This window comes from Molothrus ater, chromosome Z, assembly GCF_012460135.2.
Source record: "Molothrus ater isolate BHLD 08-10-18 breed brown headed cowbird chromosome Z, BPBGC_Mater_1.1, whole genome shotgun sequence".
NCBI classification, from domain to species: domain Eukaryota; kingdom Metazoa; phylum Chordata; class Aves; order Passeriformes; family Icteridae; genus Molothrus; species Molothrus ater.
Window position 1 is genome coordinate 12,861,227 of NC_050511.2, and position 60,866 is coordinate 12,922,092.

General features: G+C 37.3%; 1 protein-coding gene across 1 annotated transcript; it reads right to left on the reverse strand.

Moving 5' to 3' along the window:
- Positions 1 to 309: 309 nt before the first annotated feature.
- Positions 310 to 43,733, reverse strand: FYB1 (FYN binding protein 1). The gene is made up of 19 exons (XM_036403237.1): positions 43,648 to 43,733; positions 37,010 to 38,135; positions 23,665 to 23,845; positions 21,996 to 22,045; positions 20,799 to 20,818; positions 19,952 to 19,998; positions 18,461 to 18,578; positions 16,058 to 16,214; positions 13,163 to 13,307; positions 10,858 to 10,886; positions 9,634 to 9,703; positions 8,984 to 9,124; positions 8,281 to 8,312; positions 7,187 to 7,253; positions 5,785 to 5,890; positions 5,308 to 5,470; positions 2,196 to 2,229; positions 1,022 to 1,053; positions 310 to 906 (listed from the first exon to the last, which is right to left on the reverse strand). Exons 2-19 carry the CDS (start codon positions 38,106 to 38,108, stop codon positions 866 to 868), a joined length of 2,532 nt encoding a protein of 843 aa, XP_036259130.1. The 5' UTR covers positions 38,109 to 38,135; positions 43,648 to 43,733; the 3' UTR covers positions 310 to 865.
- Between the last annotated feature and the right edge of the window lie 17,133 nt (positions 43,734 to 60,866).

Genomic DNA, 60,866 nt, shown 5'->3' on the forward strand with positions numbered 1-60,866 from the left:
CTTTCTTAGCCAAATCTAGTAGTAAACTACAATACTTTGAAAAAAAGGGCATTATCAAAATAGAGTGATAAATATACCTATATATTTAGTCTAGAAGTAATTTCCAAACTGTTTATCATCAGTTTATAGCTTATAATATCTATATTGCTATAGTGACAACTTATCTTCAAACTAAACAGAAATTAAATCTTAACCTGAGTTCTGAGTATATTTTGAGCAACACTACAGCACAAAGTAGAACACTATACTCTAAAGCAGACTTCAGAAAAATCTTAGAGAATGATATTCTATCATTAGTACAACATGGAAAAACAGACTTTTGAAATAATGGAACATGGCTGCATATGTCAGTGTAGCTAACACTATTGCAGTTGGAATGACAGGTCAGTGATGTATTGTCTTCTCTGATGCCCACTTTTGAATTCTTCTTTTCACAACAGGATGTTGTCATCATTTTTTTTTTTATCAGAATACTGTTCTACCCAGAGTGGCTGTCTTTGATGCTTAATAGATGAAAGCCAGAGTAAAACCTGTTGCCAGGGACTTTTTCCCTCTAGACCCTTCACAGATGTGAACTGGCCTCTTTGGGAATAGATAATTATAGATGTATTTCTACGTGGACTGTAAGAAATGTGGAAAGGAAGTGAAAAATTATAACCCTAACTTTTGCTTATATTCCCTCAATTTTAAATGCTGAGATAAATGGGAATACAAAGCATTGAAGGACAAAAGGCTGAAATCCCAAAAAATGTTAATTGTACATTTAAAAGAGACACCAATTAACTTGCAATCAGCATTTGTGATTCTTCTTGCTTTCACAAGTGGGATTCCAAACTGGAGTTTGATCTTCCATGAAGTTGTTATTTCAAGAGCATGCAGCATCAGAGTCATTATCATAGATGCAATCTGAAATGGAAATAAAATGCAAAACTATTAATATTGTATAGTACTTCAACACAAAGATAAAGTTATTTATTGTAATTGAATATAAATGAAGTATTGTTCGAAATATTCAACATACCGTCACCAATGTCGTCATAAATCTCTCCATCACTGTAAGTTAAAAATGACAAATAGTATATTTAAAAGTTGAGACATCAGAAATTAATGTATTAAAATTAACGTATTAAAAAATACAGCATGGTGCAGGCAATCTATCAAATAATTAACTTCCTAATACAACCTTTGTGGTAACAGAACAATGGTGAGTAAGATGGTCAGGTCAAAATATTTTCAGGGAAGAGTAGACTTTGATACATTTCTTTCTAACATGAAAGGTTGCCTTATTAAAAGTTGGTTTTATTCATTGGATTTTTACATAGATATTCTCATAGAGTTATTTCCATAAAGAAATTAAATACCTAATTATTTTTTAAAAAATTAGTTACCAGAGAAATTGAACTAAAAAAACCCAATCACTGTGCCCTTTAAATTATTTTTGTTTCTTTACTCAGAAATTACATAATAGTTTTGGAGGTGCTACTTTTTAGGTAATGAATTTAGATAATGTCTATTAAAAATACATGCTCCATGAGTAGGAATTTTCAAATATGTGACTTAGATACATGGACAGGCCCATGAAAGACAGTAAAACTCTTTATACATATAATTCAAATATGTGTGTGAGCGTTAATTGCCTCTAAATTCTAAATGTGGCAATTCTAAAAATGACATCTGATTTGATATTTAAGGGTCTAATATGAAAAGCCTCTTGAAGGAAATGGAGAGGCTTTGTCTGACAAGAGTTTTGGATTAGAACCAAAATGCTGAGCTCCATGCAATTACTTGTAGCAATATTGAGCCAAATCTCTATCCCACTAAGACTGAAGTACAAACAAACCTGAAGAAAATTTGGTCCATTTTAATTAAACATTTGAAAAAGGCATCAATACACCTAACAACATTAACTTGCTGTTCAGTAATAGAGTCTAGTACCAATAATGCTTAATTTATGTGATTTTTTTTCAAGGTTTAACTAGGGTTTATGGTTAAGCAATGAGGAATGAAGCTCTGGTAAATTTCCTGCATGTATGTATGTGATTAATTTTTGACAAACCCTAACTCCTTAAAAATAATTCAACTTTCAAGTTTAGAATGATAGACTAAAATAATTATATTTCACTTTTTTTACTAGACCATTTAGAACAAAATTAAGTGTTACAACAAATTTTTCAAAATGATCACTTTATACTTACTTTTGAACTAAATTACTTCTCAGAACGTAGCCATCTGTAAAAATGAAATATAGATGTATTCAAGTTAAATTGAAATACTCATTATTACCTCTGTTGCTAGCAATAATGAAATGCAATTTTTCTCTTTTATATACTTCAGACAGAAAGACATAATAGATGGAAAACAATGTACAGTGGGCACCCAGTTGATGAAGATTTTGCTAGGTGCAATGTTTTGCTTATTCTTATTTGCCTACTTAAATAGTAATAGAGGTTATGCAAGATTAGGTTTTCATCTTCTATTTCAGTTTCTTGGTTGCATAAGAGAGATGTGAAACAACAGTTATTAACAAAAACTATAGCACAAAAATCAGTATAGTAATAACAACATCATAATATTTGCAGTAATATTAAGTAACAGAAATATTTAGAGTTTCATATAAGAAAAAAATATGTATTTCAGGATGTGTACTCCAATTAAATATCATTATGTGTAACTGTTTAAAATTTAAACTGTAACATTAATAAGACCAATAATGGAAATACCTTAGAAAAGCTGACTATAATTCTATTAATCTGGTGCATTACTAATGAAATCAGATAAAATTACATATATTCTTTTTTAATGTATATAATTTTTTTCAAAAAATACTTCCTGTCTTTGGTGAAAGATATCTACTAAAATAATCTTCAATTGGTATAATGAATACAAAAAAAGAGAGAGCTAGAACAGTAATTACATGTTTATAGGTAAACACTAGTAAGCTGGTAAGAAATTAGGAGAGTTCTAAAGAATAAATGTGATCTTGTCTTGTATTTAAAATTACTAAGCAAATTTCCTTCTTTTAATCATTAGCAGTGTCTATTCAGGATATCTTAGCTCAGTTGTCTTTCCCCACTTTTTATTTTCGGGAATAAAGACATAGAAATTGATTTTTTGATTTTTTTTTAAAAATCATTGTCTTTTCAAAATTCTTTATAGGACAGTCCAATATTTTCCATGATTTTTGAAGTCTCCAGGAAATAATTCAAAATCATTTGGCTAATCTAAGCTTCTCTGTTTGTTAATATAATTTTCTCAAGTGAAATATATGAAAGCAAAGTTTCTTTGCTCATAGTCATGGCATACAAACACAGTGTTCTTGGAAATCATCTGCATGTGACAGAGCTTCTACCATTGCAAAGCATTATCTAGGTTCTTCTGATGATTACTAGCCCTCAAATATGTGGGAGATACAAGGCCTACTGGTTTGACACTCTTTCAGATTTACTAATCGTAAGTTACATGTCCAAAGTTTCAGTTTCTAAATAATTTACTTTTTATGGTGCTTCCAAATAAGGAAGAAGCCAGCAGGCCGGCACACTCCATGTTGATTACATAGCAAGCACTGAAAGCTCTAACACATTGTGCCAGCTGCTCACTGACAATGTAAAGGGAGCTCAGAGAGGTCAAAAATTAAACTTCAGGCCACTGAAGTCTATTTATGTCCTAATGATTTGGCAAAATCTACAAAGCTGAATTGAAAGCTTTTGTGTATTTCAATATGTGTGAGTTCAGACCAAGAAGGAATTTGAGACGTAGATGAAAAGCAGTTCCTTGTTTCACTTCTGACATTTCAAATAATTTCATAACATTTAAAATAAGCCATAGCAGAGTATGTTCCTAAGATCACCAACCCTTGCTTAAAGAGGTGAGAACACATTGAAATATAAATTGTGGTTTTGTTTAATTGTTGGCTTGAAACTATGGAAGGGCTTCATAAGTTAATGATTAAATCAAAGAATTCATGTGCAAGAAAATAAAAAAAACTATCTTTAGTTGTGGATTTTCAGTCTACCTGGCCTTCAGAAGGTAAAATCATAGCTTTAAGATTCGAGGAACTAGAACAACTAGAGCAAATAAACAAAACTGTCATGGACTTAACTAAAGTAGGATTCAAACTTTGCTAAATAATGTGTAAATTGACTGGGATCTATTTAGAGGTTTTCAGGGAGGATATTTTTATTTGTTTTGCTCTTTTTTGCATAGCAAAGCAGTAGCTCTTGTCATTATTTGAAAGGCTTTGAAGACTATGAGAGGAAAACAGCCAGCATGAACTACTTTCTACTTTGTTATTAGCTTGATTCAAAAAAATGCAGCTTTGAAAGCTGTTTTTTTTGGGAAGTGGCTCTACCAGTGCAATCCATATTTTGAAAAACATATGTGTTGTTATGCAAGAAATTCTTCCTCTCCCTGCAGGCCTGCCAGGAAGAAGGCTGTACTCCAGACTGTAACAGTTGAGTACAGGAGGGAAAAAATAAAAGGAAGGTGGCTGAATCCTCTTCAGAGGTTTATAGCATTGGACTGTCTTCTACATAGGTCAGAGGTAAAAAAGAAAGGTGAGCAGGAGGATGCTGCTACTTTGAAAGCAGGCTGTTCCAGAACAAAGTGAATTTTCACTAGGAGATTTGGAAAGTGTTGTAACAGAAGCTCATTAAGAAATTGAAACCATCAGGAGATGGTTTCGGACTTCTCCAAAAATTCAAAAATTTCTGCCAGTGCAAACCCTGGCCAAGGATTTCAAAGAAACACTAAAAGGCCTCGTGCAGCTCCCAGAACAAGCAGACATGCCAGCAAGGACATATGCCTTGGATTAGCTGGGAGCTGGGGGGAAAACTCCAAAGCAATGTTCCCCCCAGCCTGTTGAAAAGATTAAACTGCATCTCTTCCAAAGTAAGAATATTGTTATTGATTTTCTCTTGGCTGCAATCAATGGGCGAGTGCTATCCAGAGGGGCAGCAAGGACTTTACTTTTACTAGATTTAGTGGGCTATCATAGCTACTCTCCTTTTGGCATAGGGGGAGAGACAGAAGCAAGAAAAACATCTGCTGATCATAGCTGCAAAGGAAAACTTTTCCACAAAAAATGGTCCTTTTTTTCTAATACTTAGTATATCTTGTCCATTGGAAGTGGTTTGGATTTTTTTAAGGCAAGCCAGTGTTGAAACACAGTAATGAGATAACAACAATCTGCCTCTTGTCAACCACCAGGCAAGGTAAACCTCAGTAAACCAGGGAAGAGAGGTTTTACACATCCTACTCAACCACTCTCTGACAATTTGATATGTACAACAGTTTTTAAACAAAACTTACATTTTCCTTCTTCATTCCTGCAGAGGACCTTGGTATCATCTGTACTTTCAATAATGTCAAGACATTCCCCTGGTTTAATTTGCAAGTCTTTATATCGCCATCTTTTCTGCGATAAATCCTGGACGGTGGTTGTAGAGTAAAGAACTTTTATTTCACCATCAAACTGAAAAGGAGAAAAAACATCCCCAAAACATGGTTAAAACCCATTAATGCTTTTCCATTAATATTGCCATTAATAGTTATTTAGTAATAAAATTTATTACTAAAGTTTTGGAAACTAACAAATATTTGTATATGCTGCAATATGTGTACATGCCCATACTTGCCATTTAGACTTAGAGATGCTCAGATCACTATTTATACATGTAGTAATACTTTCCCTTTCAAAAGCAAGTTAAGGGGAACAAAATAGAAGACACTATACAGATACTTTGTTTTTATATTTTATATAAAGAAAACACTTTGGACAAAACTTACTCTGAACTTTCTTCTGAACTCTTTCTCTTCTTTTTCCATCTTCTTGAGCTTTTGTGCATCTGTTTCATCTGACTTAGGTTTTCCAAAGCTTCCTGATTTTGATGAACTAAAACAAGAGGTAAAACAAAATTAGAAATACATCAGAGGCATTGGCATGCTTTCTGATAATTTTGATGAAAATGCATTTTCCTTCATGTGTCTTTATCACATTTTTGTTGCTCTGAAAAACTAATAGTGAGAATACAATACAGACTTGACTTCAAAATAAGTTAAAAAGTTGGGGCTGTCTTTCCTACTTCTCTCTGATATCTGTACAGCTATCACATAAGTGAATATCAAAAATGAATTTTAAGTATCCATCTCCTAAGACACTTTAGAATCTCTCAGTAAGGAGCAGTTTTTGTGAAGACTGTGCACCTTTGGGCAATAAGCTGAATTACATGTCACAGTCCGGCTGTGGAGGCAGCTGGAACATCTTAGCCTTGTGTGTGCTAGTCCTATGTGCCTGCAGACTTTGCTACACCAGGGAATCTGCATTACATGGTCTGTTTCAAGTTCTGGTTTTTTTTTGCACCTCCCTGGTAGCACTGACTTTTGCCAAAGACTGTGGAAGGGTTTCATGCCCTAACTGCCCTTTCTGATGATGCACCTGGGAATGTAAAGGCAGACTCTACTTTTTGATCCTTGCTGATGTTGGCAGAATGACAGTTTTATTGATGATGTGTGTGTGTGTCTGACCTACCCTAGATTTAGCTTAGAAGGACCACATATTTTCCTTTGGATACACAGTCCAAAGAGATCTCTCTCTTTTTGTATCCCCAGACTACATTATTGTAGTGCACTGTCGTTCCACCTGAGTGGAGTAAGAGACAACAGGATGTGACATGTCCCAGTCATCCTCACTGATGCAACTGTGCCCATAACAATGTGCTCCAGAGATGACCAAAATTTTCTGGTTCAGGATAAAAGTTTTTCAAGCTGAACTTATACCTCCAAATATGTTTCATACTTTAAACAGGAGCACTGGGTCCTTTTCTCTTAAAATACTTCAGCAGCTGAGATAAAGTATCTATCCTAACAGTCCCCTGATTCTGATAGAAAAAGAACTACAATCTATAATTAAGTTCCTTTAGCCCATGCATATTTTTCTACCTCTTTTCCATCAGGGACTGACTATGTTGAGATGCAAAAAATGCTTACTTATTCTGTAGTCTAATTATTATTTCAATCTGTAATGGAAAAAGCATTTAACTGCCATTATCAGCAGTAGGTTTATGAGAACTAGAAAACCTGACAACAGCAAATAAAGCAGATATTAGTAGCAATCTGCCTGTGGTATATACTTTAAAAATGTCTCTCTGTGTATTAGATTTCTAATCAGGGAAGTAATATTTTCACTTACCTGGAATCAGGTGGTGGAGCAGGGAAGTCTGAAGAATCTACATCATCATAAACATTGTCTCCATAATCTGAAACAATAGTGTTCAAAAGAATGGAACATTATTATGTGAAAAATGAGAAGTGAATACATTGTGCTACAATGTAGTGAAATTGATAAGAAATTATGGCAAGTACTGTAGCCATTTACAGTCTATGGTAACTCTGGGTTCTGTTTTGCACAACCTGTGCAACACTACCCAGCCTTTTCAGATTAAGAGTCTTTATTCCTAACAGATATTCACAGAAATTTGAATCTTCTGAAACCAAAGCAAGTTTTGGCACATGATATAGCCTTTAATTTTCATTTTAATTAATCAAATTCCCACTGTATTGCACTAAAATATATTTTCTGAGTTTGATTTTAATGCACATTCAATAACTTCTATAGCACCCTGGTCAATGCAACATTGCTTAGAAGTGGATATGAATGAATCATGGGTATGTTAGTTTTTAGGCCATCTTGCAATGTCAAAGCAGTGAAGAGAATTCTTAGCCCAAGAAAACTTTTTCAATCATGTTCAGTATGTCTGTAGAGGGAAAGCAATTGTTTGACTCATCAAACCAATGGCTAGAGAAATCATCAGGATATAGAAGGTTTAGAACTCAGTTCTGGAAGCAGACTCAAAAATTTGAAGAACTTCCTTTTTATTTCATAACTGAGTTGATGCTTATATGTTCTTTTACAGAGGCACTGCAAGTGATAAAAATTGAACAAATAATTTCTCTTAAATTTTGAGGTTTTTCACTGAGTGCTTATTTCCAGGTGTATCTGTTCCTATTTAATGCCAAATAAAATGGACTAGTGCAAATCTCAGGTAGAAAAATCACATTAAATACATTAAATTGTTTACCAGGGAGCTTGCAATGTATATGTATCTCCTTGTCTGCAGCTGGATCAGACACAATATTTGAAATTTGTTTACTGGAACTGGGTAAGCAATAGGAAGTCCTGTTTCCTTCCTTGGATGTATTTTTGTGACTAGCACGATACAGAGAAATGTATACAGAAAAGAATCAGGAATCAATATGGAGACTGAACAATAGGCTATTAATTACCTTTTCCAGACTGCTTTGTTGAAGAAGGCATGCTGTGGGGAAAAAAAAGCTCATTAAGTATCTATATCACATTAATAGCCTTTTTTGTAACCTAAATAATCTAAAAAACTTGCAACAGAAGGGTTTAAAGTAATATCCGGATATTTTGAAGTGCCACTAATACCAGCAATACTTAAGGACTAAATATATTTTTATACTGATTTAAAGTAAACTGGTTCAGAACCAAATGACTGAAGAATGTGGCAGAAACACCACCTGCTGATTTATTCTCTAGGTAAGATGGATAGAATACAATCTTTGCATTTTTCTGTTTGATGTATTATTCCTAAAATTTTGATAATCGGGCCTAGATTTACCAGTTCATCTCAGCTACATTGTACTGGTGAGAAAAGTAAATTTTAACTGAGTATGCAGCAAATTTACATGACAAGTGGCACAAAGATGATAGATTATTCTGGTGCTTTTCACCAAAAAAAAGAATTCAGCATATTTTGATTACCAGACTTTTGCAACAAATACAGCTTGTTAAGAGAATAATTATGCAGGTGAAAAGAAAGCTCAGTGTTTTTGCAGAAAAGTATCATCCTGAGCTGCAATTTGATGCATGATTCATTAGGCTGCTGTGAGGACATGTTAGTAGCATGTGATCAATGCTTTATTAGAATTAGTTAATGTGCACTTTGATTTCCTGGCAGACTCTTACAACAAATTTTCATTTTCTTCTGCCTCATTGACTTTGGCTGTTTTTTCTCGTACACTTTTCTTTTTGCCATCTTTGACCTTTAGTCTCTTCAAGATTCCCCAGGGCCAGATACCATTCTTATCTTCATCCTGCGATACAGACCTTTGGAGTATGCATGTGATTATCACAATGTAAAATGTAATGTTCTTCTCAAAAGGCCCAGTAAAATTCTCCATTGATGCACATAATTATCTTTAATTCCTGAAGTGAAGTTACTTACCCAAATGCTAACATGCTAAACTAGAAATATTTATGTTAGGCCACTTGTGGCTACAGAGATGTATTTGTAGTATAGATATTAATCTAGTGGCTTACTGTTTTCATGTTGTTACTCAGCAACCTAGAATTTTAGTCTGTTATTCTGATTTCAGACCTATTCTGTCTAGTTGGGAGATTTTCATGATTGCAAACTGCTTTTGCTGATATATCAAAATTACAGAACAAAACTTCTTCAAAAGACTGAAGAACCCTTTTCTCTAGCTTCACATAGCCATTTTGATGTATACCAACTTGCTGATCATCCCAATACCTGCTAATTTTTATGCTTGATTCAAAACCACTAAAAACATTCTGTCAAAGAAGCAAATTATTTAAAATATATAAAAACATACCTAGCTATAGCATCTTCGTCATCAATTCCATCATAAATGTCTTGATCAGAAGGAGGAGATGGGAACATGTCTTTAACAGATCAAATAGTGAGTTAATGCAATTATTTTTCATGTTGCTGAATAAAGTATTAATAATAGGCTTCTTTACTGAATCAGATGTGTGTGCAGTTTATACAATATCTTTGCAAATTGAATCTTTCTGTAAACTGGCCCAGACCCTTTATTGATACAGAAATTTAGACTTATTCCAATTTAGAATGCCATCTGCAGCATTTAAATGTGGCACTGCCAATCACAAGAGCATGCATACTGAAAACAAATGCTTCTACACTGCAGTCAATGAAATTCTAAATGGCTAATTTTGGCCCAGACCTTATGATGAGTTTTAAGTTTTCATGCATGACACAAGTGATGATTGAACATGTTGGACTAACACTGTCAGCAGCTGACATCTTGTTTTCATCCAAAGAAGTCAGAGACAAGAGCAATGTAAACTCCCCATTTTGGACTCAGTTTTGACCTTTGTGCCCCACCTCTTTCAGTGGAGGGTTACCTTGGTTTGCATGTCCAATTCTAGGCACTGAAATCTGTACTTGGCTGGCAGATGCTTCCTTCAGTAGTACTTGCCAGGGGATGCTTCTGCCATGACCAGAATCTAAACTTGAAGCTGAGAAGATGAGCTGTGCTCTTGTGATTAACAGAGAATGCTACATAAATATATATGCTAACAAAGGGAAAACTGGGTTTGAATGTGTCAGCTTGTCAGCGTGAAGCTGCTGCAGTTGGGCCTCTGGTGTGCTGCTTCAATCGAAGTTCCCTTTAACTCTGTCAGCAAAATGAAGCTTTAATTTATAATAGTGCTGGCTATTTCAGAACTGGATTTCTCCTGTACAAAACATCTTCCTCATGTTAATATTTCTCCAGTTACATCTGTGCTGTTTTGTGGGATGATTTGCCTTCACACACAAGTAAAAAGTTAAAGTTTGATCATCTGGCATGCTGGTGATTCACAGTATCTGGAAACAAACATTCTGTCTCACTCAAGTTCCCATAGGTGGCAGGGAAGTTTAGTTGGTCACTACCCTTCCTTATTTGTTGCCTGTTAGCTGACATTTAACTTACTTATGGATAATTACTGCATTATGTGGAAGCTGCAGAAGTCAGAATGTGAGAGTAAGAAATACACAGAAAAAAACTCCCCCCAAACACGTAAATAGAACTTACTTCCACCTCCACCTTGGCCACCACTTTGACTGGAAAAGCAAACAAAAGACATTTTAGAGAAAAGCAGTCATCCTTCAGAAAAAGAAAACACCATGATCACCCATCACTTCTTCAATTATTAATTCTAAAGCTTTTGGCCTTGGCAAAAATATTTAGAATGTATTTTATATTTCTGTTGATATCTTAAAATTAAAGTATGAAATATGCCTTTCAATCATAGGATAATGTGTGTTGGAGGGGATCTCAGGAGATCATGTAGTCAGACCTGATGGGAATAAAAATATAATCTGACTAAGCACTACAGAGCAGATCCAGACCCTTTAGATTCATTTCTTATGAGGTGATCTTCTTGAAATGAAATGGTAAACAAGTTAATTTATTGCTCAACTAGCTTTCACTGGGTATAAGTGTATGTTTTTAACAATATGGAAGGAGTCCATATCAGCCCAACAGTCTAACAGTAGTTGAAAAAAGCCTGAGAGGTTCATAGTAGCTGAGATTACTTCCAGGTCAAAACCTTACCTAAAATTATACATCAAAACAAGGTACTTGTTAAACTCTTGTGCCAAGAAATACTGAAATACAACACCCCTAGTCACTTATTAATTTTGGAATATTAGCAATACTACTGATAATGAGATAATACTATTTGGTTAAGAGCTTTTTTTTGGAATGGCATTCTTCCAGTGGTTTCAAAACATATTAATATATGTCATATATATCTTGCTCATGAACTGAACAGAGAGTGCTATTAATCACTAGAGAAGAAAAAAACGTCAAAATACAGCTTAAAGGATTTAATGAATCTAAGCCAATCATTAATCCTTTGAAGCTCTTTGGAATACACTGTTATTTTAGTAAGCAAACAGTGCAATTGTTTGCTTTTGAATGCAATGCATTTTCTAAATTCCTTGCATTGAGATGACTAATTGTAATGCTTGCCTTACTGAAAAGGATTGGCCAAGGATACCTCTGCAATGAAGTAACTAATGCTGAAATTACCTGAAACCTAGAACAACTAACATGGCTCTCATGGCTAGGTCACGATGCTATGAGACCAATGTGCTGGGAGGAAAACTGATACCAAGCAACCTGGAAAAACATCACACACAAAGCTACACTGGTTGCATGAAAAATGCCAGCCTGAAGGCAGACTTTTCCACGTGCTGCTGCTGGAGCTCATGGGGATGTTCTATGCCAGCCAGCTGCGGTCCTTTTATTCCAGGCAGGCCTCTAAGCTAAGGAGCCTCATGGGAAGCAGTAAGAGCAGGTGGTGTAATGGCTGAGTGCTTCAAGATGGTTGTCCTACATATTGAAATCCTTTACAGCCATATGCAGATCTCTTATCTGAATCCCAGGCTCTGTTTCTGCATATCAGGACATTTAATGGAGAATGGGTTGTTAAATCACATGTAAGCAGCAAAATTTCCTGTGAGGTCTGGCAACATAATTACCACTGTCATGCTAGGCTGTGTGATAGCAATGAGTCTTGCAACAAGACCACTAGGGTATTTCCCTGCCAGCAGGTCTGATCTGCTGCTGGATATGTCACTTCTCTAGGTGCAGATGTTTTTGACAGGAAATAGATGACACATTGTAGTAGAGAATCTGCAGTGTAGTATTTCACTGCAAATGCATGGAGACTGTTCCATAGAGAAGAAGCTTCCAATGAAGCAAAAAAAAAAAGTGTAACTTCTTCCCATCTCATGCAATTTGAGAGGCCTTGTTTTCAGGGTTAAATTCATAAGCTGCACTCTCTTCTGAAGGCTTACCCTAGACAGGATTTCGGAGGTCCCTTCTCTTCACAACGAAAGGGATAGTAAGAGTTAAAGACTCATGCTAAGGCTCATGAGGGCAATGAGGGTGAACACTCCCTGGTGCAGTGAGTGTTCCCATTGCTTTTAGAGTCTTTTAGTCGTGCATCTTAGAAAAGGGAGCATGTGGCTCCAAAAAGACAGAGCAAGTAAAGAGATGGAGGGAAGAGAATTGACTTCCTGCAGATGATTTGTAATCCTGTGTGGCTTGCACTTTTTTCTCCTTTGGATTTCCATGAAGTAGCTCCTATTTCAACAGAATGGGGTCCTCCTAAGTATGAGTGCTTACAGATGCTGGATTCCAGAATTCATTTAAACTTCTCTGACCACATATGAGCTACTCTGTCTGAATAGCTACATATAATAGCTACACATTTCTTATATAAGTGGCTGTTTTGTGACAAGAGCTGGGTTTGTTGTTGGAAAACTTGCCCTGTCTAGGCTGACCCAGGTGAATCACTTGTCTCATTTCATGCATTCCTTATACATACCTGCTAGTACTGTCCTGCTCTCCAACATCATCATATGTTTCTTGGTCACTCTCTGTATGTTTCACAGCAGCTCTGGTTGATGGTTTTTGCTTTCTTTTTAAAGAATCATAATCAATCTCCACCATGGTTGTTTTAATGTATCCATCTAAATAAATGAAACCATGCAGTTTAAGGGCCATGATAAAGGCACGATTTTAACAAGAGGTTCAGACTCAGTGACTGAATTGTTTTTTACAATTTTTGAAAACTTTCAAAGAAATGTCTCATTCCAAGCAGCCTCATCTATCAACACAAATACAAATATCAAAATTTCAGATCTATCTCAGATCCCTATGTTAAGCCCTCTTCAGCTGATATTTAGTTCACTTGCTTCTCAGCTACAGCAGAAGAATTTTCTTGCAGGAATCATGGGGCAGACTCCTTTTCTCAGCTGGCTTTGGGACCACTTGTGGCAGGACATCTGCCCCCCCTGACCACCACAGAGAGTTGGTGCATAAAGAGAGATAACCTGGCCTGAAAGGCTCAGCAAGGGGACGTCTGGCACTAATAGGGCTCAGGCCTCAGCTAAGAATCAACATCTTAGTCTGAAGATTTGACGTGGGAAGAGATAAAAGAAATATTCTTGACTAAGAAACCCTGTTCTACAAACTATAAAAGACACACATGAGTTATTGCAGAGGCACAAGCCCTCTATACACACCCTGAAAGTGTGGAAGACCTCTCCCCGGAGTCTGGAGACATGGTTACTTCCCTGGGGATTGAAGGAAAGGATCTCCATGTGTGCCCCACCAACAATGGGATGGTAAGATACATTGAATCCTAAGTTATATTATTTCTTCACTAGCATTGAGAGGTAACATTGAGAGGTAACATTGAGAGGTGCCTTTAACCTCATGCTGTATTTACCTACTAGAAGTCTTTTTCTGTCCTTATTCCTGTGTAGTATTAGTTTGGTTTCATTCTTGTCTGTTAGCTTTACATCTATTAAATAAATAAGCCATTCTATAATAGACCAAATCAGCCATTGTTAAAGAACTCGCAAATGAGAGTGGGTTTTGGGGTGCTGGCCACCTCAATAAAGCTACTGCCCTACTGCCTAGTGCCAAAGGCCTGGGCAAAAGGCAAGGATTTATCTAAACCCCCACAACCATTCATAACACCACTGCAGTCTTGTGGCATATTTTAGGCCAGTCCATGGCATCAAGGTCCTGACAGGTCATTAGGAGGATCATGTACATTGACATTTCTTCAGGTTGGCAGATGCACTATAGCTGCATTGACCAGAGCAGTTGACCTGACACGAGGATCTCTGTCTCTCCTGAGGGTAATTTTTGACAGGTATAGTGCCTGTGCAGAAGAGTGCACAAATTGATTTCTCCAAGGTGAAAATGCTCATGCATTTTTTTTGAGAATGGAAAATTCCCCACTCTCCTTCTTCTGAGTGAATGCAGCTTTTAGTGTGTTTCCTCTCAAAGAGGAAGGCATTGATCTTTCCTCTTACTTAAATGATAAGAACTGATTTTCTTCTTTGGTTTGGTCTTCACCAAACAAGACCTGGCCTGTGAACATGGAAGGCTGAAGCATTGGTGTAAAAAATTGGTCTGCATTATTGAAACTTTTCAAAGAGAAGCCTTGTACAGCTTCAAGTTTTGCTAATGCAAGAATTAATTCATGAAAATTAAATTAAGTAATGGACTGCACATGCACTAGAAAATATCCTTCTCCCACTTCTCACCAACTGTGTACAAAATGATTAATGTAATTGACTTATTTTCACAACTTCAAGGTTTGGTGGAAAAGCTGTCATTGGAACTTGCCTCTTGAGATCATCTTGGCCAATCTCTTTAAACAAACATGATCCTTTATTAGAGCAAGTTGGCAAGGACTGTGTCCTGTCAGCTTTTGAAGATCTTCACAGATGGAGACTCCACCACCTCTCTGAGCAACATTTTCCCTTGCTTGGTCACTCTCACAGTAAAAAAAGTGTTTTCTGCTGTTCACATAGAACCCTTGTATTTCAGTATGTGCCTGTTGCCTCTTGCAAAGTCACTAGGTAACTGGAAAGAGCCTGGCTCCATTTTCTTTACATCCTCCCACCAGGTATTTATGAACAATTATAAGATACCCTTAATTTTCTTTTCAGCAGGCCCAGGTCTCTCAGATTCTCTTTGTATGAAAGACACTCAGTTCCTTACTATCTGTATATATCTATCACTACAAGCTGCTCAGCTGGTATCATCTACAATTTTGTAGAACTCTGTTCTCTATGTGTGAACTGTCTTACTAATTTTATTGGCATTTTAGTTCCCCTAAAGATCAAGCAAATGCTTTTAATAATTCTGTTTGATTCTATGGATCAACCTTTTATAACCCAGGAGCCAGATCATCAACCTCTTTATTCTCAAAGATCCACTGATGGTAATTACACCGTAATAAGAGAAGCATTTAGGATTTTAGAGAAAACAAAACCTGGAAGTCAGTTAGAAACTTTCCATAGGAATAGGAACAAAAAACCACTTAAAACAGGTCCTTATATTCTCTAATTCTATTTTAAGAACACTATGTTATGTTTAATACAAAGACGTGAAAAACCACAATACTTGTTACTTGCAGGGAGCAGAGTTCTGATGCTATTTGAAGGCTGCTGACAGGGAATTCACCCTCAGTATGTCAGTGAAGGTCCCAGCATACTGATCCTAACTTATTTCAGTGCCTATAGGTGTGCAATAACTCTCTGCTATGAACTAGCTGAGGATGGAAGGGTGACTTGGGGTAATTATTTACTTTGGTGGCCAGTGACTCAGACATGGTAGGGCTAGTCCTTGGTGTAATGCTCACATGTTTGCTGTCATGTAGTGAAAATATTCAGGAACACAATGAAGAAAGAGAACTCACAGCATCCTTTTATCCTGCCCAGCCACTTTCCTTCTGGGTTGTCTGTGAGGCGAATGATTTCAATCTTATCCCCCTGTTTGACAGTCAGTTCATTCCTCCCTCCCTTGTGGTCAACGCAAGCTCGTGCCTGATGAAGCACTTCAATGGGCCCTGTTAACTGAAGAAGAAACAGAAGGTATTACAGGTGGGGAAAAATTGAGTTCTTTCCCAGACATTCAGAAAAAGTAGTAAAAAATAATGATAATGATGGTTATTTGTTTCATTGGCATTTAAAGTACTGTTGCCAAATAAACAGAAGGGCTTCCTCCTGCTTGAATTACATAGTTTAAATTAAAAACCAGAGATTAAAGGAGAGGGGAGAAACATGGCAATAGAGCAATTGAAGAACTCACTGGCAAAATCACAGAAATACTAAGATTAAAATCAACAAATTAGCCTATGACACCTTTTATGAGTTCACAAAACAGATGCATTGAATTCCAATGGGTGTCTCCATTTATTTCCAGCAGAATGACTCATAGAATCATAGAATCTTTTAGGTTGGAAAAGACCTCTAAGATCACTGAGCTCTACCATTAACCTAACACTGCCAAGTTCAACGAAACCATGTCCCTAAGCACCACATCTACAGATGTTCTAAATACCTCTATGGACAGTGATTCTACCACTTCTCCGGGCACCTCTTCCAATCCTTTGCAACCCTTTTCATGAAGAAATTTTTCCTAATATTTAAACGAAACATTCCCTATAACAACTTGAGGCCATTTCCTCTTTTCCTATCCCTTGTTACTTGGGAGAAGACACTGATGCCCACTTGGCTACAACTCCCTGTCAGGCAGTTGTAGAGTGAGAAGAAGGTTCAGGGTTCCCCCCTGAACCACCTTTTCTCCAAGCTAAACATGCCCAGCTCCCTCAGCTGCTCCTCACAGGACTCGTGCTTGAGACACTTGATCAGCTCTGTCACCCTTCTTTGGACTCACTCCAGCATCTCAGTGTCTTTCTTGGAGAAAGAGGCCAAAACTGGATGTGGGATTCAAGGTGCAGCCTCACCAGTGCCAAGTACAGGGGACAATCAGACAATCCCTGATCCTGCTGGCCACACTATTCCTAATACAAGTCATATGAGTAAATATTCATTAACATTAATGCTAATGAATCTGTCACATAATGCTTTGTGTTTACCATACTACTCTATAAATGATCCTGCAAGTACTCACAAGAGATGTTTACTGATGTCCAGGATTCACTTTGTGAGGTCTTTACATTATGTTATGAAAAAGCCATTTTAGGATTTTGTATTCGTGACTTTAAGATATGTATTTTAGAGGCATAGTGCTCTTGTCAATTATAGACTAACTCTGGAATATCTATCCTGTATAAGTGGCCAATAAATGGGAAAGAAAATGTGCATTAAAATATATTTGTTTAAGAATAATAAAATACCTTAATGGTTGCAGGAGCACAAGCTAAAAGCTTTCTGTGCACTAATGCCTACACCTCTTGTGACTGGTCTAAAAAATAGACTTGGTGCCCAATAAACACCAGCTAACTCATTATTATTAACTATGTGTACCTTTAATATTTGCTTCTTAACTCATGTCAGGCTCTCCACAGCAGGCCTTGATGTGAACCACGATGGCTTTATGTGTACTGAGCATAACAGGAAGAAAAACAAAGCTGCCCACTGTGTACAGTGACACTGAAAGTAGCAGAATGGAGAATTGTGAATGGGCATTAGTTAAGAAAAACTGACTGGCAGACTTGTAAACTGTGAGAGCATGCTGACCACCAGCTATGCAAAAATGATTTAAAACAGAAAGAATTGTCTCATCAATTTAGCCCCAGAGAATGACTGTAGCTCTCCTATACAAGTCTGATTTTCCTCCTCCTCATTTAGGCTGGAATTTACTGTAAGTCCCTTTCTACCAAGGCAATGTGTTGCAATACAATTTTGAAATCTTTAAAGGGCTAAATACTTCTGTATCTGACTACAGTGAAGCAAATAACACTATGTGTATGGGATTCAATTCCCACTTTTATTAAGTGCTTTTGATGCTATTTTTAATGAAATTAGAAATATTAAATTCTAGTAATAAATCATTAGAAACAGAAAAGTGAAAACAGATGATTTTAAGGCTTTCCTACATAGAAAAAAGGTGAGAAAGTAATTTAATGAAAACTGTAAGCAAACAGTCTTTGCCATCCATCAGTGCAGAGCTTGCATTCAAACATATGCCAAACAAAAAAGGTAGATTAAACCCTTATTCAGAATTTATGCAGGTGTTTGAACTACCTACCATAACAAATAGTTTCATAGCCAGGTGAAAAGTCTATTTTGGACTCGACAATGCTAAATAATGCTGCTTGCATACCTTTGTTCACATTACCAAATAAAAAGCTTACTTTGAACTTTTTCCTCAGTTCATGCTCTTTCTTTTCTTTTTCCTTTTGTTCTTTCTTCTCTTGGTCCATTCTTCTCTTATCATCTTTGTCCCACTTCTTCTCTTTTCCCCTTGATGATCTGAAAGAGCATTGCCAGGACAGAATGTGTGAAGAAAATCTTCCTTAGAGCTATATTACCCAAGGGTGGCAAAGAACTGCTAGTGATGAAAAAAGATTTCTCCAAGTGAAATCAAAGCTACAGATTCTAAACCATAATGCAGCTGCAACAGATAGAGTAAGCAGCCCTTTACTACATTTGTAAGTTACAGTGTCTGCCCTCATGAGGGCAACACACCAGACAAGGTTATCTGCCTCCACATGTGTGTATCCAAATGTCTCTGAGATAATTTTGTTGAGCATGCTTGTGAACTGGCAGCAGTCTAGGTGTTGTACTCGATGCAGATATTAAATATTTACCCAGGCCACCAGTGGTTGATGCAGGCTGAACTGAAGCCTGAGATGCCACTGGCAATGTTTTAGTGTTTTTAAAATTGAGTGCAGCCGATTCCAGCACTCTACACAAAGAGTCAGTTCTTCTGCCCTCATTTTTTCACACCAGAGTACAATAACTACTGTGCCTTGGGTACTGGAAGGTACTGGGGTTTGGGAACTTGGGATGGAATTAGACCTACATCTCCTGCTCTGCCATTTGGCTGGAAGACCTGTGTTTTAGAAACCCTAGGGAGCTGCTCAAGTGAAACTCCCCGTTTTTTTCCCCCAATACTTTTGCTAGACAGGTCGTCTCAAATTGCTAAAAAAATGTCTGAAATGAGGATCACTTGGGCTATAAATCAAAGGGGATTCAACAATAAATTCTTGCTGAAAATTGTTGTACATCTGAAATATTCCACACCAATTACTTATTCAGAGGGAATTAGAGTTTTTCTTTGGCTATTGTAACACTGTAAATCCCATAGATTTAGACATTTCTGGGGTATAGAAAGTCATCAAAGGAAAGGTCTAAATAGAGGAAGAATCAGCAGAGCTTGTATTCTGTCTCTGTAGCTATACTAGTTGACCCAGGCAACCAAAATTGTCAACCCAGCCTCTCACAGGAGTTCTAAGAATATTTATCTGAAAAGCAATTTAAAAAACCCCACAACAAAAGACCTATCTGGGACCATAATACCTTGGGGCTGAGCTTATTTTTCCTCCTAGGCTATAATTCCAACCAGTGGTTCAGACATACTCCTTAGATCAGAAATCAGAGTTCTGTTACCTTGATCACAGTGACTGCATTATTTAATTGCAGGAGTTCTGCCACACCAGGGCATGGCAGATCTAACAGGGAAAGAACCTGTGAAGAGACAGACTTTCTCCAGGTGAAATGAATGAAGACAGTAATCCCTGGCAGGGCCTGCAGCAGAATGGCACTTTTATATGAGATGAAATACACCTATTAGAAAAGATAGTAATAAAGGTACAATAGGTCATAGAGTTTAGAATCACTACCTGATGTCATTAATGTCTTCATACATCTCTCCATCACTTTCTTGACCCTATAAAAAAGAATCCATTTTCAATGGTCTAAGTACAGTTGAATAGACATGAAGAAACTTGGTCTGCTATATAAACTTTATACAAGCTATATAAAAACCATTTATAGCAAAATGCAAATACCTTTATTCTTCCCCAAACAAGTTACTCCATTATTCAAACATACTATTCATTTATTTCTGCTATTTTTTTTACAATATCATACCTATGAAGCCTTGGATTGTTAGAATCACTGAAGCACATTGCTTAATCCAAAGTTTTAACTGCAAAGTGTGTTCTGTAAAGTCTTAATCATTGCTGATGATTGGACTGCCATGATGAAGGTGTCAGGGTTAGTCCTATTTAAACTGGAATGCTAAGGATCTAAATGGGACTCAGATTAGGGTCTAAGAGATTGCCTTAATACTTATATAGCCAGGTGCTTGAACGTACTGATAAAAATCTGTGATTAGCTGAAATATTAACTGAAATATTCTATTACCAGAATGGACCTCAACCATTCTTTCTATTATTTCTGGAAAATTCCAGTGAAATGAAAGGTCAGTGATAATAGAAGATGTAGTTTTCCATTTTCTTTTTTTTAATCAATTTTTGGGTCTAGCCAGCTTTGATAATTTGTTCCAGTTTACTCTGCTTCTCTCTGATTTTATTTCTATCCTTCACAACAAATAATTGCTTCTACAGCTGACTGTGAATACACTGGATTAAATCTGCAAGTAATTGTCTAATGCGTGGAAGAAGTTTCACTGAACTTGTAAGTTTTTGCTAAAAAGATAGGTTTATGTTGCCGGATAGTACTTACCCTCTGTGTATTTCCATGACCTAAACGAAAAAAATAAAATCAGGATATTTATTTTTTTTCTTGTACAGAAAACAATTCATTCTAGCATTAACTATTTGAAACTGCCTATAACATCAGTGATATTAACTAGAAACTTTTATTATGCAAACTCCTGTTTTTTGATGAAGGTATGAATGCAAAATTCAGTTTTTCTAGATTGCTTTCACAGAACATTGCAAACTAAAAATATTTACAAACAGCATATTTCACATGTATTTTAAAAGTGGAAAATTTGTTTTAAAAAATCTTTAATGATGTTAGTGAATTTACCTATGTTATTTGTTTACAAAATCAGTACTTTTATGATTGTCAAAAACCTAATAAATCCGAAGAGACCTCAAAGAAATTGCTTGCACCAGCCCAACAGCTGGACAAGTATGGCAAAAGCTCTTTTCCTAAGCCAGCCTCTGCCCTGGGCAGCAGGAAAAGATATTCTGTGGATCTCCTGATTCCTCCTTACTCTGCAGGCAGGTGGGTAAGGAAAGTTGTGCTCCAGCTGCACAGCCTGCAGTGCTGTGAGTCTGGATGGCTAACACACTAAATGATGCACAGTGTGCCTGGCACAGACCAAGTGCCACCAAGGAGGGGTCAGAAGGCAGATGGGCATTCTTTGTGTCACAATCTGCTTGTCTGCTGCTCCTCGTACAACTCACTGCCTCTCACGCCCTCAGACCACAAAGTGACAGTAAAAGCACAGTCAACCCATCTTTTTTTTTTTTTTTTTTTTTTTTTTTTTTTTTTTTTTTTTTTTTTTAATCAAGTATTAAAACAGTGCCTCCTTCACTAGACCACACAACGTCAGCTCTGAAAGAGCAGCATTCATTTTTGGTCAGGTTTGAAAATCTGGTGATTTATAGTCCCAGCATATTTCTAACCAAGCAAAAACAAAAAGAAAGATAAAAAGAAGAAAAAATAGAAGAAGAGGATAAGGGGGTGGGAAGAAAAAAATTTAGTGCAGTTTCTGAGAGTCTATCATATTAATCACAGAACAGTAGATCCATTATGAGACAACCATCTTCATAAAGTGGCAGAACCAGTATAATTAGTAAACAAATCACTCTTGAATACAACAAACTTTTCTTTATCTTATAAATACAACATGCTTACATCCTCTCACAGTAGCCATTAATTAAAATGTATAAAATGTATGCATCTTACCCTGTGAAACAAATTCAACGTCATCATAATTTTCTTCATTTTCTAGGTTTCTGTAAATATGAAAAGGTAAACATGTGAAACCTATGAAGATGGTTTTATGATTACATTTTCATTAACCATTTTTCTGGTGCTTTTTATTATCTATTTTATACAAAACCAGAACAGTCTATTGAGCCCTATATCCTACTTAAGTACACACAAGATTTTCTAAAGTGTTCTCTCAGTGTTTCAGGTGGGGCTATCTTGATCTAGAGTAAAAAACATCAAAGTGAGCCAAAGGCACTCAGAGAGAGTGTGGTACGAAAAATATCATAAGCAGATGGGCTGACTGAATGGAGAGAATCTGTTGGGATTTTTAACCATTTTTGCAGACTTCTTACGGTGCAAAAGTACAATTTCAGACTTTTTCTCAATGCTAAATATAGCTCTGACACTTTGACTTGTTGGGCTTAAAGTCTCAACAAGGGACAAGAGAAACGGTGTAAAGGTTAGGCCAGGTAAAATGTCACCAGAGCTCTTAGATTTAAAATGTTTTTCAAATTAGAAAAATGGGAAATTGAATTGAGAATATAACTAATAATATCAGAGACATTTAACTTCGTAATGCTTTTTAACAGCAGAAAGAAAACAAGGGCTGACAGTTATCATCAAAGAAGTGTAATCAAAAAAAGGACTTGAAAGCAGAATGGGATGTTCTAAAACTGGCTTGATGGGGAAAGCATGGAGACAGGCGAAAGCAAAAGTGTCAGCATCCAGGCACAAATTTTCAAAAGAGAGGAGAATTTACAGGGCACACAGGAATGAGAGAGCAGACAGGGCACCTGGAGGTACATTTAAAAAGTGTCTGATGTCAAACTTGGCTGCTATGCCTGGGTAAAGAGGAGGATACCCAGCATGGCTGCTGCAGGTACTGCGGCTGTGAGGCAGGACTGATGCTGTCACACGCTGAGCTGGACACGCCTCCCTTCCTCCTCCTGCCTGCTGGGTGATGTTCTTTGCAGTACCTGCTGGCCAGGAAGCAGCTCATGATTCAGGCTCAGCTTGACTCTGGTCAGTTTTGATGCTGGACTCAAGTACTTACAACTCTGTCAGCAGAGGTTCCACAGCTGTACGCAGCTCTTCAAAGAAGGATAAAGAAAGGAGCCCCATAACAACAGAGGCTTCTCAGGGTTATCACACAAGGCCAAGTCACAGCCTCAGTGCAGTTTCACAACCAGTGCTGAGCTCAGTTCCTCCAGGTTGCAAAGTTGCTTCCTGGGGTATTGGCTCATAGACCTGACCCTCCTCACTCTCTTTGCCCAGAAAAATTCAGGGAAAACCTTAAGCTATTGAGGCCACTGATTTTCTATCAGTGTTTAAAGTTTTTGGATTGTTCTGGAGTAAAAAACCAGTCTGTTCCCTTCCCCTAGCCTCAACAACCGAGGACAAAAACAAATTGTTGTTATACACAAGACAATTCAGGGAAACAACTGAATATATGGAGGGTAGAAACTAATACAAAAAGCTAATTCTAAACATGCCAGGTACAGGGTGGGATAAGAAAAGTAGTGTGAGACACCACTCTCTCAGAAACCTGGAACACATGCAGCCTTCGACTCTTGTGCCAGGAGGAAAGTGGTAGGCAGAGAAAGGTGAGAAAATAAAGATCTTGTGCCTTATGTTCACTCACATTGTTTCAGAGCTGGGCTTGATGTTTCTGGGAGGCAGACTGGGAGCTGCTGGCACCTGCAGGGATGGGTGAAAGGCTGGTGGAGGAGGTGGCGCAGCGGCGTGTGATGGAGGTATCACATCAGGTGGGGCAAGTGCTGCTGAGGAAAGTGTTTTCTGTTTCAAACCTTCATTTTTAGGACCTGAAATATAGCAGAACAGAATGAATTTATCAAGCAAACATCTGAGGAAGGAACTTTGCTGCGTTTCATGAAGTTTTCGGGTAAGATATCAGTACTGCAAACACCCTAGACAACGTATATTTTGTTGAACCTGCTCTAGATATTTTTGTTGCATTATCTTATCACACTAGAGAGGAGGAGACTCTGCATTCAAAAATGTTCTCCCTGCACAAGAACACAAAAATGTCTTTGCCAGGACATGAACTAGACACAAAAACAGCACAGTTCACCCAATATATTAATACCTGTGTTTCAAAACTAAATTATAATTTAATTCCACAATTTGCTTAAAAGACCAGCTGCAAGGTTTCATATGAGCACTGATATAGTCTTGCTGACTTTTTTTTGCTCAAAGAAAGAGTTTTAAGGGAAGGGATGAGAGACAAAAACATATTTTGGCCTTTACAAAGAGAGGTACAGGTCTCTGAACATCTTCAAATACATTTTTAATATAAGTTGTAGAAACTCTAGACTTTTCTAGCAAGCTCAGATTAGAAAAGTGGAAAAGCTGCACAGAAAGCTACACCCTCAGCAGACAGGTGTAGCCTGAAAAACTAATGGTGCTTTGCACTAGGCACAGAAGCCACAATTACATGAGTGAGCTGGTATGCATGTGTGCAGTACTGGATTCATGCTCCCTGCACAAATCACAACCAAACCATAGCAACCACTGCTCTGAGGGTTGATTTTGAGAGAAATCATTCTACACTAGCAAATTAAGTCAGGGTTTTGATGCTATGATGTTTTTGAAGTATGATTTTTTTTTGGAAGTATTATTAGTGGATTAAAATCTAGCCAAATAGAACTGTCCCCAGCTGCATGGAGACAAATGCAGAAAAATCCAAGGAAAAGGAGAACAGTGGGAAAAAACAAATTCAGAGTTCTGTTAAAATCAGTTACAACTGAGAAGAAACCCCTTTGTCTTCTGGAGAATTTAAGTTCACACCTGTGACAGATTAGAATCTTGTCAAGTAAAGGAAATGATAACCTCACTGAAAAAAAAGTGGCTCAAAACACAGAACAACAACAAATATTTACTAAAGTTTAATGGTAAGACTGAAAATTGCAAGAAGCTATTGAAAAAGAATTTTTAGCTTATTGGGTGTCTGGAATGCTGTCCTTGTGATAGACAGGAAAAGGGGAGTTGGTAACTTTAGGACTGACCTTTCCTTATCTCACATGGAAATCAAAGTGAAATTATCAAACCTTGAAGGTTTTTCTCTGTACTACCATACAACTCAAAAAATTATGGATAAATATTTCTTCGTGGATGCTTAGACCAACTTGTCAACATATATATGAACAATGGTGCATTTTAAACCTGTTAAGTTCCTCCATTACTTAAAATGGCAAAATACTGATAGTCCCAAAACGGATGATTACACAAGTGAATTCTTTTGTGGTTTGTGTATTAAGGAACATGCATATTACAAAAGAAGATCCTTACCATTTAAGATATGTCAAGATTAAATTTGTACCACTTATGGTTTTAACATTTTATTCAAAAATATAGCCCAAAAGTTAAGTGAAATAATCCTTTCTCTTAGTATTGAGGAGGCTACAGCAGGGCCAGTGTGTGTCAGCTGGAGAGTACTCAAAGGAGAATAGTGAGAATGAGATCTAGAAAACATAAATTCCTGAATATATTGAACAAATGGTGGTGATTTAGGGAAATGTGGTAAGATTAGGGTAGAACAAAATTAATACCTAAGTCTCTGGTAGCAAAGAAAGGGATAATTTATATTTCTCCCCCTTCTTTTCCATAGTGAAGAGGCAGTAAGTAACATGCTTAAAAGCAAGCAACATTTGTTAGAAGGCACTTTCTAACAGAGAAAGTAGAATTTTCATGCTTTGAGGTCCATGTTGCAGAAGTAGGATAAATTTATGGCATGGATAAGTTTTAGTGCAGTCATTCTTACCCTGTACATTGGGATGGACATCAAAATAGTGACAAACAACTTCTTTATATCCCTTCCAATTCAATGCTGACATCCTTTTATTGCTGTCCTGTGTGTTACATCATATTTGAAATATTGAGATCAACAGCTGGAGCTATACTAAAGTAACATTTTGGCTGAAATGTCTTTCAGTTGTTTGAGAGGTGTTGACAGTACAAAGAATACTACAGAGTTTTTGTAGTAGTACTTTAAATTTACTTACTATTAAAATCTGCATCTTATTGTTTTCTAAGTTCCTCGGGCTTCAGGTTCTTTTATTTTTACCTTTGCACACAAGGTCAAAAACCTTTTTATCACAACTGTTTTATACCCAAAAGGTATTCACAGCACTGGAATTATTACATAACTCAGATGGTCTTTCCAGTGATTTTAAAAGACTCAACCTTTTAAATCTCAACCAAGGGTGCTTTTTTTTTTTTCTTTTTCTACCCCATGTAGCAATTATTTCATAGCTATTTCTGTTATCTCTCCAACCTTTCCAACACTGTAGAAAATCTGGCACTGGAATTCTACAGCGCATGCACTTGTCTACCACATGTAGTGATGAAAATTGCAAGTCATTCTTCATCTGGCCGTATGTCTACTGATTGCATCCAGGGGATTTCAGTGTTTTCTCCAATTGTCATCTCTCTAGATGTTTTGGAAGAGCAGACTCCTGACTATTAAACTAATGTCCATGAGCAAAAATCTTTTATTCAAAAACTTTGTAACTATATGAAAATTCTTTAAGGGTAAAACTCCAGGAATCTAGAGTACAAGCTGATAACCCTTATGCATTATGCCCTTGTGTCTTGTTTTAGTCCTTACCCAATTGTAGAGCTGCTTATAACTTGATTTTTTTCCTCCAAATCATTACACAACCTTGTTTCACAGGTATGGTTTACATTTCTACATTATATATGTACAACTGCATTTGAATAAAAGCAAATTTTGCTTAAATGAGCCAAGGTTACACCTCACTGTGCTCTTGTTGTATCTGAATATTTGCAGACTATATCTTAGCATTTAATTCTTCACAGTCTTTATTCATCTGCAGACTACAATTTCTCATTGCCCTAAAACTTCTTATAAAGATGAACCTATCTCCAGAATATGAATGTATCTCTAGATGAATTCTAGAGTCTAATCAAATAAAACAACCAGAAAGAAGTCTGTTTTTTTGTTTGGTTGTTTTGCTTTATTTTTTATTGTTATTTTGTTTTGTTTTCCTGAAAGCCATGTTAATTGGTATTAATATTACTCTCAAATTTATTTTTGTGTTTTAATAGGGAATCCTATATCAGTTTTTCAGTGGTTGTATCTACATTGTCCTAACAGAGTGTTGTCTATGTGCTCAAGATGCATATGAACCTTTTGTCTTCATATTGTATTACTTCTTGTGATAAGTCCTTTGTAGGACTAAGGTAAAATTCTTCCCAAGTCTCTGTACATAATACTTCTTTCATCTGATGTCTCTTGAGCGCCAAATTCAGGCAATAGGAAAGTGAGCCAGGAAAGGACACCACATGCATTTTAGATTAAGAGCTTATTTTTAAGTATAAAGGCTGAACAACCTGTCCTTTTTAATTTTTGTAGTTTGTTATCATCTAACAGTAACATCATATTAATAGAAATACTGCTTTTTTAGTTCCTAATTATTGTAACTGACTCTTCTCTGGCTTTAGAGTTTTAATTACCTTAATTAATTACAATTATGACCGAGACTGATGTAGGTGTAAAATACTTTAATTCTAATACTAGAAATAGTGGAATGATTTAGGTAGAAAAGTGACATGCTGGAAAGCTGTTTCAAAAAAAGGTGTAATAATCAAGCCTGCTGAGCCAAAGCTATGATAACATTCAATAGTGGATTTTTTTTTCCTGTTTTAATGGAGCAGTTATTTTTTTTTTTTTTCCTTTTTTAAATCTGGGACACTTGGTACTAAAAAAACATGGAAAAGCTCCATGGAGGTAGTGAAACAGCAGTCAGCAGCAGACACTCAGATCAAGAAATTAAACTGAAACTACATCCTGGCTTCACATGCACCTTAAGCACTCTCATCACAATAAATAGTGTTGGGGTGGTCACTGTGTGGCAGCTTTGACAGCTAACACCTCAGTTTCCATATAGCCTCTCCTCTCAGGACTCTCAGCTTTTTCACAAGTAGTGCTGCACTGAATAAACAGAGGCAGAAACGGAAGCTCTTCAAATAGAAACAAAAGAACAGAAGAAAAGGCACTGCAGAGAAACCTGTATAGAGAAACCTGCTATAAAAACTGTCCACAGAATGTCCCATTATGCTGCTGCTTGTGGCATTAAACTTCTTTAAACATGCCCAGATCCTCAGCACTTACAGTACAACTATGCACAGAACACTGCAAAAATCTATGTTGTGTTCTTGGAGAACCTCCTCAAACAGTTTTCATATGGGCACTGGCCAAAAGTTCACTTACATTCTTGGGAATGTTTGTTTATCGGGAAGTGAAGGACACTGAAGTTGTCTTGATGCAATACTTGTGACTTTGACCCTTGCCATTCTTGGCTTGTGAAAGGGAAACACTGATACATCTTTGGTATGATGTCTAGAGAAAGATCCCATCTTCCCTTCAGATATTCTTCTACAGCAGAAGAAATCAACCTGCATAAAAGAGCATAATTTCTATGCCTCTCCCATGTGAACTCAAAAGAGAAATTAGAAGTCCAGCTCTTCTGGAACTTGTGAATTCTGTCCTGAAGTATTCCTGAAGTATTCAGGACAGAATGAGAATGAGAATGAGAAAAAGCCATTCTCACCCTATTAAAATCTTCAGTGCTGTCCCAAGATACTTCATCACTCTGTCCTGAGATGCTCATTCCACAAATATGTGGCAAAACGAAGGGAAGTCCAAGCGCTGCTAAAGTCTGTAATGGACCACACCCAGAACATGTATTACTTGGTGGGATGGGAATCTTGAGGGAACTAGTCCTTTGGTCAGAGATGGTTCTTTGTTTTTCAAAATTGTAAAATGAATTGGACTCATGTGCAAGGGTGATTTTGGCTCCAGTATTAATAAAACTTAACATGTCTCTATTTATTGCCTCCCTAAATACCAGGGTATCTCAGTGTTTGGGTGAGAGATTGGCACACAGAAGATGGTAAACATCCAATTACCAACCTGAGCAGAATAGAAGCTGTCAAAGGGGAAAAAATCTTACATATTTTTTAGCACTCATACCTGCAGTTCTACATCCATCAGCTGAAGATACAAACCTGTCTGTTCAATCAAATCAGTATTGCAATAGAACGTGTTTATTTGGCACAAAGCTTTTAATTGGCAACAATGAAAAATAGTCATTTTGATAATCTCCCTTGAAGCAGGCAAATATCCTGTTTTAGCAGAGGGTGGTGTGGCTTCAACTATTCATATTTTTCTCACACTTGGCGGGACTGCAGCAGCAATTTATACCTGCTTCCAAAGCCGGCAGCACTTTAGAAATCCCAGTTAGCTCGAAACAGCTGTGTTGATCTTATCTGCAATACACTCTCTTGCAAATGCATTAGTCTGGCCTCCAGCCTCCAAATAGTCCAGACTTAACCACAAAGACTGAACTATTAATGATATTTAAGGTATCAGGCTGTAGCATCCTGCCTATCCACTGCCTCAATCCAGAAATTACTGGTCCAAGCCTGCATTCTAAATAAAACTGGAACTGAACAGCAATGCATAGCACTGTGTACATTCCATTTTGAGTGGTCTCATCATATCTGCTTCACCATAAGTAGACAGCATAAATACATATACATAGGTAAGTAAGAAAATCCCTTCTATAACAATGCAGTCTCTTGCAACATGCAAGGCAAAAATGGATTATTGACTTTGCATTCTAAAAAAACCCCACCTTCTTTCTTTGGCCTAGAGTATGGCATTTGGTGAGATCTTATTGCCTTTGATCCCTGATGCAGTAAGCTCCTGGTCTGTTGCTGACTCCAGCTTTTAGTAATGTTAAAAAAAACCTTGACAGTCAGCAGGTGCTACAAGGAAACTTCAAATATTCTGTGGGAAAAAATGCTTGTAATTTAAAAGTTATTTGTGAATTTTTATAGTTTTCATCATAAAATGACTTCAGGATTTTTTAAGCAGTTACACATCAGAAAGTCTTTAAAAGAATATTTTTATAAAGCAAAATGTTTTTGAGCTACTCTGCAAACCCAACATGCTTTTCAGTTTTACTGCAAAGCACCTCACCACTTCTACATGCAAGATCTGAGTAGCCTTCTGGGTTTTGCAGAGGGTTTGCTAAGAACCTGCAACAACATCTGCAGCAGCTGATCAGCCACTTCCTACTTCATCTGTAATGTGCAGAGAGCTGTGCTCTGCTCTGCTTCCCTAACCACATTTTCGTTTAGATACAAGCCATGGTTTCAGGTTTCACTATTATGCTGCTTTGGAGCTGCTGAGAGTGAGCAGGTAAACTTACAAAAGAGCCGAAGCTCAGGGCTTTTGATTATGCTGTTGTGACACATACTGTAGCAACAAAGTTCAGTTGTGATACTGCTCACATCTTGAAAACAAAGAGCATGGAAAGTTTCTGGTTGTTGCTCTCCTCAAGTCCAGACCTTACTTTTAAAAATGCCTAGGTACAATCTTTTATGAGTTTTCTTTTCTTTTATTCTTCTCATCTCTCCTGATTTTCCTCCCAGTTAGGTGATAAAGCTTTTTTTTTCTCCTGTGTGCAAACAAAATTACGTCCCAAAATGGTGGAATTTCAGACAAAGAGAAAAAAGGGGAAATGAAGACCTAGGTCTTCATCCTTTTTCAGATCATTTTGCTCATAGTTGTTCATAACATCATGAAAAAAATGATCACAGCAGGTGGAGAATCTGTCCCTTTTAAAGCAAAACTTCTCATTGTTCTCAATTCAAAAATCTTTCCACAACAGATGCACAGACTACCTTAAGGATGTTTCACATAAGGTTTAACACTTATTCTAACACTTATATTCTCAAAAATATCATATAGTTGACATATTAAGAGTTGACATAATTCTAGATCCATACAAGGTTGGGGATTTTTCGCCTTCCATATATATAGAGACAAACAGATGAAGAATTTAGAGCACATGAAAGTGAGCATCTAAATTTACATTTAAGGTTGTGGGCTGAAAAATATTAAGCATGCTCATAGTCTTACTCCAAAAAGAAGACTCACAGTTTCACCCAAGTACTTCAGTATGTAAAAGTTTGCAGGACTGAGCCTTGTGGTGACTAAATATGAGGTTAGGAATACCCAAATTTAGGGGTCCAGCACACTTCTTCTACTGGGCAGTGCTGACTGGCATGAGAAAAGTGATTTCCAACTGCAGATGTGTTGGAAGTTATCATAGAGAGAAGACTGTACTTATCTAAAGAGGAACACAAAATTAAATCCAAACTGAACTGCAGTTGAAACTTTCCATTTGTCTGATAAAAAGCCTTAATGACTACTTCTGGTCCTACTAAAAATATAAACCTGAGTCAATTAATTTCATGCTGCATGGTATCATTTCTTTTGCAAGAAAAAAGAATAAAAATTGAAAAATTCAGAGATGGAGGACATATAAGACAGTGATAGTTTAAAAATAGTCTTTTGTAATTCATTTGTATTTGAAAGAGAAGGCAAAAGAAAATGCACGCAATGATGCAAAGGCAATTTTGTAAAGAAAATGTACTGGAAAAGTTTTCTTAAAATGTGACTATTTTCCAAACTAAAAAAATGATGAAATTTTCAATGTGAAAAATAATTACCTCATACATACCATGGTACATAAAAAATCATTTTCGTAAAAAAATTCCCATGCAACAAAATCTTGCATTTGGATAGTGGAAGTTTGCAGATTTTCTCTTCAAAATTTGCAAAAAGGAGCACCATTGTTCAAAACGCACATATCTGAGGAGGGTTCAATTTCAAAAGGAAACCAATGACCTCAGGAATGTTCTTTACTAAAAGGAACCTTTTTGGATTAAAAAAAAAAAAAAGTTAAGATACAATTTCAAAATCTTCGTAACAGCTTTATTATGAAAGGCATGGGTTTTTTTGTGTCTATTAATACTGAATATTTATTGCAACATTTAATATCAAAACTTTCAAGAATGACTGGAAGTTTTCCATATATGAACTATAATGAACTATGATTTTAATATATTTTCTATAATGAAATATATTAGTTTTCGCTGTATTATTACCCATGTACGGCCACCAAATGATGGAGATTGATTAAGAACATTTCTCCCTGTGAACCAAAATAGGTCTAGAAAATAAAAAGGTGAAAATACTTGCACCAGTAGGGCACAGATTGTTTCAAATTCAAACATTATGCATGCTGCATAGGTTTTATCTCTGTAAGCTGATAAGGAAATATTTAAAGAGTACAGAGAAATTAGAACTTTCAGCTCAGAGAGAAATTTCAGTACATATCAAACTTCAAATATGAGAAGTATGTGCTAATCATTCCTGTAATTACACGTAAACAGACTACAAAGCTTTATTTTTTTTTGGAGCTAGACAACTTCTTGGTTCAAGATGTATTCTACAGTAATGGTACCAGCAACATGTCCAGAACTCCATCACCACAGTACTTCTGTGTATCAGGGAAAACAAGATATTTTCCAACTTGACCATAAAGCTGTCTATAAAATAGTGTGATAAGCTAGATGCACTCTCTTGCTAAAAAAAGTTGTAAAGTAGGCTTTAAGCAAAATATGTGCCAACTTAAAGAATGGGAAAATTTCAGCAAGTTCTCATAACTTTTTCAGTCTATAAATTAAATTTAGTTATAAGCTCTGTGTTCACATTCTTTTCTGGAATCTGGACAGATGATTTCAGAGCACTTGAGATGTTGGTACAGCAGAGATGCTTTTGTATTGTGACCCATATAATGCAACCACATGATGAAGGTGCATAAATAGGTGCTTCTTGTGAATCAAAACGGGTGAACAAAAGAACAAGATTTCAGAAATTAAGTTAAGGGAATTTTACTAAGCAGAAGTAATTACTCAGTTCCATCAGTTCTACTTTTTTCTTTCCAGCAGCTTCCTTTCTGTCACCTTCCATGAGAAACTCATGGCTGTCGTTTTTCTGCATCCTTATGAATTTTCCTTTCTAACTACTTCTCTTAGCACTTTTTCTCAAAGGCTGCTCTCATACATAGTGTAATCCTCAAGGCACTATGCTGAATCCATCCATCACTGACCCTGCTGAAAGGTGGGCAATGGTTTCAAGTAGAGCAGAATACCTCACGTGCTTCATTGAGTCCTTTGCAGAGGTACAGACCTATAGAGTGAATATGTTATGCATATTCTTTGATTCAAAACAGAAGGGGCCTCAAAGCCGTTCAAACTACATGTCAAATCTCTGACCAAATTAACAGGTGCACTCGCATGGCTTCTCTTCTGAGTCCTAAATTCTGCATCTTAGTTTCTCCATTCAGGAGTGGTTTTAGCTGACTCAATGGGATTTAGGGCAGTCAGCTGCAGAAACAACTGCAGAACTCATGTACAGACTATAACAAGTGTAAACATGAGAAAAAAAAGTTTTCTGTGCCTCCATCCTGTGATAAAAACAACCCACATCTTACTGTTAATTTTCGAGAATCAGATAATCTTGAAGGGAACAAATGTAGCACATAAGCCATAACAAACAAAAAGGTAGATACTTAGGAGAAGATCTGCCAGTTGCAGAAGCTTGGACAAATCACAATGGAGACATGTCTCCTGACGTTAAATGGATACAATTTATTCCTTTAAAAATAAAAATATACTCTGAGACATTTGGAAAATGTTGCAGAATGTTGTAGCTAAGGCAATAATCAAGCATAATGAGTTTAAATACTAATTTGCAGTGGGTTTTGTGTACTTTTCCTTCCTTATACACAACCGCAGCAAGTTGCACTCTGAGCAATTACCCACAAGGAAACACTCAATGTTGGTTTATCTGTTTTCTTAGGCAGATTGACTAAGTAAGTAAGTAAGTAAGTAAGTAAGTAAGTAAGTAACTATTAACTAACTAACTATTATTAACTAACTAACTAACTAACTTAGATAAATAGTGGCCTCATTCATATTTCTCTAAGGATAGTCAAATGAATTTTTAAATTGCAGTGATTAATTTTTTTTCAATTCTGTAAACCATACTGGCAGTTTAATCTACAGTTTTGTCCACATGTTTTAGCAGAATTATGTGACAAACCCTTGACCTTTTAAGGCAATGCTTAAAAAAATCCAGAGTGGTAGGGTTTCCTCCACAGCCTTAATATTCTTTGTTGTGGAGGCTCTTAAAAACTCTGAGGAATTTTCTCCCTGACTGAAGCAGACTGACAGCATGTGCCCACTTTTTATTCACTGAATAAAACTGAAGCCCCTGGTGTTTGTTGTTCAGGAGTTGTGCAGAGGTGTGTAGAGCACTGGGGACTCAGCCTCTGGCTGGCTTTGTGTGTTGGCCACCTGTACCTCTATGATCTCATTGCGCTGAGTGTGGTTCTCATAAGCAACATTACAGTTGTGGCCTCACATGGAAAGCTGTCAGCAAAATGACTTTGTTTCTCTTCTTTTCTCTAAGACCTTGGGTGTTTATTGTAAAACAATGTAGTTGTTATTGCTTTCTGAACACAGAAGGCACATGCACCTCATTGATTCTTAGCTGAGGTAAATATGATCTGTCATGGAAAGTTGCTGCAATGGGACATACCACAGGAATTTACTATTCTGCCATGTATTTGCCGGCCCAGACAGGAATTTCTTAAAGCCTGTCTTCACTGGAAAATAGTAGCATGTCAATAGTGAGACTTTCTTGAAAAAGACATTTGTATATACAGAAGTTTTATCATGAAAAGTTTTTCAGGACTACATGAAAATTTCTAATCCACAGCAAGGCCAACATCAAACTAACATCCCTTAGTATTCATGCAGGCATGGTGGATGATTAAAATCCTTCTCCCACACTTAATTAAGACTGTTGTGTCAAAGCTAAGTCCTTCAGCCTCTAACATTTAATGTAGTTTCATGCCCAGTGAATACTTATTTTCAAAAACCAGTAAAACAGGTTTCATGGGGAAGGATAACAACCAAAGCAAAAGGGGTGAATTAATACTTCTAAGAAAGCACGATTCAAACTCATGTTTTAAATAAGGCGATACAAGGTTTTCTATAGTGCAGGCACATTCCCCTAACACAAGTGTAAAAACCACTAGGTGTGGAGGTTTTCTCCTCTCAAAGAACAATGCAAAGCCTAACTTTTGCCCTATTACAGACCAAAAGCTCTAAAGGTCAGATCTCAGAAAGCTTTGTTGAATGGAAAAAATATTTTCATTTGCTTAGTCTTCTTTATTTTCAGCACCTGAATCACAGCAGCAAATTATGCAACTAGGGAAAGCTTCTGTTCACCAGGACACAGTAATGAACAGGAAGAATTTGTGCTATGAGGGGTGGCATCTTCCTGACATGACTTTGATTCTCGAAATGACAGTTAAGAAAAAAAACACAGTTCAGTTTTTTTATGTTCCAAGAAACCCATCAACAATGAATAACTGTTAAACTGAAAAGGAGTTTGTTCAGGATTCACTCTAGAACAACTTGCCTGTCCACCAGAACTGTTCTGTGTAGGCTTCTGGCCACAATGAAATGGGCTGCATTAATTAAAGCCAAACAGAATATCAATATCTACATGCTAGCTCTCTGAGTGAAGACTGAAGTTCAGGGACACTATGGACAGCTTCTCACGGATGTGGTTTCTAAATTTTTCACTCTTGACCTGCCCCTATGACTGTGAGATAGAAAAGACCATGTCTGATCCTTAATTTCTACTTAGTTGTGTGTGAGTTTTGCAACATAATTGAAAACCACCTGGGCCACCATGCTGGGCAGCTCCATCCTTAGCTCATGTTCCCATGACTGTCAGGGTGGTGGCTGCTCTTACCCCTGCTTAGTGACAACTGGACACCCTCCATCTAACAAAAATTCTGATATTCTTACAGCCCTGCCCACAGTGCTAATTTAAAATGTACAGGCTAAATATTTCTTATGCTCAGTTTTAAAAAGATAATGAAAAAAATGCTTTGTGTCTATAACTGAATGGGAACGAGAAAAAAAGTCTGAATAAACAATGAGCAGAACAATAAATAAAGATTCCTCAAGTAGTTACTTAAAGTAAATTTAAAAATATATTTAAAATAAATTGTCATTTTCTGTATTTCCAGCCTTTGTCAGGATTTCTCAATGTTTTAATTAGCAAAGGTCTTACTCTTACATAACCAAAACATTTACTTGTGTAGTTGGCTGAAAATGCTGTCTTTTTGTATTGAGATTGTATATGAGTCTATTTGTCTTAAAGATATAGACAAATTTGCCTGATTTGAGGACCTTGGCCTGATCTTGTATTTGTCAGAACATTTCCTTAACTGCAAGGTAACAGACAAAAACCAGAACACAGAAGCTGAAAAGAAAGCAAATTTTTTTTATTACCGATACACTCCTAATCTTTGAGTAGAATTAATAGTAACACAACATATAGCTGCATGCAGAAACTGTGTTTTTAATGAGTTCTTTTTCTCTTAAGAGAAGTCAGCTCAGAGCTTTTTCATGCTGCCATAGCCCCTCTGAACCTCTCCTGCCTCAGGAAGACCTGCATTACGTGTACTCAGAAGTGCTGAAACACAAGCCATGCTGTATTCTAGACACAGAAGGTACAAGGACAAGTTATGTTTCAACTAAATTACATGAATGTACATGATGTACCACACATGCACAATGTGGAGTTAGAGCTCCACTCCACTGTCAGCAGCTTCAGAGCTCCTGATCACACCACTGGGAATCCCCCTTTCCCACTAACTACACTTAAAATTGAAGCATCTAAGTTTGATCTGTTTAATTAAATCAGGACTTAAATGCCTGTTGAGAAAATACTCCCTGACACAAGTTATAGCTGCATCTGAGTAGTTTTAAGAAACAGGTGAACCCAATATAGCAAACATTCTTCCTGAACTTTACCACTGAAGGATAGAGAATATAATTTTAATTTCTGTACAGAAGAGACAGAAGACCAAGTTACAGCTTTAAAGGGTTTTCTGATGCATGAGTTATTTCTGAACAGAAGAGGAGATTCCATCTGAAATTAACCTGGTTCTAAATGCATCAAAAATCTAATACCTAAGGAAGTAAAATCAAAGTGGACTTACTGAATTTTTGGTGGATCTTCAGGAACTTTTCCAGGTTCACACTGGGGGGTCTGTTGGGCTTTTTTGGGGGCTGGCCCAGACTGGCCACTGGCGGCAAGATTTTCCGCTTGGGCATTCTAGAACTCCTGTCCTCATCCTCTTGTGATTCACCTGATGGTCTTCCTGCAGCAAGTGCCGTATTCATCTTGCGGAATTTATAAGAACCTGATTCTTCCTCGGTGATTTTCTTGAGGAAGATGTTCTTGGCAGCACTCATTCCCGTTTCTTCAGTGTTTTCTGCCACAGTTTTGGGAGTTCCTTTTGATAAGCTGGACCTGAGGCCAGCAGGCTTCAGAGCTATTTTAGGAAAAGTACTGCCTGGAGCTTCTGCAGCAGACTTACTACTTTCACCTATTTCTTTTGCTTCTTGGCCTGCATGTATATTTGTTCTAGGTCCAGACTGTCTTTGCAGAGAATCACTTTTATTAGAGGCGTCTTCCTTCTGAGATACCTCTTTGTTTAGAGAAGGTTTCTGTGCAAGAAGTGGTTTAGAAACAGGAGGCTTGGGCTCATTTTCTTGTGTTGCAAACCTTAATTTTTCCTTAACTGCAGCTACTTTTGAGAATTCCGGTTTTGCCTCATTCTCCTGTGGTGGAAAATTTAAATTAGTTTTTGATCCTAGAGGATTTTTTTCTTTATCAGGAGGAGCAAGGAACTTGTTCCATGCAGGTTTTGGGTTCAAAGGCTTTGGGTCCTCTTTTGACGGGTCACTGGTTTTGATAGAGAGTTTAGCGCATCCAGCTTTTTCATCATTTCCTCTGTTAGTGGGCTGAAGCTGAACACCAAACCTTTGTGCCACTTGGTCTAAATGTGGTGGGTTTGGATCTTTCTCTGGTTTATCATCACTTGAAGGCTTGACTGCCAGAGGAGGCTTAGGCTGAGCAGGTTTGTGAAGAGTACTGGGTCCTGGACAAAACGCAGTATATCCTTTATTTGTAAATTGCTCAAATACTGCTTTCCTTGTCTGTAATCCTTTGGGGATGTCTTGTCTCGGGATTTTGAGGGGTCGACTGTTTGAAGGTTCCTCTATGCCTCTGCTACATCTCTCAAATTTCTCCATGAGTAACTTCACCCGTGGCTTCGGACTCTACAAACATAAAGAAGAGAAAAACAAGGGCAGAAATGGGAAAGTACTGTTGCAATGTTCACAAATACTGTACTTTAAAGAGTTTCCTGGTCTGAGGCTTTACTACTGCTGATTGGCTGAGGAGGTGCTGTAGCTCATCTTCCTGTAGAGTTAAGAGAAGCTGAGCGTTTTGTTGTATGCTTGCAGCATTTATACGATATTTTGAAATTTTCATTCAGGTGTTGCCTTTCAGGTACTGCAGGTCCTTTTGAGCATATTATAATTTCTGTTTACTTTTGGAATTGTGAACTGAACACATAATAAATGTAAGAAATTACATATGACTTTAAAATCAACCTACCTAAAAATTTTATTTTCCTGTGATAAGAAGTTCTTATTGGATTCCCACTGGAACTTGGGGGAATCTACCAGATTCATGTTATTCCTGCTAACTTTTTGGAGAACTGCAAGTTCCTTTGTGAAAACAAATTCTTCTGGTTAATGTATGTGCGTGTCAATTTTTCTTTCCTTTCTCAGCAATTTTTTTACTTTCTGCTCCCCACACTCTCACTTTGTCCTTATTTCTCTTCTCCATTTTGAATATCTGAATAAAACTGTGCATGTGTGGGTAGTAAATGAAAATATGTGAAGTAAAATTAAAATAAATGACAATCAATATACACAGATATTGTCAAAGTTACTAATTTTTTTATTTAAAAAAAGGAATTTAACTAATTACAAGCGAACAAAATCCAGCTTCATTCAAAAATAGATGTTTTAATTTGTCACCCCAATTCAATAAGTTTCAGGACCCATCTTAACTATGAACAGAACCCAAGAGTTCAATACATTTGAATTCAGGAAAAATAAAACACATCACAGTGCAGGATGGGAGCAAAAGGCAGTGAGCTGGTCCCACTGCACTGGGCAGGGGCCACCTTTGGGTTCCAGGAGCCTTCTTCCTAGCTTACAGTGGCAGCAAGCGTGCAGCTATGGCAGATACATTGATACATAAAATTCACAAGTAGGACCTGGATTTCCTGTGTGAGTTAAAATGTAAAGTTTATGGTACAAACTAGGTAGGGTTCTGAATCATCTGTCTGTAAACAAAGGACTATTGCTACAAAACATAATAAATAAGTGTTGGAAAAAAAAATAGAGGTTTAAGAATGAACTGTGTCTTAACTTACTATGGTTCGGCAAGTGCTCAGTGTTTTTTTTTTTTACTTCAATAATAAAAGCTTCTTAATTGGGCTTTTGCTCCTTTTGCCTTCTGTTTGATTGTATCTCATTACATAAATGGCCTGTTAAGTTGTAGTTATATATATAGAGAGAGAGAGAGACTTTTGCAACTTAAAGGTAACTATCCCAGTCTTTCGGCATTGCCAAGAAGTTAAATCTTTCCAAACTGATTGTGTTGAGCCACAAATTACTAAATGCAGCCAAAGCAAGATAGGCATAATGAAACTTATACCCAGCGACCACATTGTTGGGTATTTTTGTACCTATGAAGAAGGGAGGAAGTACACATTTACTATGGAGATTATCAGGGTTAAGCCATATACTGTTGTTTGATGCATACACACACACACACACACACACAATTACATTGCAGAGGTATGTATATGCAAAACTAATCATTCAAGATTTGTCCCACAAGACCTCACAAGGCCCTGATTTTACCCAGGTTAGACGATTCAGTGCCAGAGAGAATAAAAAAGCCTTTTATCTCTGATTTCTTTTGACTTTGTACTAATTAATGATTTTTTTTCCTAAGGTCTGTAAGAAAATCTAGAACACCAGAGATACTGTCATTACAGCTTATGTCTGACGTCTTCAGACCTTCTAAGTTAGGGTTTGATCAGCTGCTTGGCCAGCTCAGCTACTCATTTCTTTTGAAAGTCATAGCAATAAACTAATTTATTTTCTACTTCTTCTATTTGAAATATAAGAAAATTGCAATAGCAAGATTACATCAATTACATGAATTACATTCATACATGCTTTTAAATGCACTAAACCATTCATTCCTGTCATGCTAGGAGTGTCAGTGAATTTTTAAAACTAAATTTCTTCCCAACACTGTGAACAAACCTTGCCCTAGTCATGCATATTTACAGGCCACGCAAGAGGAAAAGGTTCCTGGACATGGGGAAGAGTTTACAATTAACAATAAAGCCTCTTTCATTTACTTGGTAAAGAGAATAGTAAGAATCAAAACAGAGTGAGAAACTTGGTGAAATCTTTCTGCTTCTTTTTAATGTATGTCACCAGCTTCTGCCATCAAAAACTGTGTTACAAGCCATGCAGATTTTAATGCTGAGCCTGACTGGTCAGGCAGACAGAGGGGAACTGGGGAAAAAAGAAAATTTTTTGTTTGTTGCCCTGATCATAGAGTAATCACCACAATTTCTGTGCTTTCATTCCCAGCAGTGACAACAGTTACCTACAACATTATCACATACAGTAGGTTGTAAATCATGAAATGGGAACTTGAAAAGATTCTGAAGAGAGATTAAGTTTCCCCTACTCTTCCCCTCTAAAGTGCAGAGTCTGTGCAAAAGAGGACTCTCATGCAAAAGCTACTTGGATTATTTTCTGCACTTTGATCTCTATTGGAAACTCTGTGCAAAATATTCTGGCTTTTCAAATTTTCATCTGAACTGCAAGCAACACATAAGGAGCACAGTAAGATTTCCTTTATTACAAGATGGTTGTATTATTCAGATGTGTTTGCTCAAATCTAGATCAATACCTACATGTTAGCTCTCATGCCATTGATACATTTTTATACACAGAGCTTTCAGAATTTCCCGCTGCCTTCAGCAGAGACTCACAGAGGTATCAAGTTAAACTTGTACAGAATTGTTACACTACACCTTAGTTACACCTCAGTGTTAACGAATGCAATTCTCCCCAATTTACAACATGGCTGTGCATTTCTGTACAGAAGTACTCTGTAATGAGAACACAAAAGTACATTAAAAAATTCAGTTGTATTCTTCTTGAGTTTAGTATGGGTATTTCAGTCTCAACTGCAAGCCTGAAAAAAAAAAGTTGTTTTTTTTTTTTGCCTTGGCATAAATATAACTTTATTTTTTACTTTCCTGTCTTGGTGAAGCCAAAATATTATTTCAGTTCAACTTCCCCTTGAGGCCAAGCTTTCTTTAAACAGCAACACTGGATCAGTGAACAGAATAGCAGATGTGTGTGCATACAATCATTAATTAGGCAAATGAAAAATATGTAACTTCTGACTGTACAAAGAATTCATTCAAAATACAAGCAGATTTGATTTATAAAGGATAAAACTCCCATCTTTTCTCAACTGTAACTTTTACATTTCTATTCAAAATTGATGGGGTCAAAATATACTCTTTAAAACTTAAAACTTGATCTTGGTGAGTTTGTTAGAGAGTAATAAAGATTATATAACTATGCCTTTAAGAAGAAAACTATGCTTAATTATGAATTCTTTGATAGTGAAATAACCAGCAAAGTTAATAACCACTAAAGGAATTGAGCTCCAACCTATGTGCAGGATATAAGGAATAAGAAAATGGACAAAAATGGCAAGGAAAATTACACAGAGAACTATAGAAAAATACAGATGTGAAAATTATTTTGCAACTTTATATAAGTCTGATACAACTTCTACTGAAGTTGGTCGATTTGAGGCAGTCTAGCTTTTTGTTTATGTGGCAGTGCCATTCTGAAATTGTGATAAATTATTGCTTGACTACTTTCTTTTCCAGACACCTCAGAATTATCATTATGCAAATTTGTTGTTTCCAGAAGACATTTCCAAACTGCTTTTCTTCCCCTCGAGTCTAGCCATAATTACTAGTTCAAGAGTCCCTCTAAGAGTAAGTGCAGTATTTGGAAAGTGAAGTTGAGAAGTTGCAATGCTCTGCACCTATAAATGTGTGTAGCAGAAGCATGAAAAGAAGACAAAGAGACACAGTTTGTTCATAAAAGACTTGCTGATACAATGGTTGGTATGAAAGAGAAATGAGCCCTCATCAGAAAATACTTAAGGGAGAGGAGACAGGCTATTCTTCTGTCTGGGGTGTCCTCTAGGACAGAGAGGATGGAGAGAAATCTAAGGGATTCCCCAGTGAGAGGCTGACAGCCCCGAGTTACCCTAAGAGCATCATTTCAAATATCCCTCTAACACCAGCAAGAAATAAACAGCACACACATGAGGATATATGGTTGTCAAAATTAGACAAGGCAATATTCCAGCCTGGTCACTGTGTAGTCTGTATCTTTTCAATTGTGCATTCCTCTAAACCCTTCTTATCTCTCTTTTGCCACTTTTTCTCCCTTCTATTGAATCATAAAACTGTCTATTCATACTGCAGAAAAATAAAAGGCAAGTTCCAGATGAGTTTGAGGCCAGGATGACTGAGGGCATATGGCTTGACCAGAACAGCCAGATTACATCCCATCTTGTTCCCAAACTGCTTCCGTCAAGACAATGCATGAAATCAAAGTATCAATGGAGGCATGATCATCTCTTCATTCTAGGTCCTAACAGGCTCACAACAAAGTTTCTCTCTACATGGCTTTTTTTTGGTACCTGTTTAAGTGAAAATAAGAACTATCAACCACTGGCAACTTGGTTTTCAACAACAGAAGCCTGGTGGCTTCAATTTTCCATCAAGAATTTGTATCTGATATAAATAGAATACTTTCTATCCATTTCTGTAAAATGATTGCATTTTTGTAACATGGTTTTTACATAAACACAAAATTTCATGATACTCAATAATTTTCTTTTAAAAATTATTTTTATCGTGTGCCTTCTAATACCCTTTATCAATTATTTATTTCGGATAATGTAAATTTTCTCATGATCTGCCCAGAAATGAAACAAATTCCTTTTCCCTCAGAACCCTATATATGTATAGTGTATACAGTAACTGTCTTATGAATGTCTTACTTGTCTGGTTATCCCACTAAAGTGAATTTTCCAAATCTCAAGGAAGAAAAATTTGAATCCCTGTCACTGTGAAGTTCCTACCATTATTTTGAGAATTTCAGGATCCCATATGATTTTAAAGGAAGTTTTGTTTAATTTAAAGACATTGAGTAGCATTTTGACTCATACCTGGAAAGGAAAATACTTTCCATGATGAACTACTAATAAAATGCATACACTGACATCTCAATCCAGAATACAGTACATTAATTTATACCGACCCATAATTTAACAAACAAAGCAAAGGGAATAACTAAAAATTAATTGCCTTTGAGTGATACCACTTCTGCTATTATTCAAAATGCAAAGGCCACTTAAATTAGGACTACTTTTAGTAAAAGTAAATTTTACTTTAGTAAAATTTTGGAGAACTAACCACAAAACTCTGAGAGAGAAAACTCCATTTTGTCAACTTAGTATCTTTTCAACTCCTAAATACAGTAAAATCTACAACTAGTTAATTAAGCTATATTCAACACCTTGTACTGATTCTATTTCTTCTGGAACTTTCCATGGCTATTTTTAAGATGAACATGTGCAACAGTTTACCTGGATATCCCAAAGCTCTCCAGTATTTTGAAACAAGCAGTAAAACTGGCTCCCTCAATGCGACAATCTTCGGGTGTAACAACTTAACAGCCTGGTCTATTTGCTAAAGAGGAATTCTGCTTCTCACAGAGGAGTTCTTGCTTCTCACAAGATACACTTGTGGGTTTCATTATCATGAACAGTAACTGCTCTCCACAGGATATTAGGCAAGAAGTGCTGGAGGAAAAGGGAACTAAAGTGTGTTCAGACTGGTTGGCTGCTTCCATCAGCAGTAAGCACCATGTGATATCCAAAAGTATTGCATTTACCCCCTATTGCGTAGCCCTGTGAGGCGTCCTCGGTGCACACAAGCCTGAGCTTTTACAGAATAGCTGCTAAACAAATGTGTGAGGCAATTACAGGCATATAGGGTGGACTGGCCACAGGCCCAGTGCCCTGCTACCACTGAGAACTGCACATGTATGTCAGATAGCATGTTCCTTTGCTGCCTCACATTCACCAGTGGGATCTTGAGATTCTGCTGGCCAGTTTTTAAAAACTTCTGTTATGTGGAGATATTAAAAATAAAACAAAACAAAACTGTGATCATACATTTCTTCTGTCCTTCCTCCTGTGTGTTTGAGTTTGAAGGATGATATAGGATAGAAAATTCAATACTGAGTAAATAAGCTTCACAAGAAATTCTAAATGTGTGCTTGTGCTGAAGGTAAATCAAAACCACAAAGACTGAACCCCTTACAAAATACAGCTCAGTGAATTTGCTGGAGCAGTGCATGGGGAGGAAATTGCAGAAGAAAAGCTGTCTGTCTTTGAGTTTAATTAGAAGTTAACTGAATCTTCCTCATGGTCTACTACTCTCCTTCTGCACAAGCTTCTTAGTATTTTTTGAAATATTTTGAAGTGTTAAAGTAAAGCATTGAAAGTGTTTGATATTTCTAGCTTAATTTTACAAAAACTTGTAGCTTAGCTACTTCAGAAGTTTATTAGGGTGTTGGATGGAGCTTATTTGAGTTAGAAACACTGCTGCATGCCAATGACTACTGATGTTTTTCTAATATAACTTAATAGTTTTTTGTAGTGGGAGAAATGTCATTCTTTATGCTATTCATTCAGCTAAACACTGCATTTTATTTATAAAATAGTATTTATTTGTGAATATAAACAATTATCACAGATGATAATGCATTTATTATTAAAACTAAGGCTAAATATTAGAATTTGTGACTTGCTGATGTATCTGGCAGCCTTCACGACTGTTTTAAGATGGTAACTGTAGCAATAAAGTCGTTTTATGTGGGTAAACACCACTGCAAGGGTTTGCTCACAGTATCAGCTCTAAACAAATCATGCAATGATCAAAGAACTAGTTTATCTTCACAGCTCTGAATGCTACACAGTTCCTGTTGTCTTCTCTTTCATCCAATACACAAAAATAAATATATCCCTAACTGACAGAATGCTCATGAGAATGTAAATTGCAACAAACACAATGAAAATAAGTTTAAGCTGTAAATTTCTGTGAAACTTGCCTATCTGCAATATCCACCATATGCCTCATTTTACATTTGCAGGTGCAACAGCTTCCTGAAATCTCTGGTTTTTTTCCCACTTATTTCAGTGAAGGTTACTTGTGAGTGATATAGGGAAATTAGCTATTTTTAGGTGAAGAAAGAATCTGAATAAATTAGTATTTTAAGTAACAGGACCTGAAAGCAGTGTAAAGTTATTTTGCCTTTTTCACTTTTCACAAAAACAACAGCAGCAGCAGCAACAACAACAAAATCACTAGTTCATATTCAAGGAAAACAAGGATGCTAATAATGATAATGCTTTCTCATGTATACACATGCCATCACATTCTCTGTATAGATCAAACCTAGCATCTAAATTCCAGCACACCAGTGGTGTCTTACTGCTCTTATGTGGAAATGTTATGACTGCAACTTTATTTTTTTTAATCAGACAACATTTATTTGGATGTTTCCATGTAACTTTGGGAAAAGTGGCTACATAGGAATTTTGTCAAAAATTAAGGAAAAAAGAAAGGGAAGAAAAAGTATCAGAACCTTGGCCATTCAGGAAGAGTGTGGCCAGCAATCCTCCCCCTCTACTTGGCTCTGCTGAGGCCACATCTGGAGTGCTGCATCCATTTCTGGGCTATTCAGTACACGAAGGAAAACAAAATACTGGAGAGGTTTCAGCAAAGATCAGAAAGATGATTTAGGATGTGGAGCATCACACTTGTGAGAAGAGACTGTGGGAGCTGGGTATGTTCAGTCTGGAGAAGAAAAAACTAAGAGAGGATCTTATTAATGAATAAAAATATCTCAGAGGTGGGTGCCCAGAAGATGGAGTTAGGTTTTTTTCAGTGGTACTAGAGACAGGACAAGAAGCAGTGTCCATAAACTAAAACACAAGAAGTTCCACCTCAATGTGAGTAGGATCTTCTTTCAGTTGAGGGTGGCAGCTCACTGGAACACCTACCCAGGGCAATCATGGAGTCTTTCTCTCTCAAAACCCACCTGGACATGTTCCTGTGTAACCTCATCAGGAGGGCTGGACTGGAATCTACAGAGTTCCCTTCCAGCCCTAATGATTCTGCGAGACTCTGCTGTAAATGTTAGTTCATCTTTTTAAGACATTTTTCTTTAATCTACAGATGTTCTTTGCTCCAAAATGTTTTGAAAAGTCAGGCACTTCCATCTGAATGCCTCCTGCTTTCCAATTCAATGGTCACAAAGAATATCATAGTTAGGATTTTGTTACCTCCACAGCTGTGTCAATATGACTGTTTAAGTTGCTGTAAACTGAAGTGACACGATACAAAAAAAATTCTTTTCTTTTGACATTGTTTTTAACCTGCTTCATTTCACTAACTGTAAGTGTATTATATGATTCCAAATAAGGAGAGACTGTGTAACAGAGTTAATTGTGGGGGCAGGTGGGAGAAGAAAAAGGCAAAGATGACTGGTTGGGGCAGCTAATCTTTAAACCTGTGTATATAGTGGGAGCAGGACTGGAGGACAGTATGTGGAAGAACACCTTTGGACAGCTGCATTAATATCATTAAAGCAGTTTGAAAAACTCTTTCCTAAGTCAGAATAGTGTTGCTCTGTAATATACAACACATGCAAATATGTGGAGCACAGAGCAAGAGAAAGTCAACATTAGCAGGGTTTTTCACTGAAACTTTTCTTCCTGCCTTCTCCTCCTCTTGTTCACAGGGCTTTTGCCTCCTAGTTGTTACTGAAAAGGTTATATTTCTGTAAAAAGAAGTCTATGCAGCAGTCCAGTTAATGCTTAGTTTTGTACCATACAGTGCTTAGTGCAAATACCAGAGATTAATTTGGCTTTGTGTTAACTCCCTACATCTGTGACTAATAGGTCTTGTGCCAGCTAATGCTTCCTTGTTTACTTCTATCAGTGATTAATATGTACTAGCTGATATCTTAGTTTTGAGAACAAGGATTGTGTGTCAGAGCTAAGAATGATAAGAGAAGTACATTATGACCTGACAGTCTCAAGGAGAAAACTTTCATCACAAGATCCACAACCATATCAAAACATTGAATTGAAATAATTAGTATATATACATGTATTCAGGAAATGTGATGAATGTGTACTAGTTTCATGAATATAATCTGGTCTGTTAGGTTATTGAACACATACGTTTTAAGGAGAATTCCCCATGCACCCAGTGTTACTAATAAAGTAATATTGTTTTTCTTAACTAACAAGTTTGTTGGAGATTTTATTTCCCAGCTTTTGATGACATGGGGACAGACTTGGCACAGGAGAAGAAATAACATATTTATCAATAATCTTTGTACAGACTTGTACTGAAAGTTTCAAACTACCTCGTTTTGTGCTGCTTCTGGGGTAACATTTTGAGTACATGAACCTCATCAGGGGGCAAGGCAAAGAGTCAGCAGTTCTGCTTCACAATGCCATGCCACTCCCCAGTGTCAGAGTTCTGGGGTGAAGTGCCATCTTGCCATGGAAGTGATTTTGGAAATTACCTGATTTTCAGAACAAACCTGATATTCCTGCACACTGGCAGGAGCTTCTGCTTGCATTTGCTGCAGCGCACTATGAGAACCAACATTTTTGGTAGGGTAAGTTTGTGTTATCTTTGTGTCTGCAGACAGAGCTAGACTTCCTCAAAAACATGCTGCTGCATTTCCATCCCTTTCTCAATTGAAGGCAGTTTTAGTATTTCTGACAGAAGTTTGGTCATAAGCAAATTAACAGCATTTCCTTGTGTCTACATGCAGTGTCATGCTTATGGGAACAATCTGGCTTTCCAGATGCTGTTTGGGAATACTGACATGCAGGATTCCCTGGAAGATCCTCATCTCAGTGCTGGGGCTCTTTTAAATTCTTGCTATTCAATATTTATAATCTTATAACGATTTCCTGTTATTAATATATTTATACTTGCCTGAACAGGGAGTGCAGAAATCTGTTTCCACTATTTATATTTTTCTACACTAGAGACAGGCAGGATTGACAAATTCAAGAAAGAAGTCAAAGGACACTGGCAGTGTCCTTGCCCTGACTGTGCCTTGTGAGGGGCACGTTTCTGTCATGAAAGAAACCCCAGTGCACTCCACGGCATCACAATCAAGTGTGTGTTAAGATCCTGGTTTTCTGCTGGAGTTTCTTCACTGTAATAAATCACAGTCCTTCCTCAGCTGAAGCTGATGAAAAGCACTTGCTGTACAAAAAAAAATTGCTTCTTTGTGTGACCTGAGGAGAACTCAAATCTCAAGCAATTTTTATTTCAATATAAAGCTCATATTCAGGCATTAGCTGTCATGTTCAACCAAGGGATTCACCTGCACTGCCCTGCACTGCCTTCCATGCCTGTCCCTGACCCCAGTGCCCACTGCTGTGTCACAGGCTCCTCTCTGCCCCTTTTACTGCCAAGCTCACCCACACGGGGGGCTCAATGAGGTGGCTTTTGAACGAGGCTTTTTGCCCTGCAAGCAGTGTGGGTTCTGCTCACAGCAGCACTCCCGCGTTCTGTCTGCCTGGGTTCAGCAGCAGGAGCTCAGGGGGAATTGAAAGCAGTGCCGCAGCATAAAACAGACCAAAATGGGAACACCAGGCTTTTGCTAAACCTTCCACAGGGAAACCCCCTGGAAGGCAGCGTTCACTATGACATGAAGAGCCCCCATGAATGCAGGCACAGAGCTCTCTATGGCATGAAGAGCCCCATAAATGCAGGCACAGAGCTCACCATGGCATGAAGAGCCCCCATGAATGCAGGCACATAGCTCACTGTGGCATGAAGGGCCCCCATAAATTCTGGCACTGAGTTCACTGTGGCATGAAGAGCCCCCATGAATGCAGGCCCAGCCCCGTGAAACAGGAGTTGAGGGGGCTCACAGAGTGTGCCACAGCACCACTGTCACACACACCCCACAGCTCTATCTCACTGAGCGCCACCACTGCTCAGCAGGGGTAGCTTGGTTACACTATTTAATTAGCTGAATTGCCGGGGATGTGAGTGTAGCTGTGATGGCTGAGTTTGCAGTAACCAAAGCCTCCTAGTCTGAGGCAAGGGGGATGTGGGGGGGACGTGGTGGCCATCTCGGTAAGGCAAGCTAGCCACTTAGACACTGGCTGGCTGGAAAGTTGCTAGAAGCTGTGTATGAGAGGAAATCAGAAGAAATTGGGGTGAGAGGGAGGATGGAGGAGCAGGGCAGGGCTGGGAGCTGCGCACGAGCAGTTTGTGTGGGAAGAGGGCCTCTGGCAGCTAGGGAGGGTTTGTCCTGGTGAAGTTTTGCTCCCTCAGTCCCCCTCCTCCGTGCTCCTCAGGAATGCCTGTGCCTGTGCGCTGCCTTCCCGCACCAACCGCTCACCGAGCCCCGGTTCTGTGCCTCCCTGCCCGGGCTCAGGCTGTCCCGGGGGTACGCGGGGCTGGATGGGCCCGGTGCAGGCCTGAGAGCGCAGGGGCGGGGATGGCAGCAGCTGCGCCGGGGAGGGGAGAAGGGAGCGAGCCCGGGCTGCGGGAAGTGCACACTGGGACGTAAGAGGGGAAGGGAAACTTTCTCAAGGAAGAAGTTACTTCAGTTTCCACCCTATATACCCTCATGTGAATGGCTAAGCAGGGGGTTATCAGCTGGTCTGGCTTCCCCTTCAGCATCCCCACCCGCAGCTGCTGATACCAGAAGGAAGTGGGAAAGCAACAGGGAGAACTTTAGCAAAACACTCCTGACTTCCCTTCCTCTTCAATATGTCCCTCCCTGCCTCCGCCTGGAGGCAAAAAAGGTGTACAAAGAACCCATGCAAATACCTCATCAGGAGTTGTGCAAACCTGTGAGAGGGAGACAGGGGGACCCCACACTTTCATACACAAATTTAACAACCTCCTTTCCTGCCCTCTCATATATTAAACATGCATCAGCTCTTCAAGTCTCACATGCTATTAGTGCAGAGCAGCAAAACAGAAACTCTTATTTCCTAAAAAGCATCCAAGCTGCAGGCAAGGTGTTGTTCTGAGCTGTTTGGCCTTCTGCACCACCTCAATGGGGCAGAGAAGCCTTGGAGCTGACTTCTGTGCCTCTTCAGGTATCACCTAGTTCAGGTATCTTAGGCTTTCTTTGTGAAGTGGGTAATAAAGGGCCTTCACCCTTTAAGGTATCCTCCTTAAACCTCTGAATGAAAGGTTTCAGATGAGAGCAGTTTAGTTTCTATTAATTTATATTAACAGCTCTTCAATCTTTTCATTTTAAAAAGTAGAAGATCAGACCTACATTTGTTAGCTATTCCCCAATTCATATTAGAGGGGTCATGCTGCTTTTGCTTTTATAAGATATTTGCTTAAAAACTCCCAAACAAACAAAATCTCCTAGATTTTCATGATCAATCTCAATTACTCAAACACACTCTGGTAAAGTTTAGAAAAAAGTGAGTCTTGATGAATGCAGATTTACATCTTTCTGTACTTTATATGCTCTCAAGAAGTTACCTGGGACAAGTGAGGCTAAATTTGAACCCATCTGAAACAGAAAGTTAAAGCTCAAGTTAAATTCTCAGTTGCCAGGAACCGTTCACCACTCTGCTTCTGTATCTTTTCCCAGTGCTTCTGTGATAATTAGTCTTATTTATTAGAACTATATCTAAAATTTGTAGAGTCTTCTCTCCTGGGCTGAAATTTAGATTTTTTAGTTACCATGCATGCTACATTGCAATTATTTTTATATTCTAAAGCAGGAAGGTGGAAAGGGAAAGCTTAAAAAAAGAAGACAATGATATGGCCTAAATAAAAACAACAAAGAGAATGCTCCCACATCATAAACATTTCAAAACACAAAGTAACTTCAGAAAGAGTTCTAATCAAAGACAATAAAGTTTAAAAATGAAAATATAGTTTAATCCAAACATCTTTAAGAAGAATGTTTCTGGAAAAAATTTCCTAAATCCTTCTGCTTAGTATTTGCTTAATGCCTGACATGCTTTCTATGTCCCTATCCTTCAGGCTTTTAAAAAGCTTTGGCTATCCCAGATCCCTTATCTCAGCAGGCGGTGGCAGGTTGGTCACAAAGCCTTCTGGCTTTAAAGTAACTGGTTAGCCTGTGATATAAATGCATAAACAAACGAAAGGAAAATTTAGTTTAAGTGAGAATGCATTCACCTGTGCCGCTGGCAATACCAGCAGAAAACCAGGATCAATTTTCCATCTGCTAAGAGTCCTTTTGGTCAAATCAGCTTAGACAGAGAGTGTACACAACCCCCTTATTCTGAAGCCTTGCTGGTATAGTAAGAATTTCTTTCAAAAGGAAAATTTCTTCTTTCCTATCCCACTCTCCTGTCATTTTCCAAGACTTTCCTCTCTGTGAAATGAGAGTAGGTGGGCTGTGTGTCCCCTTCTCCACCATACACCTTCCCTGCGGTCAGATGGGTCTCACGTTTCAGGCACGCACAGAAGGGAGCCCTTTAACGCTGCGCTCCCTCGGTGCAAACAGCCCGCGCCTGTTTTTAACGTGGTGCCTGTTTTTCCCGGGTGCTGGCACAACACTGACCTCTAATGGAGGAGCCTCTGCTGTGACAAATCCTAACCTTCCAGCATCATTTAGGTAGGGAGGGAGCCGGCGTGGAAAATCTGCTGACCCTCTAAATTGTACCAGCATTTGATTTCCATCACCGTTAAAAGAAAAATAAAAGAAAAAAAACAAAAACAAAAACAAACAAAAAAACCCCCAAAACAACAACAACAACAACAACAACAACAACAAACAAAAAAAAAACCAAAAAAAAAAACCCAAAAAACCACCCAAACAAACCCTCAGAACCCCGACAACAACTAAACCAAACCAATGAGAAAAGGAAACTAATTGGTATTTTTTTTCTGTGTTGTTTCCAATGCCTTTTTTGCCTCTCACTCTGTCCATGTGCATCTCTAAAATGAGTATGACACACTTCCATTAGGCATTTGAAAACAGCAATAAAGCCTCTGCTTTGCCTACTTCTCTCAGCTTCTTGTTTGTCATGTGTCCTAGCTCCCTGATCACCTGCTGTGAGCACGGGGAATTGAGGTGCTGCTGTTTTGTTTGCTCAGTTTCTGCCTGCAGCCTTGCCTAAGAGGCAGAGTGATGCTTTTGAAGGCTGACCTAGAACAGAGACAAGACGGAACCAAAGAATAAAGTAAGTATTGGATGGATTGGATCCACCTTGGGCAGTACAAGAGCCCAGCCAGAGCTACACCCAAGATGAACCCAAAATGGTCACAAAATGCATGAGTGGTCATGGGGTCTCACACTTTTATAAGTTCTGATCCATTTGCATATTGGAGTTAATTGTCCAGTTATACCTTTAGCTTATGAAGTCCCATCCTTCTTATTTTTCTCTCTTCAGTCTATGTTTGGTTATGCTCATGGGCCTGAAATTTGGATCATTTGTCCTTGGTCCCCAGCTAGAGAAAGAATTGTTTTGTCTCCCTACTCTGTGAAGAGAGCTAACTATTCTCTAATATGAAGCTCAGAAGTACACACAAAAGCAGTACAGAATCTGAAAAATATAAAAGCTAAAACCTGAGACATCAAGAGAAGAGAAGAGAAGGCTGCTTTCTTAACTTCAATCACACAAATTTAGTTACTTACCAAGTCTGTTATTTGCACTGTTACAGGCACTTGAATCTGCTGTTTATACAATTTGTGTGAATGAGAAAGGGAAATTCAGCAGTGTCTCTTTCAGTTTTGCTGCTGCCTCAGAGAAGTTACAGGCTGTGACTGATGAAGCAGCATATAGCAGCTTTTTTGCTGCAGATGCTAAATTGTATGGAGAAAAAAGAATCCATTTTTTTGTTATGTAAGATCACACTGCCAAACTTTTACTGAGCATGGGCTAGACTGAAATGTAAGGTGAGTCTGCTGAGTATTCGTCAAAGATTGGGCCGTTGGGTAGATCAGGAATTCAACAGAATATTTTTATTGTGGAGCATAGGGCAGCTGCTGACTGTCATGAGGAGAAGAGCAGCAGAAAGTAAAAATGCAGCAGTGGTCAGCTTGGGGAAGACCATACTGTTCATTCTGTTTGAGGTATTGCATAAATTTGAGCTGGAACAGCTTCTCTTATGGGATGATGAAAAAAATTTGATAAAAAACTCATGTCATGTAAGGAAAATACTTGAATCCCTGGAAACTTAGGTGCAGAATAATGCATTAAAGACTGATATCCATAAGAGAATAAGACAAGACCACAGAAATCATAGAAGCAAGACCACTGGGGAATAAACACCTGAAGATATAAAAAGGATTAACAAAAGGATTTTGAAAAAAGTTAAAAAAATTACTAAGAGATGGAGAAGATCAATGGCTGTACATAAATTGATGTTTTGAGGGCCTTTTTAGAAAATAAGTGAGAGCCTGGAGACATGATTTCTGAAACTTTTTCTTCTCCAAAGACATAAGAAAACACGTCTCGCTATGACTCACCTTCAGAATCAAAATGCACATGACCTGAGGGGTTTAGAGAAGAATCATGGTATTATATAGAGGTTGTGACACTTCTCTAAAACTTAGCTAAACAAGTGTCTAATGAGAAGAAAAGCTATTAGAGATGTGTCAGCAGAAGTGAAAGGAACACCCAGCTGTAGCTGCAAATATAAGATGCACAAGATCCTCTGATCCCCATTTTATTCTATGAAAATTTAAACTCCCAAAAATTATTAAATAATTTTGTTTATAAGTATGGTTTGAATTTGGCAAATTTCTTATGTGTCCCATTTGTAAAGGTGTAATAAATAATTTTCATTACTTTTCAATATCTTCCAGTTGAGGATATTGCAAGTTAGGGAGACCATTGTTCACAATTTCAGTGCTGGAACATGTGTGGCTTTGTTTTTATACATTTCTGTGTAATTTTTCCATTCTTAATTTTCTGTGTACTTCACCTTTTACATAGAGGGTTGTGCCTGAAGGCAGGTGCTCTTTTTATTAATTTCATATTTTTCCTGTAAAGACTCCTGAACTCTACTGAAGAACTACTTTTATTCTTTTTTTTTTCTTAACTATGAAAAAAAACCAGTATGAATGGTTTGTAAGAAAAAATATCTAAAAAGATGACTTTCTGTTGAAATGAACCCACACATCCCAGCAGGTTCTTAATCCTAGAATGTTGATTCAGGTGTAGATGATTTACTGATAAACACTAAAACTGCTCCTGTCACAAAAAGAGTAAAAGTGCACCTTTAAATATTCTTGTGTTATCTGCATTATGCTATCTGGAGATGTTGACAAAGTCACATGATATGTTCTGTATCAGCTTCATATTCACATTTGTTTATGCATATGATTTATCTTTGCCTAATTTACATACCTAACACATTTTCCTATATTAGCTTTCCCTCTTCCTCCCTCCCCCCATTTACCACAAATATGAAAAACTTTAACAAATAAAGATCATATGAAGGGTATTGTTCTGCATCCTAAGCATGTCTGCAAATGTGTTTTTTGTCCAAGTTGCAAAGTACAGAGATGGGGAAAGTTTCAATTCATTCAGCATCTCTTAAATAGGCTGAAATATAGCCTGATTTTAGTGTGAATATTCTGGTGGATGTAGTAGTAGACCTGGCTTGCCAATGATTTTCCTTAGCCATATGATGAGGCTCTGAGGCTGGCAGGACCCCAGAGAATAACTAGGGAGCTGGTGTGGGTGAGGCGCTGAGTGCAGCGTGTCCCTCCGTGCCAGCAGAGGGCATTCTGCACACACAGAGCGGAGCTGTCCTCGGGCGCTGCCGGCAATCCATCTGCTGCTTGTCGGGCTTTACCCTTACTGTGTTTTTCTTACTGCCTTAAAAAGTGAGTAAAAAAAAAAAAAAAATTGGATTCATTTGGGGCAGAAGTTATTTTACAGAATTTTTGAAAGTAAAATAAATATCAGGGAAAAAAATTTATCTCTCAGTGTTTCTCTACGTCTTATGGTCCAGTTCAGCTTGATGGACAGAAACCCCATGCATGTTTAACAAAAACAGTGATATCCTGAACGATTTATTGTTTTTAGCCCTGAGAGCTGTATTTTGCACAAATCCATTTCAAAAGTCTGCTGAGTTCCCAGTTATGCAAGATCTGCTGGTCTTCTGTGTCTGTCAGAAATCCAGTAATCTCAGTGATTTTTGCAAGCAGCTAGAAGATTCCTTCACACAGGGTTCCTTAAGAGATAGTTCCTTCTGAATGTGGTTAGACATTCAGCATTTTATAACCAACATATAATTATATATAATATAATGTATTTCTGTACAGAATCTGTAGGACTTATTTTTTATTTAAACAAAGAGTAAATCCAAATAGATCAATCAAGTTCCTTGGCTGGCCTTATTTCCATCAGAAGATTTATTACTGAATTCACATATCTTGAAAGTTATTTTCTTCTTAGAGTATATCTGAGAATTACCAGTATCACTGCAAAAAGACAGACATGTTTAGGGGTATTTCTCTAGGTCAGGAATCAATGCAGCCTGTCTTGGCTTGAAATCAAAGAAAAATGCAACTTTTTCCTTTGGGTTAATAAGCTTCAGTCTCACCTGTCTGAACTATTGTTGTAGTTCTGCTATTTTTTCATCTCATATTATATCCAAGTGTTTTGGTCTAAACTTTCCTCTTTGGTGATGATCAGAAATGAAATAATGAATTCTATGTTTTGGTCATCATTTGGATTTCAGGTTTCTGCAGGCCTAACTTTCTTCTCTATATCTCTTTCTGTATGTACTGAAACCAGATTATAACAAATTTCATGTTCAAAATGTTCATTGACTATTTTCTTTTTTTGTAATAATATTTTTTTCACAAGTTTGTTTTCTAGTGTAATACTGCCACAAATCAAACTTTCCTTAAGTGCTCCTCACTCAATTTTATTTTTTTACTTATTTTGCTTGCCTCCTAATTTTTTCTTCTGTCGTTTTATTTTGCTGTAATATAAATTTCTACCTGTGCAGTGTCAAAACTAAGACCAAAAAATGTCATTTCCTTCCTTGGTGAAGCACATGGTTGCCTGCGATGCAAAGATAAAAGCATTTCCTTCCCCATAGTTCTATATAGCATTGTCAAGAAAATAGACTAAAGGAATAAAATCATCATTTGCATTACTTTGAATTGTCATTCATATTTGGAATCAGGGAAAACAACCTGGTAATTTGAAAATATTTAATCAAGATAGTGAAACTGTACATTTTTGCATATTTTCAAACTGTATTTGTCAACAGCAGAAGTTCAGTGATCAACATATCCACATGCATATTTTTTCTAAACGAACCTGTTTCTAAAAGCAGCTAGACACTTGAATCATGCCAGAAGAGTAAGTGTGCACTTCCTGTGCAGTTTGTGATGTATGATTTTGCAAATATAAATATTCCATATATATTTGGTCTCTTCTAGTACAAGTTAAAAAATCCCTGTGGCAGCTAGAAATCAGCAGGCAACAGCACAGCAAGATGCTATTTTGGTAGTCCTTATTCAGATCCTGTTTATCCATATGGAAATCTAGAGCAATTCAAGTGACTTGAATTATTGGTGTAAACAAATGTAGTATTTTGACCTTTAGTACTTGATTCTACACAGGGGGATTACAAGAGAAATAAAAAAGTAAAAATACCTGGTTTAAATTTTAAAACAAATTTTAAAAATTTTTAAAATTGTCCCTTATGTAAACTTCCCTTAGGATTCAGGAAGAATTCAATCATAGTGTAAAGCAGAGAAAAATTTAACCAGAAAACTCAGAACTTTGTGAAGCATTATTGAGAAGCACTTTCTTTATTCAATCTATTTCACTGTTCTTCAAGTAGCACTTGCAATAGGCAACCTTTTTCACCTCTAAGTATCACAAGGGACTTTTTTTTTTCCTTTGAAACAGGATTAACAGCTTCAAGTCAACCTCTATTAATTCTGCATCCAGGAAGGATAATTGTTTGGACATAGGTACCATGATAAATGGTAAACACAAGCTACTTCGGGAGTTCTAAATTATTTCCAGAGCAAAGATGGCCTGAAAAGTTATGCGTTTTCTTACTTTGCAACATTTATCCATAAAAACACTAATCTTGAAATTATCAGTTTGATTTAATAATAAAATACTTACAAAAAGATACATATGAAGAGTTTAAAGAAACTGAATTTCTAAGGAAACAAATTCTATCGGTTTGCTAAACACAAAACCCCACAGCACACTTCCCATCCACCTATACTGAAGATATACTGATAAATTCCCTTATCTTTTTAGTTACAAGTCCTGCTGAAGCAGAATAAGATTGTAGAATTTTTTTTAAATCTATTTAAAAGGTGTGATCCCTTCCCATTTCTTGGTTAGTGTCACATTGACACTTGACTGCAGAATTCCTCTGGATACACAAATTAATTTGTCAGTTTAGCCTTGAAAGAAGTTGTTTTCCTTAATTTTGAATGCCAAAATCAGTAAATCAAATAGAAACCAATTCAGATGATGAAGGGCCTAAAAATGAAAAAAGTTTCCTCATGCCCTCAAAAAGAAGAAAGCCAGATTCAATGATTTGAAAACTGTTAGAAATAAATTTAAAGTTTTACAGTCTCATCCACAGCAGTTTTAGTGCTAATGCATTAATGTAGTAAAAAGTAAATTTAAAAAGTCCTGTACTTACCATAATTTCAGTTTTTCTGTCTCTACAAGCCTGCTGGGGAGTATGCACTGTACTAGAGGGAGTAAAAGATGTTCTTTGTTCTTAACTGTGAATGTTCCTTAAGAGAGGATATGTGGCCTATCCAGCCTTCACAAGAAAAGATATCAGCAATATTCTTGTTTTGCACAGTATCAGAGACCTAGCAGAATTGTAAACAGTATTTGTTTGGGTTACATTGCGCTGCTGTGAAGGATGAATAGGTTTTATTCATTCATTTAGTTACTTCCAAGATTTTCATGAAAACCAGGTCCATGCTGATCATAAAATTATATAGTTATTCTTTTCAGTAAACTTTGACTGAATTAAAAAGGCAAATGTATTTTGGTTTTGTTTTTCATACTCAGTGTTCCTGAATTTACATATATTTAGGCTTCACTGTGAATGCCATGCATGTTTCCTTCTGACCCAGACTTTCATGGATGTTCAATGCCTGAAGGAATTTTCTATTTCTAATAAGCTGAACTATATTTCTATCAATTAGCCTTTAATTATTGAGCTCGGCATAGATGATACTATCAGAAAAATAGGATTGTCCTGGTCTGACAGGGTATTACAGTTCTATAGTGCTGCAGACTTCCTGTGCACAAAAATTAAAGGAAGAAGGGCATATGGCCATAAACTTCAGTGAACTAGATCTAGGAAAAAAGCAAAAACTAAAACAAAGTGCTTAATGAAAAGGGGTGAAAGAAGGAAGAAAGGGAGTGAAGTCCTGGCTAATACAGGAAAGAGTGTAGTGGTATATGTTGGTGATGCCTAACTTTTAAAGAAAAATCAGTTGAGTTTTTAGTAAGCAATCTTCTCAGTGTGAATTAATGGGGATAAATAAATATTATAGTAAAATAACAGAGAGTACTGTGTCTGTGTCAGAAGCAAGGTTTAAACTGCATTCTGTGGGGAAATCAGGATTTCCCTAAAATCTCAGTGCTAGAGCACTGAAAAGATTACTGTATTGCTGTAAGTCCCAAACCATTTGCTTTCTATTAAACTTTCAATGGAATATATAAATACAACCTATTATATAGATAATAACAAATACAACTACAGATACTTATAAGGACAATTAGCAAACACACTACCTATTTTCCTAAAACCAGGAAATCACCAGGGCAGCTACATGCTTATTTTCTTGAGCAGAAGAACAATTTTGAAAAAACTATTTGAATGAGAAAATATCAGATATATGTAGCAACATCTAATGTAGGTTTCACTAATGAAGGATTATGTCTGAATCAATTCATACCTGTTTTGCAAAGTTTAGCTGGCATTTAAGGCAAAGGTAATACAATTTACTTTATTTGTCCAGATTTCAGCAGAGTATTTCAGGTGATATCCTTTGTTGAATTTTAAGTGACAGGAATTGGGAGAAGGTGTGACCTGTCAGAAAGAGTGTAAGGTAAACTAGTGTAAGGTAAACTAGCTTTAAACACCTAGTTTAAAGCTAAATCACTTTAGTGGAAAGGGAATTATTGAGTTTAATTAGGATTACTTGTAGTTTTCTGCAGGCATCAGTCATGGGACTGATCCTGTCTGATCCATTACTTGGGTCTGGTTCAAGAGAAGGCTCTTGAATTAGGAATCTTGTTCAAGGGCCTGTACTGATGTTATCTGAAAATGTTCTAAACTAAGCGGTTCTCATCCTGAGAGGAATCAAGTGGTTATACAGGAAGGAGGAAAAGAGTTTTTGTATTGGAGTGACTCAACCAAATTTTAATTACAAAGTCATATACTTAAGGCTAGAAAGAAAATTTTTTGCTTTGTGCCAAGGACACAATGAGTCACTAACAGGACATGCAAATGTGGAAAGTACATGTAATTTGAGTGCAGATTAGGCAAATGGTTTTTGGGAGAGGCAGGAAAAGAATTTGTGCAGAGGACTGATGAGGGCTTGTTTAGAGTCTTGTGTGCAGCTCTGGTTGACTACTTTGAGTGACCAAGTGGAGACTTACAGTGTGAGTAGGACTACCTGGCTTCTGAAAAGACACTGAAAGAGCTTACCTTGGGTAACTTAAGAAAGTGGAGATTAAAGGTTATGACAAGGTCTGTAAGTATCAAGGAAGAAGGAGTATTTATACCAAAAAATATGGGATTGAAATCAAGTGTGTGTCTAAATAAGTTGCAACTACACTTAAAGTGGGAACTATATTATAATTTATATCCATTCATGTTCAGAAATAATCTTCCAAAGAGCATAGAGGAGGAAGGAGATCAGTAAGGCTTGCTTGTGCTGCATCAGCAGTTTAGGAAAGACATTTAATAACAGAACAGGGAGAATTCTGCTGGAAAAAGATTTTCTTATCAGAGACAGATTACTAACTGTACTGGAAAGATGCTTGGTCACCATGTCTGCTCATACTGTGTGTTAAATCTTAGATTATGGTGGGTTACCCTTAGCCTATTCTCTTAGTACTTTTTTAAAAGTAGGAATGTTATCATGACCAGCTCTTTAGGATTTGCTCTATTATTAAAGTTTCCTGATATCTGATAAATCTACTCTTGATGGAGAGTTCTTCTGCTCTCACTGTGAGACAGTAACACCAGAACTTCACCAAGAGGTGCTTTACTACAGGTGCACAGTACAGTAAAAAGCCTGTCAGGTTTGAGCCTTCCTGAAATGTCCCAGGAAGTCTGAAGGAATGCTGGGTGCGCATGTGGACATAAATTAGCAGAAACCTGTTGCCACTCCTGTGGTCTGAAGGGACTATTCATGAAATTTTTGTAGCACAGTAGATTTTGTGGTTCACTGTTTTCTCTCCTGCTTTCTTTTGTGATGTTTAATCTTGGGTACTCAGAGTCTTTAGAGTCACTCATGGTGGGCAGGAGGAAGGTAAAGAATGTTCCAGGGGACTCTTCCAGATCTGGACTGCCACTATGCAAGGGACTAATCTCATTGATCTGATGTCATCTACTGTTTCTGTATTTCCAAACTACTCAGCCCTCCTATATCTTTGTTATTAACTGTTTCCTTATATCTTGCTTCCAAGGGGATCTTCCAATGTCTAGTAGTATAACTAAGTTAACGTGGTTACCTTTTCCTCAAAGAGGACACTGATTTCTTTTTGTTTTCCCA

Excerpts from the sequence above, each read along its gene's own strand:
- FYB1 (XM_036403237.1), bottom strand. The coding sequence starts at position 38,108 with ATGGAGAAATTTGAGAGATGTAGCAGAGGCATAGAGGAACCTTCAAAC. Across the intron at positions 20,819-21,995 it reads CGTTGAATTTGTTTCACAGG|GTCATGGAAATACACAGAGG; the intron begins GTAAGATGCATA and ends TTTTTCGTTTAG. Across the intron at positions 5,891-7,186 it reads GCTCCACCACCTGATTCCAG|TTCATCAAAATCAGGAAGCT; the intron begins GTAAGTGAAAAT and ends CTCTTGTTTTAG.